Raw genomic sequence first — 72,089 nt, 5'->3', positions numbered from 1 at the left:
GTCAAAACCGCTTATCTGGACACGTAACCCTTTTACGGTTTCAGTTAATTTTTTCGTTTGGTGACCTGATAATCTGTTGCTGTTTTATTAGAGGTCTATACAGTGCCTGACCGTCGTGCTGTACGCACGCTTGATAACTTTTATGAAATAAAAGTCAAGTTTTATCCAGACACCATATAATACAGATTGGGACACCGGTCTCCATTTCTAAATGAAGACTGACACGTATCATGTATATTGAGTTAAAGGATTTTAAGGCCTTTTAACACAAAATGAAGCAGTTTTATTCTCCAAATATAAATGTTTTATGAATTATTTGTAGTTTGCATTGAAAACTCTTTTTTGCCTCTACATCTCTAACCCCTAAAGTAATAATTCCAAAACTTCTTTCCCACAGTTCCTCATTACAGATGCAATCAGGCCATCTTATATGTTGAATCTTTCTAAGACAAATGTTGATGAATATTTGTTGTTTGCATTGAATACCCTTTTTTGCCTCTACATCTCTAACCCCTAAAGTAATAATTCCAAATTGTTGGAACTAAACGCTTTTGAAAAGTGCAACAAAGTACTTTGGGTTTTTAAATTAGTCTTTTCTTTTACCTGAAGAAATAAGAAGAACAGAGAATTGAATTGGTGTTGCCTAATAGTGATCAAAATTCATCTATTTTTTCCATTACAGTTTTTCAATGGGAGCCTCATCATCAGTTGCAGGGTCTACTGCAGCCTCGGCCATCCATGGCTCCATAGATAACCTCAAAGATTCAGTAAAAGTAAAGAAGAAAAACAAGAAAATAAATCCCAATGAAGATAAACCGAGCGACAATATGGAAACTATTAAAAACATGAAAAATGATAATCCAGTACTAGTGGATGACTTTAACTTTTTTGAAGAAACAACCAATCAATTAAAAATAAATTCCTCTGAAGACCAGCTTAAAAGATTGAGTAAAAAGTTAGCAGAATTTGAGACAAGGTTTTTCTGCTATACTGAAATGAAACTTCACAGAAACTTGGGGGATTATTTAGCTATGATTGGTTTTGTGGAAATTGCTGTGAACAAATATATAGCTATATTAAAAACTGCCAATCTCAAACATTTAACGGATACAATCTTGGAAATTAAAGAGGTTCATACTGCTGATAATATTAAAATGACAGAAAATGAAGTATGGTTCCTTATTTCTGTAAGAAGTGTGCTCTGGAACTTTTCTGATGCTAGTGTAAAGTTAGGAGACAGAGTTGCCAAGATGGGTTTTTTTCATTATCTCATGAATGATCTGAAAGAATTACATAAAAAGTCTGCTGAATTTGTGGTTAGTATTATAATATTAACTATTCTATTTTAATCTGCTAACCTCTTGGGTTTTTCTCCAAGCAATCTGCAGGTTTCCTATCACCTCAAAAGTCCCTTGAAAGTTCCTAATTTTCTAGCTTGGTTCCCTTTTAAGGGGTGAAAGACGGAGTGTCTGGCAAAAAAAAGCATTCAGTCGGATGGGACAAAAACAAGAGAGAGAGGGAGAAATGGAGTTTAACTTCCACTCAACAGTAAGCAAGCGCTGTACTCACTGAACCATTGTGACAATTAACATGTTTTTTTTTTCATATTTTCAGAAAAATAGCAGTGTTTTTGATTCGGCTGTAGGAATTTTACACAACTGTGGTAAATCTTCAAGTGTTGAAACACGAGAATGTTTCAGAAAAGAAGATACAGTGAAAAATTTGGTGCCTTTTTTACAAACGAAATCAAAAAGTAATTTTATTTTTTTAATGTATTATTGCCGTCTCTCTTCTATGTTTCAGTCAGTATTATAATGCACACTTGAAACATTCCTCTCTAATAGACAGTAAGCTGCCAATAGTCAACCTTATGCATCTGATGAAGGTGTAAACATGTTCTGTAACTTATCTGGGGGGGTTGGATAGCTGAATGGTTAGCACGTGCGCGCTGTATCATAAGGTGTCATTGAGTCAACTGTCATTTGATTCCCCGGTTGTACTTAACAAGGAGTAGGGTCGCCTGTCCAACCTTGTGGATTTTCTCCAGGTCCTCTGGTTTCCTCCCACTGCTAAAGACCCCTATGCGCAAGCAAGTTATTGAAATAAAATTGAACCATATGTTAGTCCCAAAATGACCTAGTTTCTGTAAAGTGGACATTATCAGAACCACATCCTCGCTATATTGGTGTAAACAGGATCTGTAACATATCTGAACCATCTCCTCGCTGTAAACAGGGCCCATAACGTATCTGAACCACCTGCTCGCTGTATTGGTGTAAACAGGATCTGTAACGTATCTGAACCACCTCCTTGCTGTACTATTTGTATAAACATGGTCGGTAACGTATCTGAACCACCTCCTTGCTGTACTATTTGTATAAACATGGTCGGTAACATATCGATATTATTACGCATGTTTATTAAATTTTTATTTTCAGATGTTAAGCTCCTGGTTCTCCTTACCTTAGCAAATATAATCAACGAAGAAGAGAATCATTTATTGTTAGCAGATGATACTATATTTGATGATATTATTCAAATGATAAAATGGGCAAACAAGAACCAAGGTCACAGATTTGATGGGTTTAGTGTAGAGGAATTGGTCTCAGGATTAAAGGGCTTGGCCAGAAATGATCAAAATAAGAACATATTAATGAAGAAAGGTGCTCTTCCGCTATTAAAAGAAATTATTGAGGCTAAATATAATGATGGCGAGGTTTTACAAGCAACAGAAGCGATCAGAATTTTGTCATTTTCTAAAGACAACAAAAATGATATCAAGGTATTTGAACAGTAGTGACAGGTTTCATGCACCAGACAGGGTAGTTCTACATTCTCTAGAACACCTAATACCACCTGTAATTATTTAGGAGATTCCCATGGCTCCACAAGTATGTTGAGTGTTACTTGGTATTCAATTTCAATAGTACACTATATGACCTTACAATGAAATGACAGGTGGTATCAGGTGTAGGGGATCACGTGGCTAAGTGGGTAAGACGCTAGCTCGCTAGTCTAGAGGTCGGGTGTTCGATCCCTGCATTGGCCGAGAAAGTTCATCCAGATTTTCCGGCGTGGTTCCCCCTTGTAAGTGATGTAGGACCGAGGGTGAGATGAAAAACCGAGGTCCCGTGTATACATTGGAATGCATGTAAAAGATCCCTTGGCAGATGGAATTTGATATAAGAGTAGGCGATAGTGCCGCTGCGTGGGCAAAATTTCCCTCATAGCACACTGTATGGCGTATGTCCGTCTTCATTAGCCCAGCATAGGAGCAGAACAGTAGGACGTTAAACCCCATTTCATTTCATTTCGGTATCAGGTGTTCTAGAATAAGTGAGTCAATTTCTGTGCATGACACCAGTCACTAATCAAAACTAAGTGAACCAATGTCTAGCCAGAGTTACTTGTCAAAAGGCAACCTGACTGTAAACTTTTTCATAGGTTGAAGCTGCAGTGGTTCAGTGGGTAGAATGCTGGCTTGATATCCAGGGATCAGGTCTTGGGTTTGCTCCTGGTGTTGGCCCAGACAGTTCCTCAGGATTTTTCAGATTTGTTTTACTTTGTCAGCAGTACAAAACATGGATCTGGCAAGAAACAGAGTAGTCGTTTTGAGGAGAAGAAAAATGTAAATTTGTTAAAGAAGCCTTTTGGAATTTGAAATAGGATTAAGTTATTATGTCGCTATCCTTTTAAAATTCCCCGCAAAGGCATGGCGTAAGTTCATCTTCATTAGCCCAGTTGGTGCAGAAAAGTAGGACATTAAACCCCATTTAAAGTCTTCAAATGAAATGAAATGAAATGAAATGGGGTTTAACGTCCTACTGTTCTGCTCCTAACCTGGGCTAATGAAGACGGGCATACGCCATACAGTGTGCTATGAGGGAAATTTTGCCCGGACAGCGGCACAAGGGCCTACTCTTATATCGAATTCCAACTGCCAAGGGATCTTTTACGTGCACGCCAATGTGTACACGGGACCTCGGTTTTTCGTCCCATCCGAACGACTAGACAGCTTTCCTTGTCAGCCCCTCCGTCCTGCATCACTGACAAGGGAGAACCACGCCGGAAAATCTGGATGAACTTTCTCGGCCAATGCAGGGATCGAACACCCGACCTCCAGGCTAGCGAGCTAGCGTCTTACCCACTTAGCCACGTGATCCCCAAAGGCTATTATTTTATACACAGGAACATGATATCAACACTCAGTATAGAAGCTTGATAAACTTGTGGACAAAGGGAAATAATAAATTTACAATTCTTGAATTCTGTTTAGAAGATGAAAGAGTGTGCAGTTCCAAAATATTTCAAAAATTCCTTTGTGGGAAGAGTTTGATGTGGTGATGAATCAGGGTACCAACTGGCACTACTGTTCACAGGAATGATAATAATTGTATCTTTATTATCTTTCAGAAAGACGTAAGTCTAATCCAGCTGTTAACGGATTTAACTAAAAATACTGTGGAGAATGTAGCCAATGCAGCATCTGGGATTCTGTGGAATATCAAAGATGGTAATAAAATATTGAAATAATGAATAGCATTAATAGAACTCTTCTAACTTTCAGTATATGCTGGTACCTCATCTCTTTACTGTAAGTTAGACTTCGGTGTAAAGCAGACTTGAAGCAATGTTACCGTATGAGGGTCTCAGTATCATGTATTTTATGTATATATAAGGGTCCCCTTATCATGGGGGATCACATGGCTAAGTGGGTAAGACGCTGGGTCACTAGCCTGGAGGTCGGGTGTTTGATCCCTGCATTGACCGAGAAAGTTCATCCAGATTTTCCGGCGTGGTTTCCCCTTGTCAGTGATGCAGGATGGAGGGCCTGACGAGGACAGCTGTCTAGTCATTTGGATGGGACAAATAACCGAGGTCTCATGTACACATTGACTTGCACGTATAAGATCCCTTGGCAGGTGGAACTCGATATAAGACTAGGCCATAGCACCGCTGCCCGGGCAAAATTTCCCTCATAGCACACTGTATGGCGTATGCCCGCCTTCATTAGCCCAGATTAGGAGCAGAACAGTAGGACATTAAACCCCATTTCATTTCAATTCCCCTTATCATGTACATACATGTATATATCAGGTTCTTGTTATCATGTATTCACATGTATTCAGGGTCTCAACATCAGCGTGTGTGTATAAAGGTCTCCTTATCATGTAGTATATATAACAGTCTCAATATTATGTACATAGTTTTAATAAGAATTTCTTCTCCATATAATTAATACTCAGATGAAGCCTCTTCTTCTCTTGATAAGCATTAAATTTGAATGCAGTAACATATTTTGTATTTCAGATAAAGAAAAGCATGAAAATGTAAAAAACAGTCCAGCAAAATCTAATGGACATGTTATGATTAGTTATCAGTGGGCAGACCAGAAAAAACTCATACAGGTCAGTAAAAAATAATAGCAGCAATAGAAAGGCTGGGTGGCCGAATGATTTGATGCCTGTGCTTTAGATAATAAGGTCTGTTGTCATTGAGTCAGGTGTCATGGTTTCGATGACAAGGATTAGGCTTGCCTCTCAAACCTCGTGGGTTTCCTCTATGACCTCCGATTTCCTCCCCTTTCCTCCCCTTTATAAAGCGAATTATTGAAATCAAATTATTTATTGTTTATATCAGATCATTATTATTATGAGGTGCCACTTATGCCATCGGTTGACAACCCCTGTACAAGACAAACCTGAAATGCTCCCAGAAATAACATACAATACAAGGATGTCTCTTAACCAAAATTTGTAGCGAACAAAGCTGTTAACCATATTACCTAAGGTTTTCAGTTTGTACCTAATGACATTCCTGGGTTTTTTTTTGTGAAATCTAAATCTGATGGAATGAATTGTATGTATATGTTTATATTTTCCTGGTGATTTCAAAAAACAGATTTTTCTCTAAATTTTCAGATCTCCCAAATGTTAAGTGAAGCGGGTTATTTGGTGTGGATGGATATTAAAGATATGGAAGGGTCTACTCTACAAGCTATGGCAGATGCTGTGGAGAAAGCTTGTGTTGTTTTAGTCTGTATGTCAGAAAGATACAAAGAAAGTTCCAACTGTAGAACAGGTACTGTATACTTATTAGGGTTTCCTGAGAGGAATCCAGTTCGCAGGAATCCTGGACTGCTTTCCAATGTTTGGGATCACAGGATGAGCGGTTGGGATCCATCTAATTATTATTGCATGTTGGTCTCATTTTGTTCTATTTTGGCAGCCCAAAATTTTCCCTGTTTAGCAATGTAGCAGGGTTGAGTTTTAAGTTCTTTTGGAAGCCGTTTTCACCGAAACTGCAAGCATGGTATTGGGTTATGTAAGAAAAATTTGATTCACGCATCGATTTATGGTACACAGCCAGTGAGAATCGTGCGATATCAGTGTGTGACATACTTTGCCCAGCAGACGACAAGCGACTACTATGATGATACAAACTCAGCAAATCCCAATCCAGGAATCACAGGATCACGGGATAAGAATTTTATTCTTAGATTTATTGTGGGTGGGATGTACTGATGATGATGGTTCTAGGGTTAAGATACTGGATTCATGCCCAGAATGTTCCAGGGTCTCACTTGTGGTGGTTCATTCCTGTGGGCTTATCAGGAAAGCGTGTCTAATTATTCAGATCAGATGAAATAATAGATAAAATGTAAACAAATAGTATAAGTATTTATATATCACTTTTCTCTAATTTATTTCAAGGAACTGGGGTAGTCAGTATATACGTGCACCAAGTGCTAAAGGGTTAGGGGGGTTGGATGGCTGAATGGTTAGCGTGCGCGCGCTGTATCATAAAGTCTGTCATTGATTCGACTGGCGTGGTTTCGAATCCCTGGTTGTACGTGACAAGGAGTAGGGTCGTCTGTCCAACCTCGTGGGTTTTCTCCGGGTCCTCCGGTTTCCTATAACAGCTAACGACCCCTATGCACAAGTGAATTATTGAACCCCATTTCTCTCTCTCTCGCTAAAGGGTTAAAATTAGAAGTAACATCTGCGCCATTTCAATTATCTATTAATTTTTCTTGTAAAAATGAAATAATTTTTTGGGGTAGTTTTAAATTTGTTTTGTGATTATTTTGTTTTTCAGAAGCAGAATATGCATTTACGTTAAAAAAGCCAATTATACCTCTTATGATGCAGAGGGGTTACAAACCTAATGGATGGTTAGGTATGATTCTGGGTGCTAAATTATTTGTTGACTTCAGTGGTAAATATTCATTTGATGATTCGTTTAAAAATTTATCACGTCAGTTGGGAAAAGATGGTAAAATTGGTGGAGATGCTGATGAGGTAGGTACATTGTGTATGGATTGTTACCCTTGCATTTTAGAAAAAATTCTAAATGGTTAAAGTAGTGATGGACAGATAATCGGTTTCTACATTGGTAATTGGCCGATAAGTGGCCTATCCTTAGACATCGGAATCGGATGACTCTCTGCCATTTTGCCGATACTGGAGTTGCTGATATCTGTTCAAAAGGACTCGGTAAATAACTCTAAAATATCATTATTTTTCTTGACAATCGGTACTTTTATTTTAGTTGCGGTGCTATTAGACATAGTACAAGACTCTGATAGAGGCCGTAAAAGGAAATAATAAACAGTGCAAATCCTTACCGGGCTAAGTTATTTTTTTTAAGCCTTATTCACACATTGTTTGAGCTTTAGGGCATCTCAATGCGTTTTTTTAAGAATACCATTTATGCGCATGTGCTAATAGACATAAACGTACAACGGTCAACCCCCTAAAAAACATCTGACTGGAATATGGAATAAGCCCATTGCATGATGATCAAAATGATAGAATAAGAGAACTCCGCAGTATGTCGTGGAGGCCTTTCTTTGATCCCGTTTAAATGCGTGCTGATATCGTACATCATCATGCAGAGATCCTTCATTTGATCACTGTCGCTGATGTGAAATAGTTCCAAATGTAACTACTGGTATTTTTGATTTTGTTTTCTCTATTAAATGTTAAATAATCAATCTGATTACATGATAGGGAAAAATGCAAATGACACATAGTTACTTCACTATCATTTTATTTACGGGATTGAAATTATCTTTTACTCTTTTTTTTTTTTTAGGTTGACGGGCCAATAGCAGTAGTAAGATCTGTTCCTTTACAAGCAGCAAGAGGTAATGGTACAAATGAATGGTCTGCAGATGATGTATCAAAATGGCTGAAAAAAATCAGTTTAGATAGGTAGTGTGTATTTTTTATAAAATTATTTTATAAAATTAAGGGCGTATTATCTCATCACCGTGTCCACAAGTCTGTGAACAATTGGCTTGTGAACATGTTAGAGATTACAGTGTTTAACAAAATTTCTCAATTGTGGGTATGAGAAAACAAACCCTATCAATATTCAGTCTACCGTGACTCATCGTTCTGGAGTTTTTCTCTCTCTGCCAAAAACCTTGTAAACACGATAGAGTCTGTAGTTTTTAATGGATCTAAGTGCATTTGTAGATTAATACTGTTGCGACCTATTGTTGTCATGGAGACACATGTCGTATACCAGTATTTATAGTCCATAAGCCAATAATGTGATATTTTGTACAATCAGGGACCATAATTCACCCCCCCCCCCCAACACACACCCACCCACCCAACACTGATAGTGTATAAGTATGTAATACCAAAGCTGTGAACGCTCTTGAGGTCACAATTTTTATCCGATTTTGATGAAACTTAAAACACATGTTTATATCCCAAAGATCTCTGTTACTTTCAATATTCGCGCATATGGATGGTGGAATTTAACTGGTTTTCTTAAAATCATTATATTCTAGAATTTTCAGTTAATAATCTTTGACCAGAATTTTTCTGGGAACACCCATATACACATTGAACTCTTTGTCTGTTAAAATTTGATAATGAATAGGTGGAAATGCCACTGTTTCACACTCAACTATTGAAATGGTCTCAAAATGACCAAAGTATTGTGATGATAATTGCATTCAATTCAAATAATCTTATCACTTTATTCCTCACAGCAAGGGATCACGTGGCTAAGTGGGTAAGACGCTGGCTCGCTAGCTTGGAGGTCAGGTGTTCGATCCCTGCATTGGCCGAGAAAGTTCATTCAGATTTTCCGGCGTGGTTTCCCCTTGTCAGTGATGCAGGATGGAGGGCCTGACAAGGACAGCTGTCTATTTGTTCGGATGGGATGGAAAACCGAGGTCCCATGTACACTTTGGCGTGCACGTAAAAGATCCCTTGGCAGTTGGAATTCGATATAAGAGTAGGCCTTAGCACCGCTGCCCTGGCAAAATTTCCCTCATAGCACACTGTATGGCGTATGCCCGTCTTCATTAGCCCAGGTTAGGAGCAGAACAGTAGGACGTTAAACCACATTTCATTTCATTTCATTTCCTCACAGCAAAGAGAAACTACAGTCTTTGACAGGAGAACAGTTGACTTTCTTGAAGAAATTATCTAACAGGGTAAGACTTATATAATTATATAGTGGGGATTTATTATAAATTATATAATTATATAGTGGAGATTTATTATAAATTATATAATTATATAGTGGGGATTTATTATAAATTATATAATTATATAGTGGGGATTAATTATAAATTATATAATTATATAGTGGGGATTAATTATCTAACAGAGCAAAACTTAAGCCCTGTTTACACTTGGCCGCGATAAACGTGCCCCGTTCTCGGCATAGTACAAGGCCGCGATAAATTTTTAAAAATTGACCTGTTATATTACTCTACAATAACCGGTCTCAGAACCGTGCCAGGCACACCAAATGTGCAACTCTTCACAAAAAAGTTAATTTCAGTCCCTATGCAAATTACCTGGATGAAAACAATTATGGCGGTTGATTTAGTTTGGGAAAACCATTTTGACAGAACTGATGACAGAATTGTCAAAGTTTGTGGGAAAAAAGGTCATGTCAGACCGGATAGCATTTGCACTATGAAAATTTAGCCGTGCTATGTCTGGCATCGTTCCGAGACCACCTCACTTGAGTGGGCCAAATTTGCACGGTTCTCAGTACGGCATGCTTATGTTTGACCCGTTTACACTACAAAAAAAATAAACGTGCCGTACCTGGCATCGTTCCTGGCACGTTTAAAATTTGTAATGAGTTTAGTTTGCCCATTATATAATTAATGCTTTGCATTTTTTTAATAAGAATAATGTTTATTAATGATAAAATGAAGTATAATGTTTGATGTTTTATTTTTGCATTTTCAGGCACCAGAATTTTTCTTCAGCTATGTTAAAACTGATCTTGGTTTACACAGATTAGATGATCTGATGAAATTTACTAATGCAATAGATCAAATTTAAACATCTAGATAATTATTTTGTGTTTATGAACTATTCAATGAATTTGTATCTAAGGCCACACAAAAAAAGTAGTCTGGTTCTGAGACAATCCTTTTAGAAAAATTGATGCGGGAGGGCGTTTGGTTTTTTTTTGGGGGGGGGGGCGGGTTGTTTTATTTTGTCAAAGTCTAGATCTAGCTCATGTTTCATTTTTAAAAAACACACAAAATTATTATAAATTTAAAATTTATTCCACTCTTAATAAGAAAAAAAAAATAAGTAAGAATTTGAAATAACGTCCGAATAATTCCATGAGTTCATCTATCTATATTCAATAACTCCTTGGAAAATGTTTTCAAATCTGCCGGTTTTTATTTTGGCGACCATTAGATCTACATGGTATTGATACCATACTCATTGTTAAATCATAGATTTTGTTGGCAATTTAAAATGAAGTCTGCGACCTCAATACCCACGAAGAATATTTTCAGTCGTATCTCTCACAGTCATATTTCTTGGGAAAGGTAAGGCATTTTGATCGTAAAAAAAAGACAAATGACAGCCATCTTTGCAAATAATAAATTAACACTCGATTATCCAGTGCCGTTCGTGATTGTCAGTAGTGTTTTACTTACTTGATAGCTAAGTCTAGTGTTCATTTCCTGTTATCAAAAAACTTTTAATAGCGCTCCTCTCATGATCAAGGGGGAAATATGGTCAAGTGCAAATTATTGACTTTGTTTTTATTTATTTTTTTTAAACAAGAACATGTGATGCTGCACATTTTTAATGACGAGTCGGTATCTGAGAACCAGAATATTTTTTTGGTGTGGCCTAATTGAAAATTTATTTTTCATTGTCAAGGTTTGGGGGCTTTTGTATGGAATTTTGTACAACACATTCCATAACAAGATATTATTGGACTATCTTGTGGTAAATACACCATAGAATAAAATCTTGGGCAGTCTACTTATGTCACATCTTACAAGATGATAGGATAAACTATTAATGTTCCAGGAAAATAAAACATGTTTTTAAACCTAATTTACTCAAAATAAAGTTGAATCTAGTGTCTTTTGTAGTGGAAGTTATGAGATGGTCCCATAAATTGAGTTTAAACCTCACTCAAATGTGGCCATCTTATACAATATCCTTCAACAGCCCTCTCCTCAAAAATGTAATTCTGAATATGCAATTGTGTGATAAATATTCATAGAGTATTATTATAGATGTTTTGTTAAAGTGCTTTGTCTTTTAGACATTATAAAAATGTACACATTGTAGGAGGGAGTATACTGTTGTCACCACTGTCCATCTATTAGTCCGTCCATCAGTATCCAATTCTTATAAAAACTCTGCTGATAATTGTTTTGTTCAAGATAATTTGGGTAGTCATCAGGGGCAAATCTTATTAGATTGCATAGTCACACATCAGTTCTATGCAGAGTTATTGCCTCTGTCAGTTATCCTTGTAAATGCTGTATTTTCTAAAATCAGAAAAGCTCAACAGTTTTTAATAATTCAAGTTTATGAACACTTATTGCCCCTTCAAAATGCTGCTGTTGGGCATTATATTAGTTGCCTAGTAACACTATTTTTTCATATTTCTTTAATGATTATTTATGTCAAATATATCTGTGATATTGTAAGCACAGTCCCAATTAATATATTTATCATGATTATTTTGTTGATATTTAGTATATTTATTCATGTTATATTTTTGATAGTTAATATTATTAAGAAATGCACTACAAGAGAGCATATGACTGAGAGATATTAATCTCTTAATTAACACACTGTGATATTTCCATTACAATTAATGCACTGCTCTATTCATATTTCTATGATTTCTTTATACAATTTTATTTCTGAATCAATTTGTTATAATTTTATGATGTGTTGTGTTGTTTACTGCCAATATCTAGGCTTTTCATTTAAAGGCAGTCAGGGTATGCTAAATCTTTTTAGAGAGCTGATACTTCACTGCTTTTGAAAAGTCAGCAGGTGCATGTCCAGAGGGGGGTGGCTACATTCATCGAAATAATGTCTAATCAAACAAAACATATGCCACCATTTTGTATCAGACCATCTGATTTTATCAAATTCTCAGGTAATCCCCCACAGTTCACACCAAACTTGATGTTGTCTCCACTAAGCCCACCCCACCCCACCCCCTGCTCAATTTCCTGAAAGAAACCCTAGTTGAATTTGGTTTTACTTTTGTATTTAAAATAAGTTACACCTTTTGATATCTGTTATCGATCAATATCTTATATAAGTGTCTTTTTATTATGCTTGGCATTCCTGGCACATTGTTTAGTCAATGATAGTAATATGATTAATTTTGTTGATTTAAATGAATAGTTATTAAATTGTAGTTTTTTGTTAATTTTAAGTAAGTTGTATAATTGTTTTTAAATGAATGCTTTTACATGTATATTATGTTTGACAATTACAAATTTATGTATTGTATTCAAAACCTCTGTTTTCCTCTTTGGTCTTTTTATACACACCAAATGGAAATAGGGTACCATGGGTAGTTAAAAAGAGGGAAATATTTATATGATATAACAATGAGTGGATACTTGTCGAAACGTTGTGCTTTTAGAATAAAAATTGTGTTCTGTTAATGTTTTTTTTTTTTAAATATGCTAAATTCCATCCAAATAAATATTTTTATGTCTATTCTGTTTAAAACCGTTATTTTTATCTATATCTATTTGATTTTGTTATTGCAAAATAGATATCTCTGATTTAATCCACATCTCAATTTCATTTTATATTTGTAATACCAGGTATGATATTTTTTTGATATATATTTATATATTTGTTATTATGTTGTTAATAATAGCAGAATGTCACTGCTATTTGATTGGTGAAATATATACATCTAAATCATATTTATGATTCTAATACTGAAATTATAAATAATTGATGAAGTATACATAGGTCTGCTCATATTAGGCTATATTTTATTTATTTTAAACATTTGTTAATTCTGCTGTAAATAAACTCTATCAATTTTAGACCAATTGTTTATTCTTTTTTTCATATGATAGTAGTGAAAGACGTGCATCTATTATGTGAGCCGTGTGAAGCCTATTGTCAACTAATAAAAATGTTGATGTGTTGATTGCTCTCGACTGAAAACTAGACACCTTTAATTCCTTTCTGTCTCAGTTCTGCTGTCCAGTCTATGTATGGTTGTCAACTTATTGGCCATAACCTGGAAATCTATCAGATTGTCTGGAAATGTACCCATACCACTTCTACCCCAACCTTGGGTAAAGTCAATTTATTTTTTAATACCTTGACATAATTTATATTTTATTCTGATATTGGAGTTGTCTCCCTTAGAATGCTTCCTTACCCCCCCCCCCCCCCAACCAAATTCATGAATTCAAAGGAGTCAAAGCAGGGGTTCGTCAGAAGACATGACAATGAGATATACATGGAAAGAGGACGAATGTAGTGCGAGGTATAAATAGACAATTTTTCCCTTAATTTTTTTCTCCCCTCTTCCTGCATTTTTGGGTTGACTTTTTGGTCTAAAATTGGAGAAAAGGGATCAAATTTGCAATTTCATAGCAGTTTTGGGTAATACTGTGATATTACAGCAGAGGGATAGGCGGGGTAAAGTGTCTTTCTGCAGAGCAATCATTGTGTTGGAAGTGAGATTTTCACCCCAGTCAACATCAAATCCCCGTAGAAAAAAATCTAAATGGTCAACCCCCTACAAATTTATGATGAGGATATTGCCAAATGCGGTCCCCATTGTGCCTATAAAGATTGGAACCAACGGAACGTTGAGCAAAAGGCTACAGCCTGTGATGTTACAGCCATTTAACATTGAAGTCAATGGGCAATAAATTACTAGTCTGAGCCCAGATAACAGACGAGTTACCTCCCCTTGTTACGGTTTTCACGAGAAAGATACATTTTTAAAAAATAACAAATGTCTCAATTTCCGCCAATATCAAGAAAACAAATCGTTGAAAAAAATATATTTATTATGTTTCTGTAACCCTATTGATTTATATAAATCATATGGTGATAAATGGTTACCAAAGAACGTATGATTTTAGATACCGGTAATTAATGTGAAACTTGTTTTAATGAAAAATCCGACAGTCAAATCGCATTAATATTAATAAAACTTGTGTCCAAAAAGTCATCCACACAAGACTTGCCACTTGGTCTTAGCAAGAGTAACAAAAGGCAGGCATATTGAATGATTGATTGGAAAACTAAATTAAATGGATTAGAAATCAAACTACCGGCATTCATGTTTGATGTGACTCACATTTTTGTGTCTCAATATTTCATTGTTGTTGAAGATTTTGTCTTACTCATGACATTGGATTGGTTTTAATTAAACCCCTCTAACCCTGCATTTAAAGGTTTTAATCTTAAATACCTGCCCCAAACCCTAACACTAATCCTAAAATGTAAAACTGATGGAATGTAAAAGTGATGGAAATAGAAAAGGGAGTCGGATCAAATATACTATTCAAAAAAAGTAGGGGATATTTGATTTTGGGGGCACAATACTAATATATGCAAATGACTACGAAAAAAGTCACTATAGAACCTAACAGAAGAAACATTTCCAGTTACATGTGACGCCCAAACGCACCAATAGCTACCGCATGGAATGCAGGTGATGCTTGGGATCATCATGGGGGTCCACCCCAAGATTTGCACAACTCTGACTTTGAATGTTACAGTCATTGTGGCATTGAATTCCAGGGTGGAAACATCAGTTTAATTGTTTTAGTGACCAGAAAACAAATTTTGATATGCGTCGGCTTACCCAAAATGAAAGGTTACGTGCCCTTGGCATGCTACAGATCGGCACAACACAGGCGGTTGTGGCGCGGACGATGAATGTTTCTCAGTCTGTCATAAGCAGGCTATGGTCCAGATACCGTGATACACAATCTGTACAGGACAGACCACGCTCAGGTCGACCAAGGGCGACAACTCAAGCCCAGGATCGATTTATCCGTACCTTGGCCTTGAGAAATCGTGTCATCACAGCAAATCAGATCAGCGCTCGTCTTCAAACAGACACTGGTGTGAGAGTGAGTGGCCAGACGATTCGGAATCGACTGCATAGGGGTCACCTTCGCGCCCGACGTCCTCGCGTGATCCCATGTTTGAGAGATCATCACATTCAGGCAAGACATTGTTGGTGTAGGGATCGTCAACACTGGGATAATCGACGCTGGAGCAATGTGATGTTTTCAGATGAGTCAAGGTTCACTGTTGATTTTTTGGACAGACGTAGGAGGGTGTGGCGTCGTCGAAACGAGCGTTTCCAAGACGTTAACGTCATCAGACATGATCGATTTGGGGGTGGTTCTGTTATGGTGTGGGGAGGCATCACTGTTGCTGGAAGAACGGCTTTACATGTTGTTGCAGGGCGTGTTACAGGCCAGTACTACCGGGACAACATCTTGGCAGTCCATGTTGTGCCGTTCGCACGACGTCATGGCCGCCGTTTCATCTTCCAGGATGACAACGCAAGATGTCACAGGGCCAGGATCGTTACAGGTTACCTCCAACAACAGAACATCACCACATTACCTTGGCCAGCATTGAGTCCCGACCTCTCCCCCATCGAGCATGTCTGGGACATGCTTGGACAGAGGTTACGTCAACGTCAACAACGTCCTGCCAATGTCCAAGAACTTGCTGCTGCGTTGCAACAGGAATGGGACAATCTGGACCAAAATGACCTTAGACGTCTCATTAGGAGTATGCCACGTCGGATCAATGCTTGTTTGGCAAACAGAGGAGGATTTACCCGTTGTGATGCTGTGGTAACTTTGCTGTTTGACCCCGGGTATCATTTTACCCTTATAATGGTCAGTCTGTGCCTTACTTAGTCTAACGATCATTTGGAATAAATCGATGAATGTGAATTTCATTTCATTTTGTCATTTGTTTCTTCGTCAGTTTCATTAGGTGACTTTAATAACACTTAAAAATCAAATATCCCCTACTTTTTTTGAATAGTATATGATCGCCCAACTACCTAAATGTAGGCCTACCTACATTATCTAGCATTATACTGTAGATAATTTAAGTAAAAATAATTTTATTTTACTTTGCGCTATTCATGTTCTAACAATTGAGAAGAGTGATTGAACAGTTAATAAGACTCTAGTTCAATTAATAAATAAAATAAATGCCATGGGCATCACTCGGGCATGGATCATGGGTAGCACGATTCTGCCAAATCGACCCAAAATCCACCATTCCTAACTAAAGGAACTATATAGTACATTGTCATTGATGCCTTTATTATGATAAAAGAATTATATACCATAGGGGTGTGTTCAGGAATTTGAGCACAGGTCACCCAGGTGAAGGGGTCTGGGTTGGAGAATATGTCAAGTTAGACGTGAGGTCTGGGGGGTATTACAGGTAGGCCCACTAGCGAATTTTATAAAATCAAATGCTCTGAGACAATATTTCTGCTCATTTAGGTGCACATATGTATAGAATAAGTCAGAGTGAGGCCAAAATGTTTGTTCCACGTTAAATATGTCTGGGTATGCTCCTGAATTAGACTAAAAAAAACACTTCATTAAAATGTTTTAGTCTCCTTTGTTAATTATTGCACAAAAGTTAAATGGCATTCCCACTGTGACTGCTGATTATAGCTAGAAAATGATCCATGAATTTATTTTTAGGTCAGGTATCTGGTGATGACATCGTATAGAAAATGTCAGAAAATGAAACGGCTGATATAATACTGATACCACAAGATGTAGACAGAGATTATAATGATTTAATTGTAAGTGTTGATAGTTATAAATCAACATATATATTCTTACTATAGTAGACCTAGAGGCTGTAGTGTACTGCATGTACATGTATATCTATTCCACAGAGCACCTTTTGAACATTAAGGGATTAACCCAATCTATATTACTGAGAATCTCACAGATATTATTATTATTCATTTCCCCAAAGAAACTCTAAAGTCACTTTTTGGTACACCAGTAGGCTTATTCTGTAAAGATAAAGACATTTTATTTGAGAACCCGAACCTGTACCTCCCCCCCAAAAAAATGATCCCATAACACACGTACATGTAAGGTATGTTCTACATGTTGGTGCCATAAACAATGATAACTGTACATCTATATGTATTCCTAAATGTATCCTATTACACACATACGTGTATGTGACTACATGTATGTAGGTGCCAGTGGTGATAAAAAGAACAAAATCTGTGAGCTGTTTCCCGATAATATTTTGGCAGTAAAAATACTCTGAAAATGAAAGTTGTTATACGTAAACTCAATATAAGAGTCTCTGAGTAGGCTGTAGTGGTGCTTTCCAGGCACACTTCATTAACCACAGTGGCTCCCTTATATAACATGCTATTGATGAAAAAAGATCTAACTTGTTATCTCTTCATTTCAATACATCTGTCTTCATTAGCCCAGCCGGAGGGTTGGATGGCTGAATGGTTAGCACGTGCGCGCTGTATCATAAGGTCTGTCATTGAGTCAACTGGCAGGGTTTCGATTCCCCGGTTGTGTGTGACAAGGAGTGGGGTTGCATGTCCAAACTTGTGGGTTTTCTCCGAATCTTTCGGTTTCCTCCCACTGCTAGAGACCCCTATGCGCAAGCGAATTATTGAAATAAAATTAAATCATGTGTTAGTCCTGAAATGACATAGTTCATGTTGAGTTTAGTTTCCCCTCTCTCTCTCTCTCTCTCTCTCTCTCTCTCTCGCTCTCTCTCTCTCTCTCTCTATATATATATATATATATATATATATATATGGACCTGGCTATAAGTGGTGATGTATGTTGTACATAAGACTGGACAAAGTCATTATAATTTCTGTAATAATTTGTTTAAATTGAACAGGTACTAGGTCTAGATGAAGATAATGATGATAATCCTATAGAAATAGATTCAGATACAGGTACAGATAGTGATATACTTTTCTCGGAAGGTACTGATGAAGATGTTGAGGTAATCATATTATTTATCAATATTGACAGCCAGAAGTTGTACTCACGCTGAATAGTTTAAGGCATGCGCTTTAGATCATTAGGTCTGTTATTGAGTCAAGAGGTGTGCTTTCGATATCACTCTTGTACATGACAACAGATATGGTCGTCTATCCAACCTTGTGGGTTTTCTCCCACTGCTAAAGAACCTACTGCACACATAGAAATAAAAGTGACTGTTGGACATCTATGAAGAGCTGGTGCAAATGTTGCTATCTGGGTAATTTTTCCCTCATAGCATGATTCGTTTTCATCAGCCCAGTTTATGCAGAAAAATTGGATTCTAACTAAACCACATTTCATTTATGATTATTGTGTCTGCCTTTTAACATTCTACTTTCCCTCATATCATATGGGGGATCACGTGGCTAAGTGGGTAAGGCGCTGGCTCGCTAGTCTGGAGGTCGGGTGTTCGATCCCTGCATTGGCCGAGAAAGTTCATCTCGATTTTCCGGCGTGGTTTCCCCTTGTCAGTGATGCAGAACGGAGGGCCTGACAAGGACAGTTGCCTAGTTGTTCGGATGGGACGGAAAACCGAGGTCCCGTGTACACATTGGCGTGCACGTAAAAGATCCCTTGGCAGTTGGAATTTGATATAAGAGTAGGCCGTAGCGCAGCTGCCCGGGCAAAATTTCCCTCATAGCACACTGTATGGCGTATGCCCGTCTTCAATTAGCCCAGGTTAGGTGCAGAAGAGTAGGACGTTAAACCCCATTTCATTTCATTTCTCATATCATATGCTCGTCTTCATTAGACCAGTCTATGCAGTTAAATAGGACGTTAAACCCCAGTTCGTTTCATTTCAGCAAGTTTAAAGTAATTCAGGATTTAGTCAGCTTTGTTTTAAAATATATTTGTTATCATTATAGGTTGAGATTATTCGCCCCCCTAATCCAGTACCGGTACCTCAACACTTGATCAACTATGAAAATGAAATTGAAAATAATGATGCTGTACCATCACTTCCTGTGTTCCCACACTTCATCAACCATGAAATTGAAAATAATGACACTGTACCACCTCTTCCTGTGTTCCCACCAGGATTGGCCTTACCCACAGCCCCGGGTACGTCAGAGACAGACACAAATAGCCATAATTCAGGGGATAATTTAAATGTGGTTACCATTCCTACCCCTCGAATTGATCATAATATAAGAGCTACCTCAGTTCAAGACACAGTTCTTCCAATACCTAGTGTTGTTGATGATAATATACTAACAACTAATGATAGTCCAGTTTCGGAAATCCAATCTTTACCTCAACCTCAAGAAGTGGAGGTGGGACCTGTAAATATAGATAATGTTCTACCAGTGGCATCGACTAGCGGTGCCTCAAGAACCATTCCTCATTCCACATCAATCGGTGCTCAATTGTCTCCCCTTCCGGCCTCTATTGCTACTGCCACACCCAGACCTGTGATAAATAGCCCTTCAAGATCCCCAGCCCAGTCTCGTGAAGTGAGAGTATTAATCGATCAGAATCAATCCATTGATGAGTTTAGATCACCTAAAAAACGAAAATTGATGTCCCCGGTGAGGAAGAAGTCACCCGAGAAAGAGGAATCTGATGATGAGGGTAACGTAAGTTCTTATTTTATAGTATCCATCTCTAAATTCTAGGAATGTTGGTGCCAATTTCATACTCAGCTTACCTGAAATTAGCCCTCCATCTTGATCCAGTATTGTTATGCCAATGTCTATCAACATCCTAAATATCTTGTGGATAAAACTAAACCAAGATTTTTTAAGAATATTGGTGATTCTTACCAACACAGTAAATGTATGAAACGTCCAATAAAAATCCAGACCAATACAGAGCTGATCGAAAAATGTCATAAACCTTTTTGATTGGCTGCTATATCATCAGTGTCGCAGTAAATACTTGACATTATATATAATTTCAGACTTGTCCTATTTGTTTTGAATTGTGGACAACATCTGGTATTCATCGATTGATATCACTGAAATGTGGTCATTTGTTTGGTCAGAGGTAAATCAAGACTTCTATTCTCTTCTAGCTTATTGAAAAGAGTCCACACAGCATTAAACATTCATAAGCTGCATGTGCATTTGTGGTGGATTAAGGGAGATGCTGCCTGGGCTGAAACCAGGGGCTCTAATTGTTCATGTGTAAAATAAAATTCATATGCGGATAGACCAGATGAGGGAGTGGTGCCAACTGTTAGCAGCGTGGTTTATGGGGGGATACTAAACATTGTACCGAGATCTTATTTAATGCTACGTTGCTTCAACATAAGATGTACCTTATTTTTCGGGGTATAAGTCGATACTTTTTTCTGCTGAAGTCCGGCCTTCGACTTATATACGGATGAAGGTAAAATATGACATCTTGAAAATTTTTTTTAAATAACCGTAGCTCCACTATGTCGCACGCACTATCGTCTAAAAGAAAACTAATTATTACACTATTCCAATTGAAATATTTGTAGATGTTTCGTAGCTTGTTTATTTCTTTATTTAAAAACATACCCCTTCAAAATATTATCATCATCCCGAGAATATGCCATCTTAATAGAATCTTTACTCGTCAAAATTGGCACATTTCCATTTCTCGCAATTTCACGCATCTCGGGTGGTTTCTACTTTTAGTTTTCTGTTAGATTAACCAATCATACAATATGCATTGTTTTATTCTATTTTTAGTAACATACTTTATAACCACGTTTGATTAGAAACAAAGCCTACATTGTATTATATTTATTGTATATATTGAAATAAAAACTAGTTCAAATAAACCAAGAGCACAACTTGGAATATTACTAAAGTTTGTCCTACATTTATAAACTGATTATTTTACATAAATTAATTAATATTATGGGCCAATTTTTCTTTGCGTACACCGGCACTGTATTAGACAAGGATAACAGTCCGGAAACTCGATAATAGATTGCTACTGTGAAGTTGAAAAACATTCGTCTTATATACCGCAGTCCTTCATGTTTATAAAATTGTGCAGGAGCCATAAAAAGCTCTTGATATCTTGAATATATGCAGTTTAAAAGTAAACAAAAACTGAAAGTAGTTTATTAATCTCAATATTTAGGAGAGCGATTTAGCTAATTTGCAGGAGTCTTTAATGACTCCTTCGAAGGAAAGCCGACGTGCGTCGAGAGGAGCAGGAGCGAAAGCTCACCTTAAACGTGAAGGACTATACCGCATCGACTTATATATGGATGGAGGTTGGAAAAACAGTAAAATATGATGATTCGACTTATACTCCACATCGACTTACACCCCATAAAATATGGTAATAATAATACAAATAAAAATAAGTAGACAGACAGACAGACAGATAGATAGAATAAGTGATTATATTAATAATCATGTGGATGAAATTGAATATCATTACAATTCAATTCAATAGAATTTCTTGCTTACTGACGTAGTTATCAATTTGATGGAAGGACCCCCGTTTCAATTACAGTCCATGGTCCCTTACAACCATAATCAGATCCCACTCTGATGCACATAAACTTGTTTTAGTGACTTTCTCAATATCTCAATATTAATTTTTTACCATTTAGCGTCACATTCACCATTCTTGTAGTTTCTATGATCATTGTAAATTTTTACGGGTATGATTTTGTTGTAGTTGTATCCAGAAATGGTTAAAAGGTCAAGGTGGTAAATGTCCACAGTGTAATGCCAAAGCGAAACGTCAAGATATTCGACTGGTTTATGCGAAGTCTATACGAGTAAGTCATTATTTATAATTGTCAAATCATAACAATTTTAGATGTACCTGATAAAATGTCTGGCACTGACATGAATGATGATGATGTACCTGACATTCTTCGTGTTTGTTTCTGACAGGTATAAAAACATAAAGAAAAACCAAGAACAATTTGTGCCAGACATAAGGAGAGGTGCCAGACATTGTCAGTGACATGTCACTTATTCCTATATGACAGGGGCGGTGGATGGCCGTATGGTTAGCCCGTGTGCGCTGTATGATAAGGCCTGTCAACTGACGTGGTTTCGAATCCCCGGTTGTACGTGACAAGGAGTATGGTGGCCTGTCCAACCTTGTGGGTTTTCTCCGGGTCCTCATGTTTCCTCCCACTGCTAAAGACCCCTTTGCACAAGTGAATTATTTAAATAAAATTAACCCATATGTAAGTCCCGAAATGACCTAGTTTTTGTTGAGTGAGTGGACGTTAACACCCCCCTCTCTCTCTCTCTCTCTCGCTCTCTCTCTCTCCCCAGATGACAGATGATAATTGGGTATTATGGATCTCAACATCATGTTGTGATTAAGCTTGCATCAGTTTATTCTCAGAAGTGGGGATTGGGTGGCTGAATGGTCTAAGGTCTGTCTTTCAGTCAAGTGTCATGTTCTTGATTCCCCACTTTCCTGTCCAGCCTTGTGGACTTTCTCTCGGTCACCCAGTTTCCTCCCACTGCTAAAGACCCTTACACACAAGCAAATTATTAAAATAAAATTGAACCATATGTTATTCCCAAAAGATCTAGTTTGCGATGAGTGGGGTTAAACCCTTCTCTCTCTCTCTCTCTCTCTCTCTCTCTCTCTCTCTGCCTTGTTTTATGACATGTTATGAAACTTCTCTCTGTGTGTATTTGTTAGGCATTAGACACTAGTGAAAGGGATAGAGCATTACAAGAACTGGCAGCAGAAAAAGAAGCCAAACGGAAAACTGAATTAGAAGCAGCTCAGATCCGATTAAAATATCATCAAACATTGGAAGAATGTAAGACATTACGTATTGAACAGGACAGATTAAGAAGAGAAATGGCATTAATGAGGTATGAGCTGACTTATTTTATTAGACAATTCTGGAAGACTGACCACATGACTGATATCAGGTGTATCATAAACTGTTGCCATATACTGCCTTGTACATGACACTTTCCATAGGATTATCAGAATAGTGTCACATTTTTCAGAATGAATGTTGTGCTATGGCTGGCATCTCATGCTATCTTGGTATGATGGTAGAGTTCGATTCTGTTATGGTAGAGTACCTTTAGTAGTAAAAAAAATGCTGTTATTGAACCTTGTTTCTGTTCAATTATTATAGGAAATGTTTTATAGAAATTGTTTCCTGTGTGACATTTGTAGTTTTCAGTCGCCAGATAGACTTAAATTTTGTACTTATGATCAGTACCTGTATTTTTTATTATGTTGTGTTTTTTGAGCAGAGTGGGGATGTGCTCACTCTGAATGAATTAAAAACTATATTTTGTTGTACGTAACAGTCCATTTACACCTGTTTTTATTTGACTATGTTGTTAAATGTAAAATGATAATGAGTATTATTTTCTATTTAAACAGATCTCAGTCTAATTCTGGTAGTAACACTAGTTTCTCCCTGACTCAACCTTCAACAAGTGCACATGTACAATCTGTGTGTAAATGTGAGTTTATACATGATCGAGTAATAAACATATCTGATGTTGGTAAATGTCGAGTTCTTGCCTTTAGTTCATCATTAGCTGCTCTGTTAGTTAGTCAGCCATCTGCTAGTCAACTCTTTAAAGGTTTTGGTATTAAAAAGGTAACTGACTTTTAAATATTTTCATTTTGTATTATTTCTTAGATTCATTATGTGTGGTTTAATGGTCAAGATTGAGACATTAAGTAATATATTGATACTGCACGAGGGTATTAGTCCGAGTGATGTTTCACTATATTATGCAACGTCTTGCTCAAGGCCATTATTGTTTTATTAATTAGTTATATATTTTATTGATTAGTTTTATATTTTATTAATTATTTATATACATTATTTTATTAATTAATTGTATATTTTATTAATTAGTTTCATATTTTATTAATTAGTTACATATTTTATTAATTAAAATAATTAGGCTCATATTTTATTAATTAATTTTTTTCTATTATGAACAGATCAGTACAATTGATTTTAAAACATCCCAGTATTTAACAATACATTCTAAAGTTATAAGAGATATATGTTTTCACCCGGTATATGATGATGGTATTTTACTCAGTTGTGGTATGGATAAATGTATTAAAATGACCAGTATAATGAGTAATACAGTTGTACAATCGTGAGTATCGTATAGGTTTTCATTTTTTTGAAAAGTTAAATTTTGAGTGGCTGATGTTCATTGGCATTTATTGGACATCTTTGTAAATATTGTACAGAATTGAACCATATTTTACTGATATATTCCTGTTCATGATTTAACTTTCACAATCCTGTAGTTTGCAAGGGATTCAAAATCCTTCAACTGACCATCAGTGCTTGAAAAACAACATGTCGAAGTTAACAGATTGGACACAAAGAATAGATGTGATGATTTTCAGTAAACCAATGCTATATTTTCATTTACATTGCACACATTCATACTCAAAATCTCCATATGCAACTAAGCTGACTTGTTATTTGTCTCATTTATCCAGTCTATGCCCAGTTGAGAAATCAATCTGCCAGTCATTTGACATGTCAGAAAATACAAATATTTAAATTCATCTCACTTCCAGTTTGTCAACTGTTTTCAGTTTAAGTGTATATATTTTATTAAAGCATAAATAAAGGACAGGAAAGTGCACAAATGGCAAAAATCCCTATAAAATGTCTGAAAATAGAGTAATGTAAATGGGTTAAATATATATATTACAGTTATGAAAGTACTCTACCTATTTGGAGTTGTGTATGGAATACTGATAATAAGTCATATTTTTATGCTGGTCTACAGAACGGTACAGTATTAGAGTTTGATACAAGGAATACATCCGAAGCTGTACAAGAGATAAATAAAGAAGGCAGTAAATCACCAGTTGTAGCTTTACAATATATACCTAAAGATGATACAGCTGACTTTAAGTTAGTTTATTTGACATATAATTCAAGGCTGTGACAAATTAACTCGTTACAGAAAGTAATGCTCTCAGGCACTACCTGTACAGTTGTAGCTTTAAAGTATATACCTAAAGATGATACAACTGACTTTAAGTCAGTTTATTTTACATATTAAAGATGTATTATTTTAAGAGCTAAATTTGCCAAATGCAGATCTTTCTTTTGGAGTTAAATGTGATATAAATTATTTTAATTAGACATTTATTTACATGACAAGCCAATAATCAAGTCTCTAGATCATCGTATTGATGTGATTTTGAACGGATTGAAACATACTCGCTATTTAATAATTTAATTTAAAAATGGGTAACTGAGACTGTTTATTATTGTGACAATGGTAGCAATAAAAATTGAGACTTTGACTGAAATTTACTTTATTCTGAGAGAAGATATGAATGTTTTAAGTTTGACAATAATAGTGTAGTCTCAATTGTCATTGCTACGAAAACCGAAGTCTCTATTTTCCATTTTAGTGTTAACTGCTTAAATGGTGCATGTGTTCTCATCCAATTAATAAATGAAATGAAATGAAATGGGGTTTAACAGCCTACTGTCGTGCTCCGAGCTGGGCTAATGAAGACTGGCATACGCCATACAGTGTGCTATGAGGGAAATTTTGCCCGGACAGCGGCAGTGCGGCCTCCTCTTATATCGAATTCCAACTGTCAAGGGATCTTTTACGTGCACACCAATGTGTACATGGGACCTCGGTTTATCGTAACGTCCGACTGACTAGACAGCTTTCCTTGTCAAGCCCTCCATCACAGACAAGGGGGAACCACGCCCGAAAATCTGGATGAACTTTCTCTGCCAAAGCAGGGATCGAACACCCACCTCCAGGCTAGTGAGCCAGCGTCTTACCCACTTAGCCATCGTGACCCCTCATCAAATTAATATTGCAGCAATATAGATCATTCATTTGCTTATGAATTACTTATGCCTGTAAATGGTATTAAGAGCTTCAAAAGAAGTATGCATGTATACTGCATCTTTTCCATGACACATTTGGATATAAAATATTCAACTGAAGATTGACAATCCGAGATATTTGAATAAAGAGTGATATAAGTTGTCTATTGTTGTTTTTTTTCCAGGCATGAAGGATTATTGGTAGGTCAGTTAGACAGAACAAGTTTTTATGAGAAAAAGACAGACAATGAAATGAGACTTCATCTTCTGCCACTGGATGGTAAGTATGACACAGAATTAAATCTTATTCATTCTTTTATAAATATTTGAATGGTAAGGTCATTTTTAAGGTTTGTCATGTCATATTTCTATTTGAATAAAAGAAAAACTCTCCATGAATAGGATTTGAGATATTTGTATTCGTAGTGAACCATATGAAAATATGGATTACTCGACTTCCCGGGAAAAAATAGAGAAAAATAATCATTTATACATTGAATTTCAAAAATGTCTGAAACTACTGCCTCGGATCCCTCGACTGTATCAAACCATGTGAGTCACAGAAACGAGTATATGACCTTTAATTAGTTCACAGCTATCTATGTGACACAACTGCTTCTGGCACTACCGGGAACAGTAGTTTCAGTATTCTTCCCCCCCCCCCTCCCCTGCAAGTCTTTAATTAATAGGATATGCCTTATATGTTTTAATTAAAGTTTTAAAATAGTAAGATCTCTTCTTTCTAATTTAGGTAGTTTAACAAGTTTATGTTTTGAACGTTCAACACGTCAACTGCTGGCCAGTTTTAGACCGTCTGCTAAATATCCATATGCTAGACATCAGGTAATTGTTTATAAATAGAAGTACATCAATACATTCTATTAAAGCGGAAATTGTAAATTTTCTAAGAAAGTCAAAACGTAATTATTTCTGTCTTTTGCTCAATAGGTTGTCAACTCACAATTATACGATCATAGGTGTCATTCTCACACTTAAAACTCATTTACACAGGAAATAATAACACAATTACCTCCCAATTACCTCCCTTGTTTTCTATTCTCCACCATGGAGTAGCTTTTTCAAACGTTTGAAAATGAAGAGGAAAATAATATTTTTGCCAATTTCTCAGCTGGCCATAGTGAATTATAGGATTAATAGGATTATTCTTTAACAAGGTAGGACTGTTTATGGATACCATCTATTTTCAGGCTTTATTTTAATAAATTTTAAAAATATAACTTAAAACTTTGCAATTTCCGCTTTAATTACACTATATACTAAATATATATTCTATAGGGCCCAAAAAGTCAATTGGAATGATAAAGAAAAATGAGTTTTACGGTGCGCACACAATTATGTGAATTCAAATACTTTCAAGGCTATTGAATCAGATGTTTTTGTATTTATTATTTGATGTCAATTAAAACTAATATTTTTTCTCTGCTATGAAATAATTACTGATATTACCAGTGATATTTTAATGAAATCCACAAACAAAATGTGATTGTGAAAATGCCTGTCAACACCTGAATGGTGCCTGACAATGTTTATGACGGGTGATTTATTTCCAGGCCTGTAGCATATTTTAACATCATTAACATATATGTATAAATATTTTGCCAGATCTGTAGGATGACAACAGGAAGTGATTTAAGTGAATCCCAATCAATGGATGATATATGTTCATGTACTCCAGTTCATACATTTAAAGGTAGTAAAACACAAGCTGTATTATCTAGATCAACTTTATTTCCTACTGGTGATGATGCTGATAGATTAATAGTCTGTGGTGGAGATGAACCATCTTCAATGGTAAGATACAAGCTCAATATCTAATATTATTAGGTGGTACTCAATGGCATGTGGGATGGAGTGTGCAGCCCTAATCAGCTGTCTAAATTTCATTTGATTACCTTTACTCAATCCAAAGTTATAATCAAAAATATGTTTTCGACTAGAACATCCCTTTAAGCAATTCAGTATAGAAAACATTAATACAATTTACTTGAACAGTTTTACTTTGTCAATAAACCTACTTTTTACCTGTATATTTTCCTGTTTTGAAGGTTGGTACAGGGAAGTAAGATGTTAAACTTCATTTCATGTGTTATGTGTTATCGTAGATTAATTTGTTTATTACACTTTCCAGTTAATAAATGCCACTAAAAAATTGTAATAGTATTCTTTGAACTTCAGTATTCCAACGTGTTCGACCTATGAAATGTTTTCAGTAATCTGCTTTCAGTTTAATAAGGTTTTTAGGGTGAGAGAAATTTTGTTTAACATCCACTTGACACAAGCCAGGTCATTTTAGGACTAATATATGGTTCAATTTTATTTCAATAATCAGCTTGCGTGTGGGGGCCTTTAGCAGTGCGATGAAACCAGAGGACCTTAGAGCTTGGACAGGCAATTCTACTCCTTGTTACGTACAAGCTGGGAATCGAAACCAAGCCATCTGACTCAATGACAGACCTAATGGTCTAAAGTGCTCTCCTTACACTATTCACTCACCCATCCCCCTGGTATTGAGGTTAATCAGTCCATGTGCAATATTTGAGACGTTTATATTTTGTTTGTATTTATAGGTGTAAACATGGTGACTGTAATTATATTTTGTTTGTATTTATAGGTGTAAACATGGTGACTGTAATTATATTTTGTTTGTATTTATAGGTTTAAATATGGTGACTAATTATATTTTGTTTGTATTTGTGAGTGTAAACATGGTGACTGTAATTATATTTTGTTTGTATTTATAGGTTTAAACATGGTGACTGTAATTATATTTTGTTTGTATTGACGTTTATACATGGTGATTGTAATTATATTTTGTTTGTATTTATAGGTGTATACATGGGATAGTATAAGTGGTAAACAGTTACAGAGAATATCAAGTGGTGGAGTACCAGTAGATATAACATCAATCCAACTTAATGATAGAAAATATCTAGCTGCTTTAACTGATAAACATGTTAAAATATTTAAATGGCAATAATTACATTAAATACTCCCAATAACAATTTCAGTGTGCCTGACATTCCTATATGCTTCTCCAGATTATGGCAGTATGATGTTTTGAAAGGATTTGTAGAGTGTTAAAATACAGATGTGACATCATCCTTCGATGTTCGCGTATCATTATTTCAAATAATGTACAAGGCACAGACAACGTTTCAATCATAAATTATTGAAATGGATGTGCCAGATAATGTCTGTACTGTAAATTGTTTAATAATCTTATGCAAGACATTGTGTAATATATGGATCAACACTCGGGCTGATGTCCTCGTGCAGTATCAATTTATTACTTATTGATTCGCACTAGACCATTAAACTAATGCATAAATCTGCACAAGCAGTAAGTTTAGCCACTAAGTGGCTCAATGACTATGACAGTAAATTAAAGAAAACTGTTTTGAGACCATTTCAAAAGTGGAACCATGTGATACTGCATCTAAACATGCAGTCAGTTCAGCAGACGTGCACATTAAACCAGCCAATAGAAGGTTATAGAAGTGACCCAATAAACATTTCTTGTAAAGCTGTGGTTAAATAGGGAAACTTGAAACCACTTCACATTTCATTACCAATAGTTAAGTGGATATAGCACTACTCAAGTTTAATTGTTAGCATGTTTGTAATATTTTGCATTTTTATGTATTCATAAAACACAAAAAAAAAATGTTTTTAAGATAGTACTTGAAAGATTATTTTTGTAGTTTTATTTAACTGTGTATTTCTATATGAAAATATGTACATAAATATATATCTAAATAACTTAGTTTTTATATTGATAGAAACTCTATCTGAATGAGATAAAACACGGCTGTTTTAACATAACATTGGGATTTTCATTGTTGGTTCCCAGGGGTAGAGATATCATCAGTAGAAGGCTTCATATAGTTTGTACAACTTATTACAGCCTTCACGTCATACTCTAAATTTTTCATTACTAATTTTGATTGGTCCAGGACCCACTTCGATGTAGTAAAAATTGCAGTCATTCTTCAGGAACATGAGATAAAGACTGCTTGCACCATCTTGTTGATGGGAAGTGAGTGAAAAACTGAGATCCCATGACAGATGCAGAGAAAAGATCTTGATGTAATGACTAAGCAACTGTTTGTCTTCAAATGACCATGTTACAGTTCTTGCATTTCCTCTATCAGGTTATAATAGTAAGTGCAGGAGGAGTGCACTACACACAAAACAAAACCATTTATGATCCACTGTGTTTTTATACGCCCACATTTTCATGTGGATGTATATTGTCGTCGACCCTGTCCATTAGGATGACTGTCTGTCCGTCTGTACACAATTTGTTTGTGGACACCCTATAGGTCACAATTTTTATCCGATTTTGACGAAAATTGAAAGATCTTGGTTCCTATCGATATTCGCACATATTGGATCGTAACTTCCTGGATTGTACAAAATATCGTAGAGGACACAATTTTTATCCTATGTAAAAAAACGTTCGAATATATCACAGTTACACAGTTGACTTCGAAAAGCATGAAAATAGAGAAGGACAAAATGACTGCTACATGTACACACATAGTGTAAAAGTATGAATTACCAAGGTAGAAGACCCTCTAGAAGTCACAATTTTTATCCGAAACTTAAAATATATGTGTATATCCAAGAGATCTTGGTTCCTTTTGATATTCGTGCATATCGGACCGTAAATGATCGTACCAAAAGTCACATTTTGTTTTTTTAGCGTGTTCTCTATTGAGCTCTTAGTAAATGTGGGGGGATTTTACCTGGCAATGGCTAGTTGCATACTAATTCCACAAAGTATAAAAACATATAACACACACAAACTGCTATCTGTGCAAAATAACCATTAAGAGCGATAATTAATCTCCAGATTATGTAGAATTTCAAGTTTAAAGATAGGTTGCCAGGCAATGAAACATATGCCCACAGCAACTTGGTCATCCGGGCAGTCAACAAGGCTTGTCGCATATTTTTGTTTTGTCAGTAATGAAAACATTTACAACACACTAAAATCTGATTACGAGTAAGAAACCATTAAGTAATTATCAGAAATCATAAAAATTTGATTTGTTTGTCGCGTGACCTTAAACACTGTGTTAAAATTTATATCAACTTTAGCCACTAGTGCGTTCAAAAGATTTCTCAAGTGATTAAGAGTCATATCTCTGGCGGTAGTTATGTGAAATTGTTAAAAATCAATAGGTTTTCTTCGTCTCATGATCATAAACAATGTGTATAAATTTAAAGTCAATCCGATATTAACTTTAGTCTCTAGTGTCCACAAGATTTTTAAAAGTGACCAAGGGCTATAACTCTGACAGTAATTATCAGAAATTGCTGAAAATCAATAGGCTTCTTGGTCTCATGACTGTAAACACTGTGTATAAAAATAAAGTCAATCGGATAGTAACTTTAGCCTCTAGAGCTTTCACAAGATATTTCAAAGTGTTCAAGGGCCAGAACTCTGGCAGTAATTGTCAGAAATCGTTGAAAATCAATAGACTTCTTCGTCTCATGACCTCAAACACTGTGTATAAATTTAAAGTAAATCAGATATAGAGTGTCAATAAGATTTTTCAAACTGATTAAGGGTCATAAATCTGGCAGTAATTATTGGAAATTGTTGAAAATCAATAGGCTTCTTCGTCTCATGACTATAAACACTATATGATTTAAAGCCAATCGGATATTAACTTTAGCATCCACGAGCAATTGTGGACACCGGACAGACGGACGACCCACGGACGGGAGGCGACAGCAATATACAACCACATTTCAGTGTGGGCATATAAAAACTTGTCTAACAACTTAGTACTTACAATTAATTTTGTTAGCTAAAGTTATTTCATTTTGTATTCTGTGCAAAATAATCATCAAGGGAGATAATTTGTTTTCTGGTGAATTTGGATTTGAATTTAAAAAAAGATTTAAGTAGCAAACTTTTGATTAATTTTATCAGGTAAATCATTTTAGTGAATTCTGTGTTAAATCTGAATACGAAACAGCTAAAATTAGGAGTCAGAAATTAAAGGGAGGTAATTAGTCTCCAAAACAAGTCGGGAAATAAAGTGCAGTAGTTGATCTCCAGAACAAGTCGGGTAATAAAGGGAGGTAATTAGTCTCCACAGTATTTAAGTCAGTTGATTACAAAAGTTTGTAAACCTTCTGCACATCAACAATGTTTCATGATCAGTGGTACTGGTAGAGTTCCTCAAATAAAACAAAAAAGTTGTGTTCTTTTTATCAATTTATTTTGATGGAGATTTTATAATATATGCAATATGTACAACACATTGATGATGTTGAATTTATGTACAAAAAGATACACATGAAGGACATTTGATTCTACAAATGGTCGAAGGTCAAAAATAAATGAATGGGAGATATAAATCATTTTGATCTCCACCATTTGTGATTTAAAAAAATAAATCATGGCAAATTATTTTAAACAACATTTTATACAAAAATTTGAAAACTGTGATGTAATAATACACCACCACACAAATTAGTCAATGGAATGGTGTACTTATTCATAAGCTGGATGTTAAAAATACAAGATATTATTATATGAATTAACACCACAGCTAAGTCAAAACTTTGTTTACCTCAGTTTGTCAGGAATTTGAGCATTAAACCAGGTTTAACAATTTCTACCCATAACACATTCAATTATTCACAACATGGATTAAGGCTCCTGATTGTACTAAAAATCATGTTTTTAGCTTGTGGACACTCTGGATGTCACAATTTTCATCTGACTTGATGAAACTTGAAATGTATGTTTATAACCCAAATATCTTAGTTCCTTTCGATATTCGCGCATATCAGATCGTGACTTCCTGGATATTGGCTTCTGATTGTACGAAAAATCGTATTTAAATATTTTTCGAATATATCACCATTACACCATAATGATGATGGATTTCAAACTTTGTTAAAATCAGACCGAAACTGACAGATAAAATCGCTGCTACTTGTACGCAAATAGTGTAAAAGTATGTAATACCAAGGTTGTGGACCCTCTAGAAGTCCCAATTTTTATCCTATCTTGATGAAACTTAAAATGTATGTTTAAATCCAAAAGATCTGTTCCTTCAGATATTCATGCAAGTCAGATTGTAAATTCCTGGATTATGGCCCCTGATTGTTCCAGAAATCCCATTTTGTTTTTTTAAAGGTGTTCTCTATCCAACCCTTAGAAAATGTGGGCGTATCTTGCCTGGCAACCGCTGGTTGCATATTAATTCGAAAAAGTATCAAAACATATAACACTTACACGAACTGCCATCTGTGAAAAATCTCCAGATTATGTGGAATTTCAAGTTAAAAGATAGGTTGCCAGGCAATGAAACATATGCCCACAGCAGCTTAGTCGTCTGGGCAGTCAACAAGTGTTGACAGTAAAGTGTTTTCATTTGTCAGTAATGAAAACATTTACAACACACTAAAATCTGATTATGAGTAACAACTCATAGTAATTATCAGAAATCATAAGAATTTGTTTTGATTGTTTGTCTCATGACCTTAAACACTGTGTCGGTTGTACGTGACAAGGAGTAGGGTCGCCTGTCCAACCTCGTGGGTTTTCTCCGGGTCCTCCGGTCTCCTCCCACTGCTAAAGATCCCTACGCGCAAGCGAATAATTGAAATAAAAAAAATAAACCGTATGTTAGTCCTGAAATGACCTAGTTTGTGTCGAGTGGACGTTAAACCCCATTTCTCTGTCTCTCTCTTTTAAACACTGTATAAATTTATATTAACTTTAGCCTCTAGCGGTTCCACAAGATTTCTCAAGTAATCAAGGTCCATAACTCTGGCAGTAATTATCGGAAATTGTTAAAAATCAATAGGTTTCTTCGTCTCACGATCATAAACACTGTACAGTTGTACAAGATTTTCAAAGTGATCAAGGGCCATAATGACTGTAAATACCGTGTATAAGTTTAAAGTCTATCAGATAGTAACTTTTGTCTCTAGAATGTCCACAAGATATTTCAAAGTGCTCAAGGGCCATAACTCTGGCAGAAATTGTCGAGAACCAATAGGATTTTTTGTCTCATGACCTTAAACACTGTGTATAAATTTAAAGTCAATCAGATATTAACTTTAGCCTCTAGAGGATCCACAAGTTTTCAAAGTGATCAAGGGCCATAACTCTGGCAGTAATTATTGAAATTCAATAGGCTTTTTCGTATTGTGACCATAAACACTGTGTATAAATTTAAAGTCAATCGGATATTTACTTTAGCCCCTAGGTCGGACAGGGTTGACAGCAGTATATGACTACATTTCAATATGGGCATGTAAAAACTTGGCCAGGAACTTAAAGTTTATTTCATTTTGTAATCCACGCAAAATAATATTCAAGGGAGATAATTAATTTGTTTCCTGGCGAAATAGGATTTAAATTTAAAAATGATTTAGCAAGCATACTTTTGACAAATTTTATCCAGTAAATTTTTTTAGTGAATTCGGTGTTTAATCTGAATATGAACCAGCTAAAATTGTGATGTCAGGAACTAACGGAGGGAAATTAGTCTCCAGAACAAGTCAGAAATTAAAGGGAGGTAATTAGTCTCCAGAACAAGTCATGAGGAGGCAGACCACCATTAATTTCCCCATTGAAATGAAATGTAATGGGGTTTAACATCCTACAGTTCTGCTCCTGTACTGGGCTAATGAAGACGGCCATACGCCATACAGTGTGCTATGAGGGAATTTTTTCCCGGGCAGGGGCACTATCGCCTACTCTTATATCGAATTCCAAATGCCAAGGGATCTTTTACGTGCATTCCAATGTATACACGGGACCTCGGTTTTTCATCTCATCCAAAGGACTAGACAGCTGTCCTTGTCAGGCCCCCCCGTTCTGCACCACTGACAAGGGGAAACCACGTCTGAAAATCCGGATGAACTTTCTCGGCCAATGCCGGGATCGAACACCCGACCTCCAGACTGCCAAGCCAGCGTCTTAACCACCTAGCCACCGTGGCTCCCAATTTCCCCATTGACTTCAATGTTAATTCTGGCCTCTTTGCCCAAATTTTCATTGGGCTGAATGCTTTTCACTACAGACAGAGGAACAAATGGTCATGTCTTTGCACTAACATTTGTATGAGGTTGACCACAAAAATTTTGAGATACACAAACTTGAAGAAGCATACTAAAAACATGTAAGTTGCTGTACATATCGCTGTAGCCAACCTGATAACCCCAATATCCTTCCGCCTCAAAATCATGAATATTTACCAAAACCTGGCAGAAAATGTTAATTCAAACCCTCTAGACGGAAAAATCAACAAAAATGCGCATGCAAAAGGGGAGAAAAGAGATAGAGAGAGAATTGCTATAAATAGACGAATACAATTACCGAGATGGTGAAATTTAATGGTAGTCTGCCTCCATGAAATAAAGTGCAGTAATTTGTCTCAAGAACCAGTCAGGTAATAAAGGGAGGTAATTAGTCTCCAGAGAATTCAAGTATGTTGATCACAAAAGTTTGCAAATCTTCCGCATATTAGCAATGTTTCATGATCAATGGTAGAGTTCTTCAGACAAAACAAAGAAATTGTGTTCTTTTTATCAATTTATTTTGATGGAGATTTTATGATATATGTAATATGTACAACACATTGATGATTTTGAATTTATGTACAAAGACCATACACATGAAGGACATTTGATACTACAAATGATCGAAGGTCAAAAATAAATGAATGGAAGATGTAAATCATTTTGATCTCCACCATTTGTGATTTAAAAAAATAAATCATGGCAAATTATTTTAAACAACATTTTATACAAAAATTTGAGAACTGTGATGTAATAATACACCACCACACAAATTAGTCAATGGAATGGTGTACTTATTCATAAGCTGGATGTTAAAAATACAAGATATTATTATATGAATTAACGCCACAGCTAATTCAAAAGTTGGTTTACCTCATATTGCCAGGAATTTGAGCATTAAACCAAGTTAACAATTTGTACCCATAACACATACAATTATTCACAACAATAATACTAATTTATTTGGGCAACGTTTTGAAGAGTATTTTCCCCCAAGTTTTAAAGCAATGTCACCCAAATATATTAGTAACTGTTAATCCATAAGTATGTGTTATAACTTATTGCTCTATCCAATTACTAACGGCCTCTAAAGGATTATAATTTCTACATGTTATATTACACAGATAAATAACAGATTTATTGTTTTTGAAGATCATAATATGTACAGAAAATAACTTACAATTTAGATAAAGTATTTTAAGATGAAATTATTTGATTCTAGTCCTGATTCACATTTATCTATTGTATGAAATAAAGCACTTGTTGATGACTATAAGAGATGTACATTATGATTTTAATTTTGAATGGCGTAACAGCTTGATGTTATGATTTTAATGGTGTAACAACTTGGTATAACAACTCGATGTGACAGCTTGATGCTATGATTTTAATGGTGTAACAGCTTGATGTAACAGCTTGATGTTATGATTTTAATGGTGTAACAGCTTGATGTAATCTATTAACTGCTGTATGAACTATAGACTGTAGAGATTCACTAGCACTAGTTACTTCCTGTAAGTATATAAATACAACAAATCATAAATTCTTAATTATTCAAATCATAAATTCTTAATTATTCAAAATCTAAAAAGATATCGTCTTAACAAGATATAAAGAAACACATTATCATGCACTTTCTTATATATTTTATTTCTTTGTATCTTGTGTTTCGTTATATCTTGTGTTACACAAGATATAATGAAACACAAGATACAAAGAAACAAAATATATAAGAAAATGCAAGATATGAAGAAACACAAGATATAAAGAAACAAGTTATAAAGATATAACAACACACAAGATATAACGAAACACAAGATACAAAGAAACACAATATTTAAGAAAATACAAGATAAACAAAACACAAGATATGAAGAAACGTAAGATATAAAGAAACAAGTTATAAAGATATAACAACACACAAGATATAATGAAACACAAGAAACAAAGAAACACAATATTTAAGAAAATGCAAGATAAACAAAACACAAGATATGAACAAACGTAAGATATAAAGTAACAAGTTATAAAGATATAACAAAACACAAGATATAATGAAACACAAGATACAAAGAAAAACAATATTTAAGAAAATGCAAGATAAACAAAACACAAGATATAAAGAAACACAAGATATAAAGACACAAGTTATAAAGATATAACAAAACACAAGATATAAAGAAACCCAAGATACATAAGTAAATGCAAGAAAACAAAACACAAGATATAAAGAAACACAAGATATAAAGAAACAAGTTATAAAGATATAACAAAACACAAGATATAAAGAAACAAGTTATAAAGATATAACAACGCACAAGATATAAAGAAACCTGGGATATAACGAAACACAAGATATAATGAAACCTAAGACATAAAGAATAAATTACCAGAGTATCAAGATCCACTATGGCTGTATTATCATCTACTGTTACAGTCATTTTATCACCCCGTATTAATTTACTGGTAGCATCCGGACCAAACATCTCTTGTATCATATCTAACATACATTCTTGAAAATGATGTTTATCAACACGAATAGCCCGGGGTACAGCTAGAAATAAAATAAAACATTTCAAATACTATTTCTATTTGAAAAGCCCCGGGGAAGAACGATCTAAGTCACCTTTTCAATGAACCCCAGTTAATGGCTCCATCTGGTAGCAAATTGTATAAACTTTCTGTGGAACAATCAATTTCAGGTAAAAACGATCGGAGTCACATCGAACCAAGGCCCTTCTGAAATTTGGCTGAAAAGTGGAAGTCAGTTGTTGTACTGGTAATTATGATTCGTATTAAAAATCATTTTGAAGTTGTAATTAAACCCACTCGTTCTGTTTGTGTCAAGCATTCTCGTCCAAAAGTCTATTTTGTCTTTTATGTGAAAAGACAAAAATGTGACTTAGATCGTTCTTCCCCTGGACTCTTCATTTGTTGTTTTTTTCTTCATATTTCAGTTATATAAATGAGTAGCTTGGGGTACAAAAAATAAATCATTTCAAATATTATTTCTGTTTTCTTTTCACATTTCAATTATATAAATCAGAACCTACTTTTCACAATTTATTTTGGATAAATAACCATACCTTTTTGTGGCATGGGATCTCTTTCAGCTCTTAATATAACTGTAACAACAGCATCAGCATACATATCTGTTACTGGATTTGAAGTCCACTAAAATAAAACAAATTTTCAATGTATATAATATTCAAATTTAGGTGTACAATGAGTTATAAGAATTTTCACTATACATTTCGAATTCCAACTGCAAAGAAAGCTTTAAAATGAAGTACAAATGTGGGATCGAAACAACACGACTTCACTCAATGGCAGACTTTGTGTGTGATCTAAAGTGCACACATTAATCCATTCGGCCACCCAATCCTCCATCATCAAACTAAAGGTAAATATTAAAGGACAATATAACAACTTTTCATCTTCAACTGAATTATCAGTGAAATGAAATTCAATCGTTTGACTGTTATCGCTCGGTACTTCAGCCAGTTATATAGAAGGACAACTCGTGTTTTTCATATTTGACGTCACTTCCCATTTCTTCACGTGCTTGTTACACATCTCCCGTAGCAATGATCTTTGTGTTAAAATTATATTTGGAATGTATTTAACCAGTTCTATCACATATGTAATAATGACTGACACCAATATTGTCCTTTAAACTAAATTTGAATATTATTTTTGACTACAAACCTCAACAACCACCATTCTAGTAGAATCAAATATAATTGTAACACTTTTAAATACTCGTAACGCTGGTTTCTCTTTAACTTTTATATGTTCCATATCCCCAGCTAACTGTGTCAGATAAAACTGTAATAATGGTATGGTACCAGTGTAGGCTATACTCAATCTCTGTGTTACTGTACTCATAGCTAAATCTGTATAATCTGAAATATAGATTACATCTCAATTACTATACTCAATCTCTGTGTTATTATACTCATAGCTAGATATGTATAATCTGAAATATAGATCACATCTCAATTACTATACTCAATCTCTGTGTTACTGAATTCATACCTTAATTGGAAATATTGATTATAAATTTTTTACTTAACAGAGCCACACAATTTGACCCCGGTGTTTCATTAGTACCACTCAATTAGAATCAAAGTATTGATGTTCCAAATTAAATTGTTTGTCTGTCCTTACGCACACATCAAATTCAGCCATCTTAGTATTTCTTTACAATTGAACATCGGTCAATATATATGGCCAATTATTGTTATGTGCCGATAATATGATTATCGGCAGATACTGGTGTAACCGATGATAGGCCCACCTCTAATACCCATGTCCTGTGTTTATTGGTCACGTGAAATGAAATGAAATGAAATGGGGTTTAACGTCCTACTGTTCTGCTCCGAAATGGGCCTACTCTTATATCGAATTCCAACTGCCAAGGGATCTTTTACGTGCATGCCAATGTGTACTGGGGACCTTGTTTTTTTCGTCCAATCCGAATGACTAGACAGCTGTCCTTGTCAGGCCCTCCGTCCTGCATCACTGACATGGGGGAACCATGCCGGAAAATCTGGATGAACTTTCATGGCCAATGCAGGGATCAAAGACCCGACCTCCTGGCTAGCGAGCCAGCACCTTACCCACTTAGCCACATAGAAACTTCACAGGATACAAATCAATGCTATCATTTATTCATAAAGCCAACTTCCAGTACTCTAGTTTTACAAACTCAATTAAAACCTTCAGCCTATACATTATCTTAATAATAAGTGCAGGGAGTGCACCACACTTATTAACAATTACACAAGACAAACCTATGGACAGGATACAATATACAAAATCACCTCAAACAAAAACCGTATTAGATCAAGTGAATGGATGGGGGGGGGGGGGGGGTAGAATTGAGCATCCACTGCGCTGTACAATCCTGGGCTTGAAGTGATACAAGCTTTATTCAAAATGAAAAACATAACTTACTTGGTAAATCTTCAGGAGCCATCACATGATAATTAAAATTTCTTTTCACTAATATTCCAGATATCTGTTGACCATCTTTTGGTTTCTGTGCAGCTAAACTTCCCACAACCTACGATAGATAAAATATAATTTATCTTGCAGATTTTTATTTTAAATTTTTAAAAAATGATAAAATTACAATATTCAATTCTCGCTACAGGCATGAATATCATCAGCATACTAACATCATATATTTAGATGGCTATCACATTGAACAAGAGTAATAATTAAATGAACATTTATACAATAAACCAGTGGTTCTCAACCCTTTTTTGCCAACGGCACACCTTGGAACACATGAAAAAATAGCGCAACACAGTATTTACAAAGATATGATTAATTGAACATTTCTTAACATTCAGTGGCAGTGGCACCTACATGTATCAGTGTTTCATGGGTATCTTTTTAATTCGACTGAATCCAAGTCAAGGGATTATCTATGATTTAAATAATCAAATAATCAATTTGAGTACTCTTGAGGGTGGATTAAGTCTTGAAAAAATTAGACATTGTCTTGAAATGATCATTTTGTATTAAAATTCTTACTTTAGCCATTTTTTCTCCTCTAAAATGTAGCTCAACACCAACAGTATTACGGGGATTATGTACATCCATCTTGTATTCTTCATTATCTTCATATTCTCTAACTAAGGCAGCTTTCAATCGACTCATTTCATTGGCTTCTCCATGAACTAAAACCTGTTATACAAAGCGATGTTATGAATTTGTCAACATATTATGTAAATTATACATATTTAAAATACAGATGTACCCTCATCCTTTGATGTTGGCATACCATTATTTAATATAACGGTACGGGCAACTTGCCAATCGTACATTATCTATACTAGATGAAATATTGGACTCGCGTGACGTATTTCATTGAATATCGCGTGCAGGATAGTGTCTGTATTTAAAGTTATTTAATGGTCTCGAGCTAAAGACATTGGGAAATATATTGAAACAACACTCGGCTTAAGCCTCGTGCAGTATCAATACATTACTTAATGTCTCGCTCTCGACCATTAAACTGTATAAATAGAACAGGAATATGATTGTAATTGTTAATTGGAGATCAACATCATATTGTTACAGTTCGAAATCATTACCATACAAAATAAATGAATCTGACCCTTTTCTTTACCTGTAGAAATTTTCTATGATTCAAAGTGAAATCTGCTCTGCACAATCCATCCAAGTAATCTAGTGTACACATTGTTCTATCTAGACAACATTTTATATCAATGTCAAATTGTAGCCTTGACTACACAACAAATTTACAAAATTTGAGAGCAATTATCTAAAATCTCGAAAATAGTTCTAACAGGCCAGACAAATCCATGTACTTTGGTACTGTCTTTCAAAGTACTTTCTTAAAATATTCATCTTTAAAATCATGAACAAACAGATTTTATACAGAGAGAGAGAGAGAAATGGTGTTTAACGTCCACTCGACACAAACTAGGTCATTTCGAGACTAACATATGGTTGAATTTTATTTCAATAATTCGCTTACGCGTAGGGCTCTTTAGCAGTAGGAGGAAACCGGAGGACCCGGAGAAAACCCACGAGGTTGGACAGGCGACCCTACTTCTTGTCATGTACAACCGGAGATTCGAAACCACGCCAGTCGACTCAATTACAGACTTTATGATACAGCGCGCGCATGCTAACCATTCAGCCATCCAACCCCCCTTTTATACAGAGAATTCACATACATATATATCATAGCAGCAAACTGTTAACTACTTACTACATGCGGTGGTTTTAATTCTCGTAGAAATTCACTGGTTTGTTGATAATCTGCGTGAGCCGAGAATGAAATATAATCAACAGAACATTTCATTTGTAATTTCTGACCCGTCATTGTCACAATTTCTTCTGGTTCTGATAGAATATGCTACAAAATAATAAAAAAAAAAAACAATGTACATTTTAACAAATCCTTTCATAAAACAAGCATGTGGATGTTCCGAAGAAACAAATCTTACAAATAAAACATGCACACCTTAGCTAATGATACAAATAGACCATACACACCTTAGCTAATGTTACATATAAAATATACACAACTTAATGTTACATATAAAACATATACACCTTAGCTAATGTTACATATAAAACATACACACCTTAGCTAATGTTACATATAAAACATACACACCATAGCTAATGTTACATATAAAACATACACACCTTAGCTAATGTTACATATAAAACATACACACCATAGCTAATGTTACATATAAAACATACACATCTTAGCTTATGTTACATATAAAACATATACACATTAGCTAATGTTACATATAAAACATACACATCTTAGCTTATGTTACATATAAAACATATACACCTTAGCTAATGTTACATATAAAACATACACACCTTAGCTAATGTTACATATAAAACATACACACCATAGCTAATGTTACATATAAAACATACACACCTTAGCTAATGTTACATCTAAAACAAACACACCATAGCTAATGTTACATATAAAACATACACATCTTAGCTTATGTTACATTTAAAACATACACAGTTACACAAAAAAGCTAATGTTACATATAAAACATACACATCTTAGTTTATGTTACATATAAAACATACACACCTTAGCTATTGTTATATATAAAACATACACACCTTAGCTAAAGTTACATATAAAACATACACACCTTAGCTAATGTTAAAACATACACACTTTAGCTAATGTTACATATAAAATATACACACCTTAGCTAATGTTCCCTCTACACAATAACCAGCTATAATACAACCATTACGTTTATCGGTACACCAAGCTTCAAATAATTCCCGTGATAAACCACTCTGCATCATACCAGGTGATGCTAATACTACTGATGGTCCTATATCTTCAAATTGTTCCATACTCTGTATATACATAAGTTTATTTTGGTAATCAATAATATCAGTATCGAATTTTGTAGAATTTTAATGGTACAGAACAGTAAATAAAGTATTTCAAAATAAAATTGGGTGTACCGTCTTTCTTTTCTTCTGCATCAACTGGGCTATGAACATAGACATAGCCTGTAAATGTATGCAGTGTAGTAATAAAAAAGTAATTTTGGCTGGAGATCAGCTAAACAACCTACTCTTATTTCAATTACCGAAGGTCAGGAGATCTTTAATGTTCTGCCAATGGCATACAATCTTGGTTTTTAGCCTGATCCAAATAACCAGATAATTTTCTGTGCCAGGTGCTCCTTCCTGCAGCACTGTCGAGGGTAAACCAGGCCTGAATGTCCCACTGTTTATGCCCATATAGTGCTGTGAGGGACATTTTGCCCAGACAGTGGCACTACTACGGCCTACCCATATTTCGAATTCCAATTGCCAAGGGTTCTTTTATGTGTATGCCAATGTGCATGGGGGACCTTATTCCCCATCCAAACTACTAAACACTATCCTTCACAGCCCCTTCGTCCTGATCCACTGACAAGGGGAAACCGTGCAGGAAAATCCTAAGGAAATGTTTTAGAGCGAACCCGAGACGTCCTGGCTAGCAAGCCAGTGTCTTACTCAATATCTGATCACTTAAAAACATTGTTATCAATTACAGCCAGATCAGTAATCTCTTCTTACCTTTAAGTTAATAATATGTTTGAAGACAAATGGATTACTCATGGTGATCTGTTTTTTAATCTTATCATTCATAGCATTAATATATGTTTGATAAACACTCATACATTTCTTAGCTAAAGATGATGCGTAGTATATAGGTATATCATGTAATTCAGGATGATTACTCCAATATTCATCTGAAAATAAACAAACAAATATGGTTAAAGCAAATAGCATGCTGAATAACAACTGTGATAATAAACAAATAAACAAGTTATAATAAGAATAAATAAACAAGTATAATAAGAATGAATAAACAAATATGATAAAAGTACAAAACAAATCTGAATATAGTCAACATTTGAAAGTATTGAATTGAAAAAAAAAACCCAAAGCGAAATAAATTTGTGTCTACCATTTTTTTTAAAATCAGATAGACATAGTACTAGACACTAGTGACCTCTCCCATATGCCAAGATAGAAAGGTTAATGCAATGTAACTTAACGAAACTTGCCCATTATTAAAATTATATTCGACCCACCTAATATAAGTAAAAGTTCTTGAGCTCTACCAAGAGCAAACACCGGTATAAGACATCTTCCTCCTCTGTTTACAATATCATGTACTAAACCTGTAAAACGCCCTTCTCTATCTTCACGTTTTTCATGTATATGAACCCCATAAGTTGATTCCTAAAAACATACAACCACAAAGATAGTTAAATTGTGTTCACAACAAAACCAACTAGTTTCGTACAAAAAGGTGTTATTGTGAAGCCCAGAGAGGATACATGATTAAAATTGTGTTCACTACAAACACCAACTGGTTTTGTACAAAAAGAATTATTGTGAAGTGCGGAGAGGATACATGATTAAAATTGTATTCAAAACAAACAACAACTGATTTTGTACAAAATTAAAATGAAATGAAATAGGGTTTAACGTCCTAAAAAGAATTACTGTGAAGGCCAAAGAGGATACATGATTGTAATGAATTCTCTCAAACCTTGTGAATGAAATGGGGTTTAACAACTTTACTTGTTTCCACCAACTGACCTATGCCTACTCTTAATTTGATTTTCCGGCTAAGTGATCTTTTAAAATGCTGCCAATGCTATATAATATGGGAACTTGTTTAAACCATCCAAACTTTTTAGATTCTTTTCCTTGCCAGACTCTCTGTCCTGCACCACTGACAAGGGCAATATTATATCTCATGGCTGGCAAGATAGAATGTCTAATGTTCATATTATTTTTACTAATTGTTTAGCATCTATAATTTTATTTTACAGTGAACTACAAAAATCATCCACCAATACTTACAGCTAACTGATGCTCTATTTATATTTAACAACAGGAATAAAACTTACAATAATAACAACATCTGGTCTAACATTAGGTAATTCAGCGGCCATTAAATGTCTGTCTTCTTGTCGAGAATAATCTCCTGTATATAATATCTGAAAAACAATTAACTCCTTTCAATCAACATGTAAATATAATCAATACGTTCATATCTGATTGTTCAGGAATGGATGGGAGCCACGGTGGCTAAGTGGGTAAGATGCTGGATGTTAGTTCATCAAGATTTTCCGGCATATTTTCCCTTGTCAGTGATGCAGGATGGGGGGGGCTGTCTAGTCGTTCGGATGTGACAAAAAAAACGAGGTCTTATGCACACATTGGAGTGCATGTAAAAGATCCCTTGGCAGTTGGAATTCCATATAAGAGTAGGCCATAGCATCGCTGTCTGGGCAAAATTTCCCTCATAGCACTGTATGGCTATAATACCGGTCTTCATTAGCCCAGTTGGAGAAGAACAGTAGGACATTAAACCCCATTTCATTTCAGTTCAGGAATGGAATTTTCTAATACTTTTACTTTGTGAAACAGAGGGAAAGAGAAATGGGCTTAACATCCACTCGACACAAACTAGGTCATTTCAGGACTAACATATGGTTCAATTTCATAATCTACTACCTTTTAATATCATTAATATAAGTCAACAAGATTTAAAAGAAAGTATGTTACCTTAACACCAGCGATTTCAATCATAAACATGGCTGCTCCTAACACATGACCAGCCGTATAACACCAAAACTTAACACCATTTATTTCTGTCTCCTACATAATAATAAATGATTATCAGATGGGAAACCATAAGAGTTTTCAAATCTCTCCTATCAAACTTCTTTTTATTATATTTTGAAATACAAATTCTTGCTTATAAGTGCTGTTTACGATATTGTTTGTAATCTATTTACCTGATGAAAATTAACAGTTTCTATTTTATCCATGCTATTAACTAAATCAGCTTCTGAATATAACATATCATCTGTAGATATATTACTGAAAATAGATCAATATATAACGTAGATATAGATATTAATAACATATAACATAGATATATTACTATAACAACATAATATCTGTAACAACAACATATATTACTGTAAATATTACAATATCATAAGTGATGGGGTACCGTTAGACCACTTGGCCACCATCTGTACCCCCACCCCCTCGTTTGGAACAAACTTTATTTTAATTAACAGGAAAATGGGATAAATGGAAATGCCATATGAGTCCAAATTCAATTACCTTTAGTTACTAAAGTTTGAAGAACTACTTTCAATAAGATCAAAAAGAACACTACTTTTCAGTCTCAAATAAGAACCAAATGCTAGTCTGAAAACTAAATAATAATGGTCCATTGGTTTTTAAGACAAACTTTTAAGATAAAAGAAAATACCAACCTAACTTTAACATAATCTGACAGTAACCATCTATATATAGCTTTAGAAGCATGGGTCATGAAGCAACGACCTTTGAACTTTGTCTTTTCCAGGAAGAATGGCAGTGCTCCACAGTGATCTAAATGAAAGCTGAAAAAAATAAACAAACTCTAAAAACTCTCTACTAAAATCAAAATATATTAATGAAAGAAAAATTAAATTTCATAACAGATAGCAAATCATTTATTGAATATATAATATTTGTGCTGTATGAGATATGTATATAAAGTATTTCTACTCACTGACTAACTAGAAGTAAATCTATTTCTTCCACATCAACAGAATCTAAGAAAGGTAGAGAAGCATAGCCATTCATCCCCGGATGAATACCACAATCAAGCTGAAAAATAGAGATAACAAGATAACAAAATTGACATTAGGAATATTGGGGGCAAACATTCTCTTGAAAGTAACAGTGACTGGATTGTTTTCCTCCTACACTGTCGTTTAGGCCTCACTCCACTATAATCCGATATATATATATACACACCTATATGCAGGTAAATGAGCAGAAATATTGTTCGGAGCTTCTGATTTTTGAAAAAATCTCAGGCGCCCGCCAGACCTCAAGCCAAACTTGTCGTTGTCTTCACCCAGCCCCACCCACCTTCCTCACAAAGTCATGAAATTTAAACCAAAATAGCGGTAAAAAAAAAGCTCTTATTTCAAGATAAAATCATTCTGAAAGATCACACTAGTAAATTAAATGAGTATACAATTCTTCGGGGGTTTCTATACGTACCATAATTTTCTTTCCTTTAAAGCTAAGCATAATACATGATCTCCCAACTTCTTGTCCAGCCCCACTAAAAAGAAATAAACAGAAATTATAAAACATTCAATTAAATTCAGGCTGAGAGGATACCTAGCATTGATATTTTGGTTTTGCTTTCTTGATTATATAAACAATCAATCGGAGTACATATTTAGCGTGTATTAAGTCGTGTGAAATTTGATATCTTAGCGAAAAGGCAGATGGTGCATCGGGCATCACCTAATAAATCTTATACTATTTAGTCTAAACATACTGTCTAGAGAGAACATGTTTGCAAAACAGCAAATATAATCAGTTATTTTAAGTTATGTCAAGCAAATGTGAACTATCATTACATATTTTGATTAGCTGTTGGGAGTCCCTGTCTGCTTTTGTCATGGGGCCTCTTTCATTTTTAACTTGAAATGAAATTAGTTTAAAGGAGCTAAATCGCTAATATTTTGGGTCTAGAAATTGACACAAATGGGTTGCAACGTATATAATAATGTAATGTGAATGTATATAAACTGATTTACATTCAATCGTTTCTGTTTTTACTGCAATTTCTAATCAGTTATGTTCGGCGAAATACACCAGAAGCCTCAATCCAATGGCAATCTCTAGCGTCTGGTTATTCCACTCTATACCGATAGTATTGATTGCGCATGCTCTCCAGATAAGAATATGGCATCACCGTTTGACATGACTTGTGGAATATATCTAGCCTCTTTCTACAAGTCCCTTGTTAAAAATGGCGCTGAAATGCACCATGGTACACGATTCGTGCACTAACGGCAAAATGTTTATTTTGTCATAATTATTGGATATCAGAAGCCCATCTTTTCCCCGCAAGATCACATCAATGTTGATTTAATTTGACAAATAAATCATGTTTTCAATGTCGAAGATTTTGGATGATATTGAGTTAGAGACTTAGCTACTTTAACGTCCCACATTTCTGCACAGACTGGGCTAAATAAGATGAACGTACGCCATACAGTGTGCTATGATGGAAAATTTACCCGGGCGAGATAGCCTACTCAGTATTCTTACATGTATATAGAATTCTAACTGTCAAGGGTTTTTTTACACAAGCCAAAGTGTAGCATACATAGGATCTAATTTTTTCATCCTGCACAGTAAAGGGGAAACCACACTGGAAAATCCTGGAGAACTTTCTCTGCAGTAGAAATAGTACATGTAATAGTAGCAGATTCTATTAAAGGAGCTAAGTCGCTAATATTTGGGACCTAGAAATTGACACAAATGGGTCGCAACGCATACAATAATGTAATATGAATGTATATAAATTGATTTACATTCATTCGTTTCTTTTTTACTGTAATTTCTAATAGTTAGGTTCGGCGATATATGCCAGTATTCTCAATCGAATTTCAATCTCTAGCTTCTGGTTATTCCAGTCTACGCCGATAGTATTTATTGGGCATGCTCTCCAGATCAGAATATAGCGTCACCGTTTGACATGACTTGTGGAATATGCCTAGCCTCGTTTTTCGAGTCCCTTATTACAAATATCACTGAAACGCTTTATGGTACACGATTCGTGTACCAATTGTAAAATGTTTATTTTGTCTTAAATATTGGATATCAGAAGGCCATCTTTTCCCTGTAAGATCACAACATCAATGTTGATTTAAACCGACAAATAAATCGTGTTTTCAATGTCGAAGATTTTGGATGATATTGAGTTAGAGACTTAGCTACTTTAAATAATTGTAGAAAAAAAAACACCCTGAAGCGAAAGGAAGCAAAATCGAGGCTTGAACAGGCATTAGTACATTCCTGTTCCTTGTTTATTACATTATATTGTATTAATTAATTGTAAATGAAATAATACAGGCTACCGGGAAGGTACTGACAGAAATTCAGATTCCTGAATGTGTGCTGACTTGATTCGAATTTTCAATTGCGTTGTAAAATACGATAAAAGCGTAGTTAAGGTATGGAGAAAATAATATAGTCGAAGTTTTCTTACAGGGGTTGGATTATAAGCTGTTCGCCTTCTTCGGCGGGGATAACAACGTTTTCTGTCCTCACTTCTTCAGCCATTTTTAAAATAATTAATTTTTGATCATTCAGGAGCATGGTTCGAAAACGAAAAAGATAAATAAAACATAACTTGAAAAATATTCTACATCATTTTATGATTCCAAAATACCACATAGAAAATTCGTATAAATATATGAATTAATCATTAACTTGTATTGTTTTATTTTATCACGGAATGTTCTATTTCGGTCCGTTTCTATTTCTTGTTACGTTATTATTATAGCGGTAAATCCAAGATGTCAGCCTCTATGAACACGATTGTTTACAGTAGCTGTGAATCTGTGAAATAGTATCTAATAATTATAAGAGAACTGTAATTGGTACCTTAAAACTTTCTTCTGTCAGAGTGATTAAATGTTCTATTCAGATAAAAATTTGTGTTATGAAATGATAAAATCAGACTTGCCAGGCAACACACATATGATATAGGCCTATGGCTAATGATGACCGATGTACATGTAGAATAGCATGTGTAAGCCTAGCATACGGTCTTATATTAGACTCTAGTATTTAGATCAGAGATTTAGATTTACTCCAAAATGAGCATTACAAACAGGCATTAATGTTATATAAATTATTAATTAGACGTTTATTAACATGACCCATCCAGATGACTAAAGGCTTACTCCATCTTGCACCACTGACAAGTGGCAACCGCTCTAGAAAATTCAGATAAACTCTCTCAGCGAACACCGGGATTGAACACGGTACCTCCAGGTTAGCAGGCCAACGTCTTACTCACTAAGGCAACATGGCACCCCCTAGCCTAATATGATAACTTCATAGACGAAGCCAATCTATAAAGTAACGGACAAAATTGTAAAAAATAGGGTTGTCAATGGTGATTTATGGCGCATATTTGGACCTAAATATATAATATTCACTACATCATCAAGTTCAGATAAAAGAGAGAGAGAGAGAAATGGAGTTTAACGTCCACTCGACACAAACCAGGTCATTTCGGGACTAACATATGGTTTAATTTTTTATTTCTATAATTCGCTTGCGCGTAGGGGTCTTTAGCAGTGGGAGGAAACCGGAGGACCCGGAGAAAAAGTTCAGATAAAGCTACGTACAGTGTTGAAAAGAAGAGTATCGTCTCTTTTGCAATTAGGATACAGATTGTATTTTATGATTAAGGCCTAAAAGATTTTATTTCTAACCAATTGTACATGTATGTAAAGAAAATTAAGTGGAATGTACGAATTAATAATGTATTTTTGCTGAAAACTCTAAATGACAACATACATGTACTTTTGACATACGCACACTATTTGAATTAAACAGATTTTTTTGGTTATTTTTCTTTCCAGATTTAGATCAAAATGAGGATGCAGTTGTGTCAAACACTTAATAATGTCACTCTGAAGACATTTATTAATCACTATCAGAGGTTAGAAAGAAAGACCTTCTCTGTAATGAATTATAATTATTTCAAGTTTAAAAAGCGAACATTTAATTTTCTTGAAGGTACAAATATTCACCCTACTAATAAAAACCTAGAGAAAATTACCGGTCAATTTAAAATAAATTATTGTGAAAATTATATACCACCCAGAATTAACGTACGTAAATATGCTACAAAATCTGTAAGAGATCGGTTCACCTATACCAATCCTAAATATGCAAGTTATTTATCAAGTATAGAGGAAGAAATGAAAACATTAAGTGAGGACAATACAAACAATCTTAGTAAATCGGATCATAAAAGATTAAGAGAGATTACACCGGCTGTCGAGCTTATCAAAGAATTAAAGATGAAAGTAGCTGAACTACAGGAACTTTCAGCTTTTGAAAGTAAGTTTTCTAAATATTATTATTATGAAAGTTTATATTCATCCTTTTCATGTATTAATATAGAAGTGAAAGAATGGTTTAACATGTGCATTTAAATCATAAGGGCTATCATTGAGTCAAGTGACATGGTTTTGATTCCCCGCTTGTACGTCGCTTGTCCAACCTCGTCGGTTATCTCCGGTTCCTCTGGTTTCTTTCCACTGCTAAAGATGCCAGTATTCTCTTTTTAGATAAAACTCAAGATCAAGAAATGGAAAATATGATTTTAGATGAGAAGAAAGAATGTTCTGATAAAATTCAAGAAATTGAAAATCAGGTGAGTGTTAATGAAAAAGCTTCTCTTGAAATGAAAAGGGGTTAAGTGGCTCTCTTTTTTGTGCCAACCGAGCTAATGAAGATAGGCATATGCCATGCAAGGGCCACAGTGGCTCGGTGGGTAAGGTGCTGTCTTATCAATCAAGAGATCCAGGTTGGAATCCCAGTGATGGCTAAGAAAGTTCCCAGGGATTTTCCAGCATAGATTCTTCTTGTCAATGGTGCAGGATGGAGGACCTGGCAAGGAACATTGTCTAGTTGTTGGATGGGACAAAAAACCAAGGTCCTGTGTAAAGATTGATGTGCAGGCAAAAGAACCCTTGACAGCTTAAATTCGAAATAAGGATATGCTGTTGTGCCGCTGTCCTTGCAAAATTTCTCTCATAGCACAATGATCATCTTGTGGATGCTGTAGAGGCTAAGCTGTCGTCTGATTGACTTGGAATTTACACTTTATGTTTATGGACTGCTGTGAGCTTACATTTCGTTGAAAACGCAACCTATATTTGATTATTTCACAGAGCAAAAATATATATTGGAAGTTAATGCGACTCATTTATTTCTAGTTTTACAGTATCTTGTGCTTGACATGATTACATGAAACACAGAGAGTAGTTGGGATTGGGGAATGCCACTGCTTCTTGCACCACTGTACATCAAGCATATTGTTCTCTCAGGTAGAGTTGTCTGGTTAGCGAGACATACATGGCAGCTTGCCAACATACCTGTAGACACGAATACAGTCTCTGATAAAAAGAAAAGTCAAACTTTATTTTACACAGAGAATAAATGGGAAATGGGGAATGCCACTCTTTGGCAAAATTCTCCTACTGCCTGACACATCCAATACATACCTGTAGACTTGGGGAGAGATGGTTCAATTTTATTTAATAATTCGCTTGAGTATAGGAGTCAGATTAGCAGTGGGAAGAAACCGGAGGACCTGGAGAAAATCAAGTGACTGACGACACTACTCCACGTCACATACAAGCTGGGAATCAAAACCATGACACTTGACTCAATGACAGATCTTATGATCTTAAGGGTATGCCCCCACCCCCCAGTAGATAAAACTACATGATATATTCTGACCAAATGGCTATTTCAGTTAGTAGACGTATTGTGTGAAGAAGAGAGAATAGATAATAATGATATTATATTAGAAGTTACGGCTGGAGTGGGCGGACAAGAAGCCATGTTGTTTACAGCAGAAGTGTTCAACATGTATATGAATTATGTCACTTTTAAAGGATGGTCGCAGGAAATTTTAGGATATGAAATTAGCGATCAAGGTAAGAATTATACCTTTATTTTGTTCCCACTTAGATATATTGTTGTTTCCTCTACATGTAAATAAGATCCATCTGATTAATACACAGATCCTATTTCATTTTGTTTTTTATTGTTCAAAATTCTGTTTAATTTGTCTTCACTAAACTAGGATCTGGAAGAGTTGTTACAAGTAAATAACTCACGTTATTAGCCAATCTAATGGTCTGTTGAGTCTAGCCAAGTGCATGGAACTGTGGGAAGACAATTGCAGTGTAAGAAAACAAAACAAAAGTTGTGTTTTGGAATAGCCTCTTGGAACACTGATGCTTATTGGTTAATCGAATGACTGACGTCATCGGGTCCAAAGTCACTTGAATGACCCCAGACGCGTCCTCCCTCAATATCCAGGAGGTTGGATGGCCGAATGGTGAGCACGTGTGCACTGTAACATAAGGTCTGTCAGTGAGTCAACTGGCGTGGTTTCGATTCCCCATTTGTACATGACAAGGAGTAGGGTTGCCTGTCCAACCTCAGTTTTCTCCAGGTCCTCCGGTTTCCTCCCACTACTAAAGACCCCTATGCAGAGGGGATTATTGAAATAAAATTAAACTATATGTTCATCCCGAAATGACCTAATTTGCGTCAGGTGGACGTTAAACCCCATTTCTCTCTCTAACCCTCTATAACCGGTCAGATATTAATGTAGCAGAACTCATCGAAAGTGTCAAAAACAGAATGAAATAGTTCCATATTTAATCAGATACTAAGTAAAAACATTTATTGAAAATGATATTGTTTGCTTGCATTAACCCGTTAAATGCGTAGGGCGTTATATTATGTCCTGGACAACTGCCTCTCACCGTGTGTAGGGCGTATATAACGCCTTGCAGGTATTTTCCCCAATCTATTCTTCGAACATACGATCGCAGCATGTGTAGGACGTTATGTTACACCTGGTCGAGGAAATCTAATTGAAGGGAGACAACTCTATTTACCATTCGTTTTAATATGGTTTCAGACTACTATCATTTGTATTCAGGAATAAAAAGGTCCAAAATGACGTTTTTCGTCAAATTAATTACACAATAGGGGGTAGTTAACGTTTTAAAAACTACAAAGTTAACGGGTTAAGCTTTGTAGCTCATTTTCAAAACTGCCAAAAAATCTGTTCTGAAGCTAAAGGGTTAAGATAACTTCTTGCACAAGTTGTATTATAACTATTACAGGCGGCATAAGAAGGGCTTCAATGGAAATAAAAGGAACCAATGTCTTTAAACATTTAAAATATGAAGGTGGTGTCCATAGAGTTCAAAGAGTTCCCCAAACAGAAAGGAGTGGGCGCATTCATACCAGTACCATGGCCGTAGCTATCCTTCCCCAACCAACTGAGGTTTGCATTAAATTATTCTCTTGATTTCAATGTGCACAATGATATTGTTACTTTCTGTTTGTCAGTCATGGGTTTAGAGCTTCTCTGGCAACAACGGGTCCAGCACTATAATATGATCTTCTTGAAATTCATAAACATTGTGTACCTCAAAATTCTATGTCACATGTAGAGTTGTGGCTGATAATTCTTATGAAATTGACACTACAGAACTCCGGGAAGATGGAGATTTAATTAATACCTCCATGTTTTAAAAAATCAGCTTTATCCTTAACGAAAACAATATTTGGCATTTACTCATAACAGTATATAGAGTAATAGTAAGTGCAGGAGGAGCGCACTGCATGCAAACTAAGACAAACCTGTGGACAAGACACAAACTACAAATATCAAATCAAGTGAATGGATCCGGGGGGTCAGCCGTAAACATCCACAGCACTGTACAGGCTTCACTCAAAATGAAAAACAAAACAGAGATTTATAAAAAAAATAATACGATCGGTCTTGGGCGATCCCGAATCGGTGTTTTTTGATGGCGATAGTCTGCCAGTTTAAACCTAGTCTTGAGAATGTGAATATATATTTCAGATCGATGTTGTATTACACTCTAAAGATTTAAAAATTGAAACATTTCGAGCTACAGGAGCTGGTGGCCAGAGTGTTAATAAAACTGACAGTGCTGTAAGAGTTATCCATATACCCACAGGTAATTTCACCGTATGAGGGCTTTCACCTCAACTCAAACCCAGAAACTTTTAAGATTTGTTTATAGATTTGATAAAGAGTTGATAGTTCTCACTATAATAGTGAAAAGGTAGATAATGAAAAGAGAATATGCAGATAATTTCAGTCAAATTGCTTTACTAAATATTAGCGATTCAATTTTAGGCAAGTCTTGATCGTCATTACTACCGTTTTTACCACGATAAACAAAGTCTTGATTATCGTTTTTATGGTTATTTCATCTACAACAAAATGTATTCATATCCACTAAATACAGTATTGCTTTTTTCAGGAATTGTTTCTGAGTGTCAAGAAGAAAGGTTCCAGGTTAGGAATAAAGATAAAGCAATCAAAGTCTTAAGATCAAGGTAAATATTTTTAATTGATTAAATAAGATACAAGATGACCAACTGATTTAAGGTCTTAAAACAGAGGCAGCCATCCCATTTATACACACTTGAAGGTGGTTGATGGGCAACCGGCAAAGACAGCTCAGTGTTATTGCTTCTCTGTGAAGCCAACCATTTCAATATAACAGGGAAGTGGATTTTATATATTTATTCATTGAAGAATGAAGGTGCTAATGTAATTACAAGCAAATGTTGACAGGGTTGTTGACATGGCAAGTCATTATCAAATGTGGGTGTAACCCTACAGGCAGATTTGATTTGTTTCTTCTCAAAGAGTAAAATGTTGATAACATTTTGTTTCTCCACAGAGATACATGTACCTGTTTGTGTACTTATGATTGCTAATGATTAAGTCACATTCAGACAAACATACCATTATTTTTATTCTGTGGAGGGAGGTATTTTGCCTGTTCAGGTGTCAATGATGTCAAAGTTCTTTATCTGAGTGAAATGAAATGAAATGGAATGGAGTTTAATGTCCTACTGTTATGCTCCAAGCTGGGCTAATGAAAACGGGCATACGCCATACAGTATGCTATGAGGGAAATTTTGCCCGGACAACGGCACTACGGCCTACTCTTATATCCAATTCCAACTGTCAAGGGATCTTTTACGTGCACAACAATGTGTACATGGGACCTCGGTTTTTTCGTGCCATCCGAATGACTAGACAGCTGTCCTTGTCAGACCCTCCGTCCTGCATCACTGACAAGTGGGAGCCATGCCGGAAAATCTTGAAGAACTTGCTCGGCCAATGCAGGGATAGAACACCCGACCTCCAGGCTAGCAAGCCGGCGTCTTACCCACTTAGCCACCGTAGATGGCTGCGGTCGTGGCTCAGTGAGTAACTCTAGCTCGTTAACCAGATGTCCTACGTTTGCTCTTGGTGTTGGCTAGGATTTTCCAGCACGGTTTCGGTGGAGCAGGATGGGACGGTGGCTTATTGGGAACAGGACTTTCAAATTGTGGAAGTTTCTTCTCACCCATACCTGAATTTAAACCCTGGACATCCTTGTCAAGAGGGAGCCATGATGGCTAAGTGGGTAAGATTCTGGCTAGCTAGACTGGAGGTCGTGGGTTTGCTCCTGTTGTAGGTCGAGAAAGTTCATCGGATTTTTCCGACATGGTTTCACGGTTTCACCCTTGTCTGTGGTGCAGAACAGAGGGCTTGACAAGGGCAGATGTTTAGTCGTTCAGATGGGACAAAAAACGAGGTCCTGTGTACACATTGGTGTGCACATAAAAGATCCCCTAGCAGTTGAAATTCGATATAAGAGTAGGCTTTAGTGCCGCCGTCCGGGCAAAATTTCCCTTGCAGAACAGTAGGACATAAAACTCCATTTCATTTGATTTTATTTCCTTGTCAAGAGTCCCATTACCTCATTGCCAGGCCTGGAAATAACGGTTTTAGTTGCACCTGACAAATTTCAGGACAGGTATTCATAATATCAATAAAAAAAACCCAAATTAATGTTGGACAAAAAGACAGGTCTGAATTTGTGCCTTACATTGTCAGTGACCTGTGCCTTGTTTCCAGACTTACTACTTGCTCAACCAAGTAGTCCCATTAGTACTTATTTGTATGCAATCTTTGTTATTCAGAATATACCAAAAAGAATTAGAAGCACAGATGTCAGAACAAAAGGCCCTGCGCAAATTTCAAATGGGAAGTGGTGGACGGTCTGAGAAAATAAGAACTTATAATTTTAAAGAGAACAGAATAACAGATCATCGTATACATCAGAATATTTTTAGTAAAGAATTTTTATCTGGTGGTCAAGACCTAGATGACTTGATCCAAACATTATGGACAGAATCTAAATACCTTTCTTTAGAGGCTATGTTAGATGACTATTGTGAAAGCATCAAAATGAGAGAAAAAAAGAAAAATTCTTAAGCATTTATTATCAAATTGCTGTATGTGGTATTGCTACATAAAATAAATACTTATTTAAATAAATAAATCAACAAACAAAAGTTTATTTATATAGAATGATATTCAACAAAAATAAATGCTAAAAGAAAAGTTGATAACAATATACTGGTCTATAAAAGGCTATATATGTACTTATGTATAAATTAAAACTGAATGTTATATATTTAATGGTATTTGGTTGAGATATGTTAATCCAAAGGAGATAGATTTGCTAGAGATCTGATGGGTTTCTGAGCAAAAAAAATTATCAATCTATGGTTCATTTCTACAATGCGGTAGATCATATAAATTGCATTTAAAATCCTGTCAAATTGGTACATTTTGTGTATAAAGTAACCAGAAAATGAGGAGATATTGAATGCCATAGTTTGGTTTCCCACCTCGAGATTAACCTGTAATAGGACTATCTATTTATCTTTTAATCCAACTGATAATGATTTAAACTTTCTTTTTTTTAAATTCCAATATTTTGGATTTGTGTAAGATATACTTAATTAACTTCTATGATGCTAAAATTTGAGGCGTGTCATAGTTAGAAATATTGATATGTGCCATAAAATGTAATTAAAATGTAATTGACCATTACATGATTTTTGGAATGTAATTAATTACATTTCCATTACTTAAAATCATCCATTACTCATTACATGACCATTACTTAAAAAATATAATGATTACACTCCATTACCTTTACACTTAAAAAATCAAAAAATAACACTGTGACTTATAAAAAAATCAAAGAAAAAATACCTCTGTGACTATGAAAAAATCAAAAAAAACCCCAAAAAACATCATGTGATCCTGATCCTCTTTAATGTTGGTCCAATACATTTTTTGCTTATGTCAATGATAAACAATAAAATGATGGTTGTTTATTATTCTTTATCACCGCACATTAATACGAATAACAACAGCTACACAAATCTGTTTGATGTTTACTGTTTATTTGAATCAACATGTGGCTTTTAATTCAACTAAATATCGAAAATTCAAGTAACACACAACTTAGAACTACATACACTGCAAGAGAAATCAATTATTTTGGACCCATGTCCACTGCATAGATAATAACATCATAATTCCAGATCTCTATTTCGTTTTGTTTATACATTCGATGGCCTCTACTACATGAAGATCTGACCAGTTGTAGTGGGAGGTTGAGTCAGGGGTCATATGAGCAGTTTTTGACCCTATGATGTCAGACATTTGATTAAACATGCATTATGCAAGAGCAAAATCTGCTTATTACAAGTCTTTCTTTAGGCCTGAAATGTTATCTAAATTATCAATTAGACATTAATTAACTTATCCAGACCATAATAAACTCTCGATGTCAAGGCTAGCCTTCGATGTTGGCTGGATTAGATTCCTATATGCCGCTAACGGCTATTGATAATTAAATCAATAAACGTGGATAATCGAGACTATGCTGTTTATATTAATGATTTTAGACCGAGACTATGCAAAAATTTCACCCGCTTCTTTCTCGGCTCATAGTGGATCAATTTGACTGAAATTTTCAGCAAATTACCTTTACACTATCTAGTTTTTAACTATTATAGCGAGAACTGCCACCTCTTTATCTTATCTCCCATAATGTATCTTTAACCAATCAGCGTTGATGTTTCTAGTGGAATACCCACAGTCCCATGCGTCACACGCTAAAAACTTGCTGCAACAGACTGTTTCATTGACTAATCCCTCACACCTAGTAGAACTTGGGTTATATAACAACTCTTCCAGATCCTAGTGTAGTAAAGACAAGTAAAACAAAATTTTTAACTATAAATAGGATCTGCATTTTAATGAGATTGCAAATTTGGCATACCTACAATCGCAAAAAATCATACCCGATCTAACTGCATAATCAGATAAGTAAATCAAAAAAAAAAAAAAAAAATTTATTAACAAAATAGTTGCCAGTCATCACAGAAGATTACAATATTCTCAAATAAAATTATAAGTTGAATTTCATAAATTCATCTGACCTAATAATGCTGTGAATTGAGATGCCTGTCTGTAGCACTCATGTACATAGCTTATACATGAAATACAATCGGATTAAATCACAGATCCTATTTCGTTTCGTTTTTTTATAACAACCAGTGTGATCTTCATTTCGTGGAGACCATCAAAAGTATAAAGATAGGTTGCCTGGCAACGAAACATATGCCCACAGCAGGTAAATCGTCCAAGTGGTCGACAAGGGTTGTCGCATATTTATTATTTGTAGGTAATGGGGGGGGAGGGGGGGGCATTTACAAGACAATTTCATACAGATCAGTTTTGTAATTTTTGTCATTTGAGGGTTAAAAAAGTTTTACAAACTGAAACAAGGGCCTTAACTCTGGAAGTAATTTACAGAAATTGTTGAAATTCGACAGACTTTTTCGTTAATGATTTAAATAATGCATATAAATTTCATACAGATCAGATGATAACTTTTGTTGTTCGAGTGTTCAAAAGGTTCAACAAAGTAAAATAAGGGCCATAACTCTTGAAGTAATAGACAGAAAAATATCTGAAATTCAATAGGAGTCTTTCTTTCACTAATTTAAATGATGCATATAAATTTCATACAGATTGCAAGGATGATAACTTTTGGGCTTCGTGCATTCACAATGTTCAACAATGTGAAACAAGGGCCATAACTCTATATGTAATTAACTGAAATTGCTGAAATTCAATAGGATTCTTCGTTCCACTAATGATGCATATCGGTTTAATACAGATCAGCTGATAGATTTTGTCGTTAGAGCATTCAAAAGGAGCACCAAAGTGAATCAAGGTCCATAACTCCAAAAAAAATAAACAGAAATTATTGAAATTAAATAGCCTTCTTCAACTCACTAATGTAAACAACATATATCAATTTTAAAACAATCAGATGATAAATGTAGTCTGTAGAGTGTTCACAAAAAATTGTGGACGACGGACGGACAGGGCAATATACAACCACATTCACATTGTCATGTAAGCATATAAAAAAATGAAATGAAATATAGATCTGTATTTTAATGAGGTTGTATAAAAGAAGAAATGTGAACATATATTAATAATGCCATCTTGTAAATAAACAACTCTTAATTAAAAGCATTCCTTATGCCAATTATAACAATAACATTAACAACACTGTACAAGGATATTTAATTAATTGGTCAAGATTAGAGTTTAACATGTACATATAAAATGGACGTTTATAAGAATATAATGCTTACAATTTTAAAATCTTTAAATCACTGCAATCTTATATAAATTAAGATAACTGATTATAATTATATGCTTATTTGGTTACCATAAAAAGCAATGGAACTACAAAACTGGATCTGTCCTTCCTTCGAAATAAATAACTTTAATTTGTTATGGTGAATGAATCGAAATGTAATACCAGGTTTTCTATTGAATGGATTTCGATAAAACATGGAATATACCGTCCTTATCACAATCCTTCACAAACAATAAATAACAATAAATCAATAAGCTGGAAGGTTGAGAGACAGAATTTGTGATATTTTTCCTAATTACCGTCAAAGGAAGATACCCCCCCACCCCTAAAAAAAAAAAAAATCTAACTATAACAAAAGTAATAAATAAAAGAAGTGATCAATGTGTAACTTAACTTTGATCAATGCCAACTTCCACATTTATCTCATTATTTGGAAACAATAATAATAACAGTACTTATGTAATGTGGTATGTACATTAATTTACATACATGTACATGTATAATAAGGCAGGCTAAATGGGAGGGTTTTTATAAGATTCAATATTCCATAATGAGAAAACCCAGGGCAAACAAATAACATATGTACGGTATGTAGCATGCTTGGTTTATGTCGGCAGTCAATCGACTAATTGTGAATATAAGTAATTGTCTTTAATTAAGACATAATCAGAAACTGTTTACAATTTCTATAAATTATAGTTACTCGGTACTATAATGGCTATTTTTGGAATAGTTATCTTCTTGGGTGAGAGTGACACGCTTCAAATAAAGTCTCAGGCTCCTCCAATTCAAGTAAGATCAACATGAAACTTTACATGCTTGTTCCTTGGACAATTCCATATCAATTACCAGCCTTTGATTTTTAATATGACGTCAGAATTCCAAGATGGCTACCATTACATCATGTTCGGTTCCTGATCCATATAGCACACCTGTACTTATTTTTTTTTTTTTTATTAAATTAAGAAACAGGACATTTGTGCCTGTACCTGTAGTTAACTGCTTTTGGTCTAGTTCCACACCCTGAGATTAATTTTGAGCCTCTATTTTATATCATTCGGTTCCCAACATATATCCTTACGCCACCAGTTATCTACATTCTCATATTGCTTTTGAAAATTGGACGAACATGAATTACGAATACGCTGACATAAATCACAAACTGGAAACGGCTCAGGTTCAATTACATCATAATACTTTTTCCACTCAAAATATTTTTCATATTCTTTCGGATTATTGTCTAAAAATACAAGATAGTCCGCTAATTCACTGACAGAATTAAAATCAGATGTTTGAATGACTGATTTTTTAGGTAAAATGGCCGAATAGTTTGCACCACCTCGGACCACAGGCACAATATTACGTTTTAGCATATGTAGAGCTTTTTCACTGATGTAGTCTTTGCACAGGGAATTCTCAAATGAAAGATAAAACTTGTAATCATCTTCTAACATTTTCAAACAATTGTCATTACTATCCTTTCCGCACGTCAAAGTTCCACATTTTCCATAAATATCTACCTTGATTTTTTTCTGGAGTTCTGTAACAAATTCATTTCTTTTACTTTGTGTATAACAGTTACTGACAAACCATGCAACAAGTTTCTTTTTCTTACTCAGAGTCGTTTTGTCAATCACAGAATCATTTTGAAACTTTAATTTGGGAACTACTTTTCCATAACCGAACCGCATATCAGAATCATATCTGTAAGTCATAGTCCAGTTAAACGAATTCGTCCATTTTCCCAATTCTGAATTACCGGAATGAATCGGACTTTCCACGGCAAAATAAATCCATATTTGATTTGGCTGTTTGACAGGAGGGGGGCCTGATTTATGATGCGTGTAAAATATAACGGCATCACTTTTATCAAAATCGTTAGGGGTGTCTGTAAATTCGCATAAATTCACCGGACAATCAACAAAATGCTTACTTCCCATTTTCAGTTCATAAAAACTTGGAAAAGATTCCAAGTATATGAAGGTTTTTCTTCTTCCATCAGGCGGACTATCAAATTCATGTTGCGGTAGATACTTCAGTTTATGACTAACAGTAGCAAAATGTATGGTGAGGTATGTACAGATACAAGCAGTCACAATAACACATATGTTAATTAGTGGTCTGACTTGTGAAAATCTGCCAATAAAAGAAAATAAACAGTGAGTTATTATTATTGCAAAACATTTATATAGTGTTGTCTTCTTAAAAGTGCTTTGATGTGCTTTAAATTACATACAAGTATATGTCAACAAAATATATGGCTGAATAATTCAATCCTAACATTATTTTCTACTTATTTTATGTCACCATCTTAATACCTCTTCTACTGGCAGGTTGACAAATGAATGATACAGCATTTCAGATTGATAAAATATTGTATAAGAATTAATAATTTGCTGATCAAGCAGGCCTATGTGGCGCCCCAGGACAAACGTTTCAGTGACACCCCACCCCTGTATATGTAACTGCTTTGTTCAGTGCCTGTGCTCAGTTGATTTTTTATAATTTTAATATACAATTTTTTATACTTTTAACACTTTATTTAAATAATTATTAATACTGTATATCTTGGAAAAATCATAATTCTACCCTCTCTACCCTTGCTGAAATATGAACTGGTTTATACAGGGGTGATTTGCTATCTCAGCCCACACTGATCCGCAGTGAATTTTCGCTAGGCCGCTACAATCACTGATAAGGATGACATCAATGCGACTTAATGAGTCAAATATTAACTTTTTTCCACTGACAAATTAAATTCTAAAACATTTTTTTGATGTATTAGAAAAATGAATAAAGACGATTGACATATTTGTAGGTAAAAATTATTTCCTATTTAGTGTAAATGGGTATTAAAATGACTAAAAGGCAGCATTCTGCCCAAAGCATTAACGTCTTATGTAAACAATGCACGCGCCATTCAACCGATGATTGACGGCATGTGCTGTGATGGCACGAGTTAAAGGCAGTCATCTTTTACAGAGATGATTTTCCGCCCCCAAGAAGTATCGCCCATGGGCATATGAAATGAAATGAAATGGGGTTTAACGTCCTACTGTTCTGCTCCTATACTGGCCTAATGAAGACGGGCATACGCCATACAGTGTGCTATTAGGGAAATTTTGCCCGGACAGCGGCACTATCGTCTACTCTTATATCGAATTCCAACTGCCAAGGGATCTTTTACGTGCATTCCAATGTATACACGGGACCTCAGACCTCCGAAGGACTAGACAGCTGTCCTTGTCAGGCGTCCTTGTCAGGCCCTCCGTTCTGCACCACTGACAAGGGGAAACCACGTCGGAAAATCCAGATGAACTTTCTCGGCCAATGCAAGGATCGAACACCCGACCTCCAGGCTAACGAGCCAGTGTCTTAACCACCCAGCCACCGTGGCTCCCCACGGGCATATGCCTCCCTCAGCTTCCCCCTATGTGACGGCCCTGTTTTAAAGGAAACTTACTTGCAATGTCTCATGTTGATTTAGTCTGATTCATTTGAATTTTGAACTTGTAAGTATTATTTAATTAAGAACCGACTTCTTAAATATTCCATTTCTTGATCACTGGACTCTTCCCTGAATAAAAGAATCGATCAGTTAATAAAATATAATGAACAGGGTGGATCCGGGGAGGGGGGGGGGGAGTACATCCAATCCACCCTTGCTCAGCTACATAAAAAGAAATTGTAAAACAACACTTTGTATGAAAAAATTGTCACGGGCATGTGCTTTATCCTTTATCGTCAGATGGTTCTACTACGACAGATGGTCTTCTGACAAGCTTAGTCCTAATGAACCTTAACTATAGGCCTACGTGCGAGATAGATATATCGATGACAATTTTGACATTATACAGAAGTACAGTTCATCAGAAAACATCCATGCCACTTATTTTCCCGATTATATTTTGAGTCATAATTGTGCAAAACTCTATCTTAGGCTCTTGTCAAGTTATCTGTCTCCCGGTGTATTGGGAAAAAAAACCCAGTCTAGTTTATGTGATGAATTTTCTTGATCTTGATATTTTGGTGATTCACACAGTCATGATCGGTTTTTGTTTTTCTATTTTGCAAAGTTTCCTATCAAAATCGTGCAGAAGTGATTTTATTGCATATCAATCAGTAAAACTAAAACGTAGTACCCTAGTCTAGTAGTTGTATATAATATATTTTTATGTAAAATACCAACACGAGAACTGGTAATGTGGAGGTGCGGTTAGTGCTAAATGATAAGGCCAGCTCAATTTTTCGTCATAGGTCACAAGATGTTGACAGGGCTAGCACTAATCCCAACCCTAACCTGGACCTACATGTAGCCCAATGGTTACCCAAACCTACAATATTGCCTATAATCACGTGCCCTAACCTTATTTACATGACAAAAATTGAGCTGACCTTAAAAAATAGATTTTGCCACAGAGGTGCGAAAGTGCAAGCGCCGGGGCGTGGTTGGTGGTTGATGAGACTAGTCAAAGTAATCAATGCTAACTTGTAATTTTATAAGTAGATCCACCCCTGCCCTGCAGATATAACATTATATTATCATAGACATCCTATACTTACCATTAAATTAAATACCAGAGGCATTATGCCTACATAACTAAATTAATTTACTATCGAACGACTTTTACCAAATAGGATGTTTTTATTCCCTGTAGCTTCCATACCAGGACCAATCCATTCGTATATCGTCGGGTTTAAAAGAAATTGCCAAGAACATTAGGCCAAAATAAACCCTGTTAATTCAACAGTTCAGTTCGACACCACATCTCTTTGACGTATCAGAGCTTATAATTGTATGTATGTATTAAACATTTGATGTGTTCTAAATAGTATTAGCGATTTTTAACTAAAAGATTAATTTTTGACTGGCTCTGCAGCGGTGATCAAGGTCAAGGTTGTAAGTTTCCTAGCCGAGGCGTGGCGATTGTGGAATAATGCGAATATAATTAATATCGTACACGAACTTATCAACACATAATAACCTCTTATATTACTAATAGTAGAATTTAAAAAACCCTAGCAATGCCACAATATCCACAAATTAATTTAATCATACAAATATAATAAAGGTGAAAATACATTGACCATGTTGTCTGAAAACTAAAATTAAGGGAAATAACTCCGTCATGACTAATGTGAACTGTTTGTGCAGGCCATTAATTTTTGACAATACAAAAGGATCTTCGTGTGAAAATAAATATATAAAATACTTGTATATTTCTGTTCTTTTTGTTTTTTAACACACCTGACCATTGTGACTTCTGCCCGTCGTCCATCCACCTGGCCTAAACAATTAGTTCACACTCATTAAAATTTGAAAGAGGCGGTTAAAGAGATGTGTAGCCTCGTGTTTCTATAACAACGAGAGTGGGTTTTACTAGTTAAAGCGAGATTAAAGGAGCTAAATCGCTAATATTTGGGACCTGGAAATTGGCACAAATGGGTCGCAACACATATAATAATGTAATATGAATTTATATAAACTGTTTTACATTCAATCGTGTCCGTTTTACCGTGAATTGTCATCAGTTATGTTCGGCGAAATACGCCAGAAGTCTCAACCGCAAGTCAGTTTCTAGCGTCTGGTTATTCCAGTCAACACCGATATTATTTATTTCGCATGCTCTCCAAATAAGAACATGATATCACCGTTTGACATGACTTGTGGAATATGTCTAGCCTCATTCTTTGAGCACCTTGTTACAAATGGTGCTGAAACGCATTATGGTACACGATTCGTGTACCAATGGTAAAATGTTTATTTTGTCTTAAATATTGGATATCAGAAGCCCATCTTTTCCAGGTAAGATCACAACACCAATGCTGATTTAAATTGCAAAAAAAATCGTGTTTTCAATGTCGAAGATTATGGATGATATTGAGTTACGGACTTAGCTACTTTAAGCTTTCTATTGAAGATGGTGTAGAATAACCGATCCGATGCAGTCTTAATCAAATAGTCCGGTGGCTGAAGGGGGGGGGGGAATCGCCACCCGAGCTGTGAATTTATGAGACCAAGTTTTTCTAGACCAGTTTTTTGCGTAGATTCCGAATCTGGTGGTGATCAGGCGTTTGAGGGGGCGTTTTCGAGCTATAGGGCATACAATGTCTACAATTGGGGGCCAATGTCATTATGTTGACATAAATAATTATCATGTTATATAATAATAAAACATAAATTTCTAGGACTGTCCATCTTTAAAGAAGTGTGCATGATGCCCTTGGACAACTGATTTGATTTTTGGGGAGGTGGGGTGGGTGGTAGCAGGTGAGCGTGTATGGAAGGGGGGGGGGGGGTAAAATTGGCGGGAAATGATGATTTTTCTTAGAGGTTGGTAAAAACATTACTTTTTAATTCGGCTGCACACCTTTATATATGGGTGTAAGATTACCATTGTATGTGGCGGGGAGAGGGGGATGGGGTGGGGTGTAATTTTGGGGACAGAAAACACTTGGTTCAAAATTAGCCAATGAAGCGGTCTGTGACGGCGAGTTCTTTGCGTGCTCTGCACGGAACTGTGGGTAAACCCCCAGAAACATCAACGCTGATTGATTAATCAATGTCTGACGTCATTGGGTCAAAAGCCGCTCGTATAACTCCTGATGCGACCTCTTAGTACAACTGGTCAGATCTTCATGTAGTGTAGGCCATCGAAAGTAAGAAAAACCAAACGAAATATACATTTGTATTTTAACCGGTTTGCTTAAAAATCGCTCGGGGGGATTTTTTGGTGCTCGTTGAAGCAAGTGTTCGCTGATTAGGAGTGCACGCCGGAGCAAGTTCTACTTTATAATTTAATATATTAAATGACGAAATAGGTACTGAACGAAAAGGCTAACGAGAAACCACTTTCAAACTTGTAAGGTCAATTTTGAACCAAACGATTTCTGTCCCCCCCCCCCCGGCGCCCACCCCCACACAATGGGAATCTTATAAACATATTTACAGATGTTTCATCAAGCTCTAAGAAAATCATCATTTAAATCGACATGAGCTCATTTCCCGCCAATTCCCCCCCCCCCCCACGCAAACCTGCACCCCCCACCCCACCCCACTTCGCCACAAATCAAAACGGTTGTCCTGGGGCATCATACACACTTCTTTAGAGATGGACAGTCGTAGAAATTTATGTTTTATTAATATATAACATGATAATCATTTATGTCAAAATAATGACATTGCCCTCCAATTGTAGACATTGGACCCCATGTATCTCGAAAACGCCCCCTCAAACGCATGATCACCACCCAGATTCGGAATCTACGCAAAAAACTGGTCTAGAAAAACTTGGTCTCATAAATTCACAGCTCGAGTGGCGATCCCCCCCCCCCCCTTCAGCCACCGGACTAAAAGTGAACGCGAAACCCATTTCCCTTTAGTCCTCCTAGAAATAGGTTTGCACGACATGTATCCCGAATTTACTTCGAAAGTTATGAACCTTTACGGAATGGGCTATGAACCACCCGTCTCGTTCCAGATTCAATTTTAGATGGAGTTAATGGCCCTTGAACCTATATGGCATATTGTTTTGAATTTTGTTGTTGTTTGTTTTGTTGGGTTTTTTTAATTGGAACCTCACTGGAATATCTAATTATTTACAAGGACAACCATATCGAGCCATACACAAATTTTCAGCCCTCTGAAACGGAGTTATGCTCTTTTACTACACCATACTGCACACAGCGATCCACCTGTACGTCATACTCTCAGGCGGAGCTAGCTGTGGACAGGCAGCCTAAGTTTGGGATGTTACTACACCTGACGTGCGCTTTACCTTTAATAGTAGATCACCACACTACGCGCAATACAAAACCGATCCAAACCTGCGGACAAGACAAACTAGACAATTAGACATTGTAATAAATAAACAACATACGTACGTCAAATTAATTCACTCTGAGCCGAGTTATCGCCGATACAATTACAGTGTAGTCTCGATTATCATTGCTGCTGTTGTTACGATAATAAACAATGCCTCGATTATCCAGTTGTACGTTAAATCATCAACCGCAAATCGTATTTAAATCTATTGACGAATCTAGAGTATCCAATGGCTTCGAGAGTTGATTATGGTCTTGGTAAGTTAATTAATGTCTAATTAATAATTTATTAGAAAACATTTATGGCATAAAGAAATACCCACAATAGGCAGATTTAGCTCTTGCATAATGCCTGTTTACCTAAATAATTTTATCTACAACACTTATTAGGTAAATTTGGATCTATATATATATATATTGATTTGTGATTGTGACATATGAACAATTATATAATGAAATGTAGATTAATTGAACTACAAGCATTCGCATGCCGCTTTGTAATAAGTTGTTAAATAGACATACACATCTGTTGATTAGCACAATATAAAATTAGTTATTCTATAATACGCTCATGCGTGTACACATATTGCTAAAGATATTATTAAATGTGAATTATGTAAGAGCTAAATCTACCGATTATAGGTCTTTATTTTGGATTTAAATGTTATATAAACTATTATTTAGACATTTATTAACACGAAAAACCTATAATCAACTCTTTAGCTCATTGGATGGTCAAGATTCAGATGGATTGAAATACGATCACCATTTAATAATTTAATTTAAAAAAAGGTGGATCGATGTATAGTCTCGATTGTCAAGTACCGTTGCTACGATAACAAACAAATTAGCGACATCTTGTCAAAACTTCAAACACAGATAACTTCGCTCAGAATAAAGTAATTTAATATATTCATTTTGCATTATCTATTTTTGAACTATTTTAGTAAGAACTACCAGCTCTTTATCTATTTTTGAACTATTTTAGTAAGAACTGTCAGCTCTTTATCTAAAACTTATATAATGCATCTTTAAATATTTAACAGATATATCGGAGAATGATTATTATCTACTACGTATCAATACAAATTGGTTAACAATAAAAAAAAACATTTCTTGTTAACAAAAGGCACAATATTGTATAACAATATATTCCATAAATATGTATTGAACGAGTTATCAGATTTCCGAAATAATAATTGTATACTAAAGTCAATTTTGCCTTGGAAACACAAAAGTTATTCAACTGAGAAATATCTAACGAACAAAAGGCACAACAACTATAGATGATGTATCTATAAAATTTGATAATGATATCTTGAACGGTTTATAAGATACCCGTACACCCCTTGACCCTCGGATGTTTTTTGGTGTATATACATATGATATTCCGTAGGGTATCTTATAACCCGTTCAAGAGGTTCACTAGTCCCCGGGTACACTAGTCCGCCGCTATAAAAAAAACTTATAAATATGGGCATCAAAATACCCAGCAGGTATGGTGGCTGATTGGTATCATGTCGAGATGTCGGGTTGTCGCCTTATGACAATACGAATTTACCCGACACCACGACATTAAAAATGTCGTAATGCCGCGTAAAAATGTCGTATTGTCCTGTTAAAATGTCGTGATGTCGGGTTGTTGGCCATCTTCCTCTCAAAATACAGTTTGATTATGTACACTGATCGTGGTTTTGGTCAAGAAAGTTCCCCAGGATTTTGCAGCGTGGTTTCTCCCTTTCGATAGTGCAACCAATCGGACCATTGAAGATAGGCATACGCTACGCAGAGCGCTATGACGGAAATTTTCTATGGGCAATGGCATTTCTTCATCGAATTCCAAATGTGAAGGGTTCTTTTATGTGCACGCCAATGTGTTTTTGTACCATCTATGCAACTAGGCACTATCCTTTGCCAGAACGTTCGTCCTACACTACCGACAGGGAGAAACCATGGGCTGCAAAATCCCGGTGAACTTTCTTGATCAACACCAGGACCCGCCCCCCGCCCCATGCGTGACACCCATGCCAATCAGCCACCATATAACCTGCTGAGTTTTTTGATACCCATATTTACAGTATTTTTTGTAGCGGCGTAATAGTGCACTTGCGGACTAGTGCACCCTCGGAACAGTGAGCATTCCCCGTCCAAGGGAGTTCTCTTTCTCTTCCCGAGTAAATTTTTGAATATCGGGAATAGAAACGATGAAATCTGACATTTTTGGAAGGCTACAAGTTCAAACCTATCAGATCAAAATACAAATCTGATCCCTTGAATACTGTTTTTATACAATTTTATTGGATATATTCAAAAATATACAATCTTATCATGACACAGTATACGACAACGTGTGTATACGGCAACGTGTAGTTAACAGTATACTGCACGCATAGCCCCGCCGTTCCAACTCCATGCCAAAAAAAGAAATGAAAACACATAAAAAAACCCATTAAAAACCGAATGGTTTGTCTGTACATATACTTTCGTAAAGATATCCTATCTGGTCCCTGAGACGGGACAGCTGCGTGCGAACAGGACTAAAGTTCAAAATCCCAGAATAAGCTTAAATTTTTATGTTTTAAAATATACCTATCCTTGCTGACTCGACCTTCTCTTCACCCGAAATCCACGTATACGCTTTCCTGTAATACACTGTTAAAATTATATGTATATTTACAATTATAAGTACAGTAAAAATAAAAATACAGTGTCGGATTTGTCAGATCTTATGGTTTGTTAACTTACATTTAAAACGATGTAAATGCATAAGAATACAAGGCTTATGTAAGATTTCATTAAACGTAATGTAGAAATACAACCATATTCCAGTACACAAAGTGTGAGCTGTATAAATGCCATTTGAAATAATTATTATTTTTACAGCAACTTGTAAATGTACCGTCAAATAGTGTTCAGATCGGTTATTCCCCTTTTGACCACGTATCGAATTTTGTGCAACATATTTACTTTTCTGTCAGTCAATTTAGTCTGTTTTAGAGAAATAGCTTATTTAAAATCTGAATGCATCGAACTGGCTAACGGAGACCGACATATGTCATACATTGTGTTGTGTGGGACATTTTGCTTGGACATCTTCATCTCAATTACTCATTCCATTGTCTAATGTTGTTTGACATGCTCAGCTGAAAGGTTCCCAAAAGTTTCTTCGTTCGCCAGGATCGCAGCTTGAACTACTTGGACAAGTGGACACAGCCAAATTCCATTCAGTAATTTTACCTCGGCAAATTACATGATATGTAAATCTACATTAAAAGGGTAAATTTACTTGCCGAAATATTGCCAATTGTAATGAGCTATAATTACATAAACTCTGTCAAATTACTCAGCATATTTTGTTTATATTAATGTTATTTTACCAATTTATGTAAATTAACTTCATGGTAGATTTACATTTCCATTTACAGATATGTGAAATTACCTTGGATGTATAATAGCTAGAGGTAAAGCTATATTATAGAATGTGAAATAATATGTTGAAGTACAGTTATAATGATGGCAACATTTCGGACAGCTTAAAAGGGTAAAAATAAATACTAATTTTAACAGTGTAAATAGAAGTATTTGAACAGCTGCTGGCTTAGTTATTAGGTCTTTTGTCGTTGGTGTTTGTAAGATTTATCTATGTGTATTTTATTGCACGTTTTTATGATTTGTATATGTACGCTTTATACGCTTTTAAGGGGGATCACGTGGCTAAGTGGGTAAGACGCTGGCTCGCTAACCTGGAGGTCGGGTGTTCGATCCCTGCATTGGCCGAGAAAGTTCA

The 72,089-nt window shown here is 35.4% G+C and overlaps 5 protein-coding genes across 6 annotated transcripts in view; 3 read left to right on the top strand and 2 right to left on the bottom strand.

Annotated features, from left to right (window-relative positions):
• LOC126823259 (uncharacterized) overlaps positions 1 to 10,451 on the top strand; it is an 11,431-nt gene extending 980 nt beyond the window's left edge. The window contains exons 2-11 of the mRNA XM_050551963.2: positions 683 to 1,316; positions 1,615 to 1,753; positions 2,439 to 2,782; positions 4,414 to 4,513; positions 5,311 to 5,408; positions 5,922 to 6,081; positions 7,099 to 7,301; positions 8,098 to 8,216; positions 9,397 to 9,460; positions 10,233 to 10,451. Coding sequence (XP_050407920.1) covers positions 690 to 1,316; positions 1,615 to 1,753; positions 2,439 to 2,782; positions 4,414 to 4,513; positions 5,311 to 5,408; positions 5,922 to 6,081; positions 7,099 to 7,301; positions 8,098 to 8,216; positions 9,397 to 9,460; positions 10,233 to 10,328 — 1,950 coding nt within the window. The 5' untranslated portion in view covers positions 683 to 689 and the 3' untranslated portion in view covers positions 10,329 to 10,451. The remainder of the gene's footprint in view (positions 1 to 682; positions 1,317 to 1,614; positions 1,754 to 2,438; positions 2,783 to 4,413; positions 4,514 to 5,310; positions 5,409 to 5,921; positions 6,082 to 7,098; positions 7,302 to 8,097; positions 8,217 to 9,396; positions 9,461 to 10,232) is intronic.
• Positions 10,452 to 14,250: 3,799 nt separating this feature from the next.
• Positions 14,251 to 29,903, top strand: LOC126823652 (E3 ubiquitin-protein ligase RFWD3). The gene is made up of 14 exons (XM_050552616.1): positions 14,251 to 14,398; positions 17,009 to 17,112; positions 18,201 to 18,308; positions 19,216 to 19,926; positions 20,250 to 20,335; positions 21,959 to 22,061; positions 22,952 to 23,130; positions 23,660 to 23,882; positions 24,236 to 24,399; positions 24,975 to 25,178; positions 26,309 to 26,403; positions 26,875 to 26,966; positions 27,747 to 27,935; positions 28,972 to 29,903. The coding sequence occupies exons 2-14, from the start codon at positions 17,041 to 17,043 to the stop codon at positions 29,119 to 29,121; spliced, it is 2,376 nt and encodes a 791-aa protein (XP_050408573.1). The 5' UTR covers positions 14,251 to 14,398; positions 17,009 to 17,040; the 3' UTR covers positions 29,122 to 29,903.
• A 5,794-nt stretch (positions 29,904 to 35,697) lies between these two features.
• Positions 35,698 to 49,412, bottom strand: LOC126823676 (cleavage and polyadenylation specificity factor subunit 3). Of its 2 annotated transcripts, XM_056102028.1 has the most exons (17): positions 49,339 to 49,412; positions 47,331 to 47,394; positions 46,831 to 46,928; positions 46,550 to 46,678; positions 46,058 to 46,142; positions 45,825 to 45,917; positions 45,164 to 45,253; positions 44,336 to 44,486; positions 43,815 to 43,990; positions 42,942 to 43,100; positions 41,953 to 42,099; positions 40,746 to 40,898; positions 40,161 to 40,269; positions 38,910 to 39,106; positions 38,288 to 38,375; positions 37,592 to 37,755; positions 35,701 to 36,713 (listed from the first exon to the last, which is right to left on the bottom strand). In XM_056102028.1, exons 1-17 carry the CDS (start codon positions 49,410 to 49,412, stop codon positions 36,624 to 36,626), a joined length of 2,067 nt encoding a protein of 688 aa, XP_055958003.1. In that variant the 3' UTR covers positions 35,701 to 36,623. The 2 variants fall into 2 exon arrangements, with proteins under 2 accessions (XP_050408606.1, XP_055958003.1); XM_050552649.2 differs by lacking the exons at positions 42,942 to 43,100; positions 43,815 to 43,990; positions 44,336 to 44,486; ... (5 more) ...; positions 47,331 to 47,394; positions 49,339 to 49,412 and adding an exon at positions 42,240 to 42,246 and having other exon boundaries at positions 35,698 to 36,713.
• Positions 49,413 to 49,641: 229 nt separating this feature from the next.
• LOC126823664 (peptide chain release factor 1-like, mitochondrial) lies at positions 49,642 to 57,426 on the top strand. The gene is made up of 8 exons (XM_050552632.2): positions 49,642 to 49,732; positions 50,726 to 51,209; positions 51,440 to 51,525; positions 52,633 to 52,816; positions 54,023 to 54,186; positions 54,772 to 54,889; positions 55,199 to 55,274; positions 56,919 to 57,426. Exons 2-8 carry the CDS (start codon positions 50,738 to 50,740, stop codon positions 57,211 to 57,213), a joined length of 1,395 nt encoding a protein of 464 aa, XP_050408589.1. The 5' UTR covers positions 49,642 to 49,732; positions 50,726 to 50,737; the 3' UTR covers positions 57,214 to 57,426.
• A 1,709-nt stretch (positions 57,427 to 59,135) lies between these two features.
• On the bottom strand, positions 59,136 to 65,309 carry LOC126823673 (glycoprotein 3-alpha-L-fucosyltransferase A). Its single transcript, XM_050552645.2, has 3 exons — positions 65,042 to 65,309; positions 63,942 to 64,055; positions 59,136 to 62,614 (listed from the first exon to the last, which is right to left on the bottom strand). The coding sequence occupies exons 2-3, from the start codon at positions 63,953 to 63,955 to the stop codon at positions 61,522 to 61,524; spliced, it is 1,107 nt and encodes a 368-aa protein (XP_050408602.1). The 5' UTR covers positions 63,956 to 64,055; positions 65,042 to 65,309; the 3' UTR covers positions 59,136 to 61,521.
• Between the last annotated feature and the right edge of the window lie 6,780 nt (positions 65,310 to 72,089).

The sequence above is a fragment of the Patella vulgata genome, chromosome 6, assembly GCF_932274485.2.
Source record: "Patella vulgata chromosome 6, xgPatVulg1.2, whole genome shotgun sequence".
Lineage (NCBI taxonomy): Eukaryota > Metazoa > Mollusca > Gastropoda > Patellidae > Patella > Patella vulgata.
Note: the sequence above shows the minus strand (reverse complement) of the source record. Positions and strands in the feature narration are given on the sequence as shown.

What these genes read in the sequence shown, in the direction of transcription:
- LOC126823652 (XM_050552616.1), top strand. Translation starts at nt 17,041, where the DNA reads ATGTCAGAAAATGAAACGGCTGATATAATACTGATACCACAAGATGTA. An exon ending in GGTCATTTGTTTGGTCAGAG is followed by an intron (nt 20,336 to 21,958) that starts GTAAATCAAGAC and finishes ATTTTGTTGTAG; the next exon opens with TTGTATCCAGAAATGGTTAA. An exon ending in TCATCTTCTGCCACTGGATG is followed by an intron (nt 26,404 to 26,874) that starts GTAAGTATGACA and finishes TTTCTAATTTAG; the next exon opens with GTAGTTTAACAAGTTTATGT.
- LOC126823676 (XM_056102028.1), bottom strand. Translation starts at nt 49,412, where the DNA reads ATGGCTGAAGAAGTGAGGACAGAAAACGTTGTTATCCCCGCCGAAGAA. An exon ending in AATTAAAACCACCGCATGTA is followed by an intron (nt 40,899 to 41,952) that starts GTAAGTAGTTAA and finishes TTTGTATAACAG; the next exon opens with GTTTTAGTTCATGGAGAAGC. An exon ending in TAGTGGATCTTGATACTCTG is followed by an intron (nt 36,714 to 37,591) that starts GTAATTTATTCT and finishes ATATACTTACAG; the next exon opens with GAAGTAACTAGTGCTAGTGA.
- LOC126823664 (XM_050552632.2), top strand. Translation starts at nt 50,738, where the DNA reads ATGAGGATGCAGTTGTGTCAAACACTTAATAATGTCACTCTGAAGACA. An exon ending in GGAACTTTCAGCTTTTGAAA is followed by an intron (nt 51,210 to 51,439) that starts GTAAGTTTTCTA and finishes TTCTCTTTTTAG; the next exon opens with ATAAAACTCAAGATCAAGAA. An exon ending in ATATGAAATTAGCGATCAAG is followed by an intron (nt 52,817 to 54,022) that starts GTAAGAATTATA and finishes TAACTATTACAG; the next exon opens with GCGGCATAAGAAGGGCTTCA.